Source organism: Humulus lupulus, chromosome 2 (assembly GCF_963169125.1).
Source record: "Humulus lupulus chromosome 2, drHumLupu1.1, whole genome shotgun sequence".
In the NCBI taxonomy this organism is placed as follows: Eukaryota; Viridiplantae; Streptophyta; class Magnoliopsida; order Rosales; family Cannabaceae; genus Humulus; species Humulus lupulus.
Genome location: NC_084794.1, coordinates 96,314,499 through 96,386,587, shown reverse-complemented (window position 1 = coordinate 96,386,587; position 72,089 = coordinate 96,314,499). Strand labels below are relative to the sequence as shown.

Here is a 72,089-nt window from a genome sequence, read left to right as displayed (position 1 = left end):
TACAACCTGCGGCTGAGATTGAGGACCGGGATTATCGGCGCGAAGCCGTGGGACACAGATATCCTCTGAGGGAGGAGGATTTCTCCTGCTATCCCCTCAAACTGGAGCGTTCCTCTGTGGGTGCGGTGGTGTTGTATGTCTAATTGGTGATGGAGGGTACTTTATCAGCGAGGCTATCCTCGTTCCATCTGGGCACACTAGGTTAGCCCGTCTCGGTTCTACCTTGATCTCTTGGGTCCTCTATGCCAGAGGCTCTAATTGCAACACTAATTGATTCGCTGGGGTGTTTTGTCTCCGTGAATTGGTTCCAGCTCGACCTGTTGGGTTGTTGTGAACATTCCTTGGAATCTGTTCAGAAGGCATGGAGCTGGGGGTTGCAGTTTTGACTGATCGACTAACATAGGGACGATGGTTCCTGTGAGGATTAGCGGTTTGAGCACTTCGCTGATTTTGTTAGGAAGGTACAGAGCTCGAAGTGGCAGTTCTAGTAGAACGACTAGGATTGGGTCGGTTATTCATGTGGGACCTATGAGACCCACTTTGCCTATTTCCAACGTTAACATCGGTTGCAAGAGGGGATAACCAAGCTGTGACCTCCTCGATCTGCCTGTTAGCCCGAGCTTTAATTGGGAATTTTCAATCTTGATGGTTGTTAGATACCCCAGATTAGGATTTTGTGGGCGTGATACTGAACTCCCAGTATCGTGTTGGCCCACATGTTGCTTTCGAGGGTGTTGCTGAATGTCTGGGCCTTTTCCAGTGGAAACGATCGTATGATGCGCCTCTTGATCACCAGGCTGCTCCATTTCATTGTCGTGCATAGATCGGGTGACCACCATGATGAATGTTGAGTGAAACTTTGTGTAGAGGATTAAGCACCAATGAACTCTCAACGAAAGCACCAATCTCTTGACGCAGGTTTTCGCCAACAATGGATTAAGAAATCCGATAACAGAGGTATTAATGCTCTTTTCTAAACCGTAATTAACTAAATGAACAATGTCTCACACTCACACTTTTACGTGGTTCAATGGTTAAAATCCACCTAGTCCACGAGGCAATATTATTAATCTCTTACAATTTCTGCAGAGTTTCTGTATCTTAAAAAGCAGTCCCCTTTCCTGTCCATTATCCCTGATATTTTATAGTGGATATTCTTGGACAGGTTTGGGTAACCACGTGCATAAATATGGTCAATAATCAATCAGGATAATTTTCCATTTAATAGGGATGTGATTGTCTATGGAATTTACACCCGTTATCTTGGGCAATAAATATGTAATTCAACCTGGGCATTAATGAGCCTATAAGGAACCTTCGAGTCTTTCAAGATCCTTCACTGTACGTTGTGACCAGGTTTCCACAAGCTGAAGATCTTCCTCGAACTGAGCTGAATTGAACATCTTCCTGGGCATTAATGAGTTGAACTTTGGTACAAACAAAATTTAGAGTATCTAGAAGGCGATCTAGTCATCACATGTCTCGAACTAGATTATTGTCCCGAGAGGCAATCTGGAGATTATCTGCTTGTCATACTGCCAAGTCTTAACTCGAGCTGCTCACATCAAAGTTAGCTAGATGTCCTACTCGCATGCTTTCTCTATATGTTTATCTGCCAGCTATACCCCCGAGTTGAATGATTGAATCCATGCTTATTTTGTAGTACACCAAATATTATTTAATTAAAGAGTTAAATTAATAATCTGGTTTATTGGAGCTTAGAATTGTATGTTCATGGTCCACGAGCCACCTCTATACTACATAGTCTAGGGTATGAATGTAAGAGGCAAAAAGAAAGGACTAATTTACAAGGAAATTAATTTTCTAGGACAAAATATAATTATTGGATAATTATATGTAATTAATTAAATGATAGATTTCATAAACACGATTTTTTACACACATTTATACACTAATTTTACATCATTAGATAAACTTGATATAAGGGCTAAAATTAAGGCATATATTAATAACATTAAAATTCCATATACATATATATCTATAACTGAATGAAAATATTATAAATAGGGTTTCAAATAAATTTATATTAAAACTTTTTATAATTATGAATTTTTTTAGTTAATGCACATATATTAATGTCTAAACACTACTTTTAAAATATGTATGTATTAATGCTTAAATAATAATAATAAAAATCAATCACCAACATTAACATTTTTTAACACACTCTATATTCACATATTTCACTATTTACATATATTTTTCTTTTTGGTCAAAGAAGTCGAAAATATATTGGAACAAGATATGAGTTATAAAAAATAGACTATATATTTTTACTATCACTGTAATGTGAACTTTGATAATAATTACTTATTTTAAAATTTTGAAAATGAGCTCCATTTTTTGAGGTTTATTTTTCTCCTTTCATGCTTTTGAAAAAAAATTATTTTTGTCATATATATCTCTTTGTTGTTAATTAATGTTTGCTTATCATTTTTATCTTTTTTTAAAGTTATTTAGGTTTTATTTTTTCTAATTAATACTAATATGCTTTAATCTTGAATATCTAATGGTATAAAACTAATGTATGACTGTGTGTAAAAATATGTCTATTAAACCCATTCCATTATGCTTTGTTTGAAAACTATATTAGTTGAGTAAAATATAAATTATTTGAAAATTAATTAATATTGAGAGAATATATTTAATTCATAGAATTAAATAATATTAGACTATTGTAAGATAATAATTTAATTAGATTTTATAAGATAAAGTTAATTTTGAATTAACTAATATTTATGCAATTTAAAATAATACATTATTTTAAATGCATAAATATTTTATCTTATTAAATAAAATAAATAAATGAGAAAATACCATGTGGTATTTATGTTGGTATTAAAAGAGCAAATCAGAGATACGCAGCGGGGGAATGTGCCCTTTTTAATAATTATTAATATCAGTCAAGATCATACACACACACACACCTATATATATATATATTGAATCACATACAATCACATTAGAGATTACCTCTTGTAGCCTATCAAGTATCATCGAATCTTTTTGTATAAAATCAACGATTTTCTTATCAAAGTCCTGAAAGCTCACACCTATATCTTCCAAACCAATCCTCAAACACACAAGGACGTGTGTGGGCACGTAGGATTCAAAATGTTGATTTGTGACTTTCTAGATGTACTCAACACATGAGATATAGAGATGTTTGATAGAGAGAAGAGGAATTGAATAGTTTTCAGGTTTAGGAAAATTATCGCTTCTATTTCTGAAAGAGAGTCTGTGTTTTTTTTTTTAAACAATAACATTCTTTTTAGGTTTATAAAGATAATTAACTAATTTAATTAATCTTTATTTTTATCAAAATAAAACTAATAAGTTATAACCTATTTAATTATTTAATTTAAATCATATTTAAAAAAGAATAATTAAATATATATTTAAATAAACAAATTATTTGAAATCCAAAATTCAAATCTGATAGGAAATATCCCTGTGTGGCGCCAGTCCCTGTGCAATACAGTGAGTGGCGTGAGCCACAATAGGGTTTTCCTTAATTTTTTTATTTGTTTATTTAATTAATATTTAAGACAATATATTTATCCCAAAATAAATATCATTTAATTCAAAATTAACTTTATCTTAAATATTAGTTTTAAATAAATAAATAAATATCTTATTCTAAATAAGATAATTATTAATCTTTCTTTATATATTGATCAAAACAAGATTAATATTTATTTTAACCTATATAGTTAAATAATTAATTAATTCATAATTAATCAATTGTCCATAACTATCACATAATTATTTAATTGCCCTAAAAAATGAATTCCTTTGCAATTAAGTCATTCTCTCTACAAATCTTTCTTTTGACATCATTACCCTTGACAGTGTAGGACACAGATGATCCGGGGACCATGGACTTATAATACGAAGCTCCAATAAACCAATTATTTATTAAATTCTTTAATCCAATAATCTTATTTATTAATTCCATGATTACTCCATTATAAATATGGAATTGCACTCTACGTATTTAAAGAATTATATTTACAGAGTTTTCTTTTGTAGTCCATTGATATAATCAATAAATGTAGTTTTGTCCTCAATTTATTGGTTCGTTAATTAGAGCTGGTCAAGATTACCGTTTTACCATTCTAATTACCTCGTGATCCTTAAGTACCATTAATTCACTAGTGAATAATTAATCTATAATAAAATTACAGATTCGAGCTTAATAACTATCCAGTTCCAGAATTAACCCTTAAGGGTACTAATATTCAATCCATTAGGAAAGTATAGATTCCATTATTGTAATTCATGTTCCCAGCCATTCATGATATTGAATCTCCAAAACAAAAGTCATTAGCCTCATTATACTAAGAAAACCTTAACGAGTGAATCAAAAGATCCAATAAACACAAACAAAAGTTCATGAATACTCAGGATTTAGACTGATCTACAAACGATCATCTATTATGATAAGAATCAAATCTTTATGTCAAACGACAAGTTTATAAAGATAATTAATTCTTATTAGTCATGTCATATATAATCTCTATTATATACAATACCTTTACTAAGATGTCTATCCACACTAGTAATCCAAATCTAGATCACTTGCAACCCATATGCTTAGTAAACCGCACTAGTAACCATTCATTAAAGATTCCTTACTTTAATATGTTACTGACTGTTTTATTCATTATATATGATATTAATTATCTCGTGCTAATACAAGATCACATTCTCATGAATGAATAAGAAATTTTCTTGATATTATCATATAATTAATTCAAACACTAATTATAATATTCAAATATATAAAAATTGTTCTTTTTATTAAATTCAATAAAATGTCTTAACATGCTTTTAGGGCATTGATCCTAACAATTTATGCTGCTACACGCTAGTCATTGTGCTTGCACATTTACTGGCGTTGACCATGGGGTGGGATCCACTGCAATGGCACATTTGTGTTCAGTTACAAATTCTGTTATTTATTTAATTAATTGATATTTTGGTTTGATTATAATATTAATTTAATAAATAAAACCTAAACCTAAACCTAATGAAATTAGACCCAGACTATATATAGATATTTTCTAGCGTTATCTCAGATAGAACTCTCATAAGCAGTCAAGAAAAATATACGCTCTATTTTTCTATTTTCTCAAGGCACACAATAAGAGTCATTATCCAAGTCTCTAGATCTCATGTGTTGAGTACATTTAGAGACTTGATAAGTTCGTTTTAGGGTAGTTTTAGAGTGTGTTTTAGTCTTAGTTTTGAGTCAAATTGTGAGTTTTGTTCGATATTATGCTTGTGTTTGTTTTGTTTGACATATTTTTGCTATAAATTGGTGATGAAAATGGGTATTTTGGGCGTCTTTAGACATTTTTGTGTGAACGCGGGTGAGCCAGGAATTTTTGGATGACTTTGGTACAAAAAGAAGTGAAGAAAAGAGTGAAATCTAGAAATTTGGAACAAAGAGTCGCGACTTGCCCTTGCAAGTCACAGCTTGGATGAAGACAGAGGCGATTTGGTGAAGGAGATTAAGTTCAGGTAGGTCGCAACTTGGTTTATCAAGCACGGTGCCTAAACTTCAAGAGGAGATAGGAATTCCCAGAAAAGGACACGGGTCGCGACTCAGGAATGGGCAAGTCACAACCCGCCTCATTAAAATTTGAGGAAAATGTGTTTAAATACGATTGTTAGGTCATTTGTAAGGGGAGGTTCTTGGATTTGGGATTAGCAGTTGTGGAGCATTATTGATCTATTTTTCTTCACTTTTCCCTTAGTTTTTGGTAGTTTAATTTTATGATTCTGAATAATTGTTTTATGATTTTAGTCATGACTGATATGAAATAAATCCTCTATCTTGGGGTTAATGTAATCGCTTGAATTTTGATTTAATTTTATTATGATGTTCTATTGATACTTCTTCTTTATTCTAATCTATACGATGTTTGCTTAATGCTAGTGAATACTTGATCACTATTTTCTTGATTTATGATTTTGATTCAAAACTCGAAAGAAGCGAATGGAATATGCTATCGTTAAATATACATAGGTTACATATTGGACGAGAGTACCTGTATGACTTGTGTAGCAATTAGGTTACCATTCTTAATGCCTACTATGTGTTTAAGTTTATCATAGATGTGTAGAAAACTTGCATATAAGTTGAGATCTTATATCTTGAAAAAGAATATGAATCGATTTTAGTTAACCTGCTATTAGAATAGGAAGAAGAGATTTAGAATTGATTAGTAAAATTAATAGAATGAAATGTTGATGAATTAATTTTCTAGGATTTTTGTTATTGATTTTATCTTTTGATTTATAGTTCTGTTTACATTTATTTAAATTGCGTTTGTAGTTTATAATTATCAATTTCAATTTTAATCACCAAATAGAAAGTGAAAAGCGATTATTGGTAATTGGTTAATAGTCTTTGTGTGGCGATATCTGTTCTTACAGAATTTATTACTTGACACGACCATGTACACTTGTGTGCATATTTTACCGATCAAGTTTTTGGCGTTGTTGCTGGGGACTAATATCCAATATCAATTTTTTTTCGTTCTACTTTGGTTTTATTCTAACGTTTTCTAATTTGAGTTGCTTTTAAATTTCTCAATTTTAGGTGATCTAGTTTATGCGATGTGAGGGTTCGAATATACTAGTTCCTATTGATCCTTAGGTTGAGAAGACATGCAAAAGAAAAAGAAAATAGAAAAGAATAGAAAGAATGGCACAAAAGGTTTATAATGTTGCCAACAACAATCTGAATCAAGGTAATGAGGGTAACGCTGCAGCTGAGGCAGACCTACCACTGAGGGACTATGTGCTCCCTACTGTTATAGGGATACACTCTAGCATTCGACCACCTACTGCCAAGGCAAATAATTTTGAGATCAAGCCCTCAATTATCCAAATGGTTCAGAATTGCGTTCAGTTTGGGAGGCTACGCAATGAGGATCCGAACCTCCATATTACTAACTTTTTGGAGTTATGCGCTACTTTCAAAATGAATGGAGTAAGTAATGATGCAATCCTTTTGAGGCTATTTTAATTTTCTTTGAGAGATAGAGCTAAAAGTTGGTTAATTTCGCTACAAGACAACTCCACATTGACATGGGAGGACCTTGCCCAAAAATTCCTCGCTAAGTATTTTCCTCCAACTAAATCAGCCCAGATTAGAGGTGAAATAAATAATTTCTGTCAATTTGAGGGGGAATCATGATATGATGCTTGAGAAATGTTTAAATAGTTGCTTCAAAAATGCCCACATCATGGTATAGTGAAATGGATGTTGTTGCACACTTTTTATAATGGGCTGAGGGGAGACACAATGACTATAATAGATGCAGTAGTGGGGGGGCATTTATGAGCAAAAGTGCTAACGAAGTGTATGAGCTCTTGGAAGAGATGGCCATGAATAACTATCAATGACCAACTGAGCGAGAAAATAAGAAGGTGGTGGAAGTTCTAGAAGTTGATCCTATTGCTGTGCTCACAACTCAAATTGCTTCATTGACCAAGCAAATGCAACAACAAAATAACATTTCAGCTCAAGCGATGCAACTACAACCCGCTTCTATTATTTGTGAGACATGTGGAGGCCCTCATCACTTTGAGCAATGTCCAGCAATGTGTTCTTATTTAGTAGATGATATTCCACTTGAAAAGGTGCAAGCCATTAGTAATTACCCGAGGCAACCGAATAACAACCCATACCCCAACACTTATACTCCAATGTACAAGAACCATCCAAATCTGTCATGGAGTAATAATAAAAGGCACCAACCACAATATCATTCAATTTCGCCTCAATGTCCTCCACATAGACCATCCTACAGGCTAAATCAAAGACCCTTTTACTTCCAAAGAAAGAGAAGCCGATATACACCGAGCCTACACCAAAGATTCCTTACCCTCAGTGGTTCTGAAAGGCCAATCTTGACAAAAAATTCTCCAAATTTCTCAAGGTATTTAAGAAACTTCACATTAACATTCCCTTTGCTGAGGCTCTTGAACAAACGCCTAGTTATGTGAAGTTTATGAAAAAGATATTGTCCAATAAGAGAAAAATGGAGGATTATGAAATTGTGGCTTTGACTGAAGAGTGTAGTGTAATTATTCAAAAGAAGCTTCCTCAAACGTTAAGAGATTCGGGTAGTTTCACTATACCTTGCACCATTGGGAATTTCCATTGTGAGAGGGCTTTATGTGATTTGGGTGCAAGCATTAATCTAATGTCGCTGTCTGTATTTAGAAGACTTAGTTTGGGGGAAGCTAGACTCAGTACTGTTACTCTTCAATTGGCCGACCATTCATTGACACATCCCAGAGGTATTATTGAAGAAGTTCTTGTCAAAGTGGACAAATTCATCTTTCCCGCAGATTTTATTGTGCATGATACGGAGGAAGAAGATGATGTTCCAATTATTATGGGGAGACCATTTTTAGCCACCGGTCAAACCTTGATATATGTTCAAAAAGGAGAGTTGAGGCTAAGAGTGCAGGGCAATGAGGTTGTATTTAATGTGTTCAAGGCTTTGAAGTATCCTAGAGCAAGCGATAGTTGCTTTAGTGTAAATGTAATTGAGGATAGTTTGTCAAAGGGAAAACTCATCGAAGATCTTCTTGAGACAAGTCTTATTTCGCCAAGTATGGAAGATTGTGATGATACTAATGTTATTGAATATGTAAATTGGTTAAATTTTGCTGGGCCTGATTATTAGAAGAACTATGAGGGACTTGGACAAGGGCCCGAGAGACCACTACCATTTATTGAGAAGCCACCGGTACTTGAATTGAAGACTTTATCGGAACATCTTAAGTACGCTTATTTGGGTAAGAATGACACTCTCCCGGATATTATTTCAACTTAACTATCTACTGTTGAAGAGGACAAATTATTAAGAGTGCTTCGAGCTCATAAATTGGCCATTGGTTGGACCTTAGCTGATATAAAAGGTATTAGTCCCTCTACTGTTATGCATCGTATTCTAATGGAAGAGGACAACAAGCCTAGCAATGACACTCAAAGGAGGTTAAATCCCACTATGAAAGTGGTGGTTCAGAAAGAAATTTTGAAGTGGTCAGATGCTGGTGTTATTTATCCAATCTCAGATAGTTCGTGGGTAAGCCCGGTACAAATGGTTCCGAAAAAAGGCTGAATGACGGTAGTCAAAAATGAAAACAATGAGTTAATTCCAACTCGTACAGTGACAGAGTGGAGAATTTGTATTAATTACTGGAAATTAAAAAAGGCAACAAGGAAAGACTGCTTCCCATTGCCTTTTGTTGATCAAATGCTCGATAGACTGTCGGGACATCATTTCTATTGCTTCCTAGATGGGTACTCCGGTTATCATCAAATACATATTGCTTCCAAGGACCAAGAGAAAGAGACTTTCATTTTTCCTAATGATACATTTGCTTTTCGTAGAATGCCATTTGGATTATGCAATGCTCCTGCTACTTCTTAACGATGCATGATGTCATTATTTTCTGATATGGTGGAAAAGAACATTGAAATATATATGGATGATGTTATCCTGATTTCCGGATAGCGTTTAGATGGATATCCTTGGGGAAGCAGAATTATCAATGTCTTTCACGGTAGGTGACCAGAGCTCGCGGATGGACAGAAAGGCTTCGCCTCTCCCGTTTAGTGTCCGGATTACTCTTTCAAGCAAACGCGACACGGAGGCTCGTCAACTCTCCCGGACTCCCGAAGGGGTATCCTTCGGGGAAGCTCCTTCCAGGAGAAGCTCTTCAAGTGGTCTTCGCGGAAACAGTTCCGTGCCTCGCACGGAACAAGACCAGGCGGTCGAGTCGTGGAGGAGGCATATTTGGAATGATATCCACCTGACACAGGATCCCGCCTGACACGCCCGACAGGTCAAAGCCGCACACATCCCAGCACGCCTAAGGGTACCTTTTCGCCTACTGTTCCGCTGACAACTTGGAAAAGACGGCTGACTTTGTGTATTCCCCATACTTTCACGTAAATATGCCCACATAGAGTCTTGTAGCCATGCTACTACAGTAATTGTATCCCCTATTTATGGCTGGTGTAATTAAGACTCATGGACGTAGAGAAAAACCCTAATCCAAAACCCTAGCTATAAAGACCCCCTCATTTTACAATAGGAGGGACGGCCAACAAATCATATAGCAAGAACTCTACTAAAATCTCTCTAGCTTCATCTTCTTCAAGAGAACCCGAGAGAAACACTGTGAGTGTGTGAAGTTCTTGTACACCAGCTATTTTACTGTAATTCTTTACAAGTATAATTACATCGACTCGTGGACTAGGGCTTGTTAACGCTTGAACCACGTAAAAATACTGTTTGTTTAGTTACATTTCTGCACTTCTACAATTCTTATCTTTTTATTATTCTGTTTGTATTCGTTTCCGAAAAACTCGGTAAACATTTTGGTGCTTTCATTGAGAGCTGTAGGAAGTTGTTAGTCAGCTCTTTTTCTGTGTACGTTTTTTGTATTCACTCCGTGCTAAAGAGATGGTGACTACGAGAAAATCCGCGGTTGACAAAAATGCTAGGGTCAACCCCGATACTGTGATGGAAGATGCGGTGCAAAACGAACCCTTGGACTACCAAGGTGAAGACCCGACATCCCGCCAGGATCGGGTCAGTACCGAAGATACAACATACTTAGAAGACGAAGAAGAGTATGTCCAAGACGGTTATTACAAGGACGGCTGCTACTATGAGAAGGACCCAGAACTGGTCCAAGTAGCCGAAGAACTGGAGGTCACCAAAGCCAAGCTTGCTGAGCAGGAGCGCCTCTCTGAAAAAATGCAGCGCATGATGGAGCGCCTCCAAAGCAAGTTCGGAGACCTAGGTGACTCGGACGAGGACGCCTCTGTTTTAGGTGGTGCTGATGCCGCTATGCCGGATCCAGCCGCTGCTGGACCATCCAAAGCCGCCCCTAACAAGGGCAAAGAAAAAGTTGGAGAGCCTGTACGCGCTGATGCCCCTGCACCTCCTAAAGGCGTGAATCACCAGGCCGACTGCCCCCCCCCCCCCCCCCCCCCGCGCGCAGAAGGTCTCTGGCGCTCCTAAGCCCAGACGTCCTTCAGTCCCAAGGGGGCACTCCGTGCCTAAAGGGCCCGGTGCTAAGGCACCCAGGCCTAGGGGAAGGAACAACCGCCCCAGTGATTCCGTCAACTAGGACGGTCGGGCTGCGAACTCGCACTCCGAAGATAGCTGGTCCACGGTGGACCTAAGAAGAAGGTTGGAGGCCAAGTATGAAAAGGCCAAAGGAGAAAAGGCCCGGCCTTGCGGAGATGACCTCCGAAATCATATTAATGACAAGCTCCGGGGACGTGACCTCCCGGAGAGTGATACGAAGAGGCTCGAGGAAAAGATTGCTGCCTTGACCAAGCTGGTCCGGAAGCAAAGTGGGGCCCTGTCAGACTCTGAGGAGGAAGACCCGGAACCATGTATTCGGAGGATCGCGGAAACGTCCCTCCCGGATAACTTCAAAATGCCTCACATAGAATTATATGATGGGAGGACAGACCCGCGTACCCACCTAGCTAAATACAACAAAATGATGCAAGTGGCGCGTGTCAGTGAGGACGCCAAATGCATGTGCTTCTCACTCACCCTTACCAAGTCCGCGGAGGACTGGTGGAAAAGATTAGCTCCCGGATCAATCCACAGTTGGAAGGAGCTACAGTCCGCATTCAGGAGGCAGTTCATTGCTGCCCGCGACCACGGCATGGAGGTGGGTTCCTTAACCAACATCAAGCAGCAACCCAATGAGAACCTCAAAGCTTTCATTCAGAGAATGATGGAAGCTGCTGCAAAGACCAAGGTCAGCGATGACATGAAGCTGATCGCCCTTCAATCAGGCCTTACTGTCGGCTCCCTGCTATGGGGGGAAATGCAAAGGAGACGGGCAGAAACGCTGTTCGAATTCATGTCAAAAGCTCAGGGAATCATCAACCTTGAGGATGCCTACCAGCAGGCCTTTGGAGTTCCCCCAGCTCCAATGCCTTCCGTGACTGCGCCGAGCTTTGCTTCGCAAGCTCCCGCACCAGCTCTCACGCTTCCAGGAGCCCAATTCACCCCAAGTGTGTATGGGCCTTCCGCGTCTGCTCAGACGCCGAGTCAAACCCATTTCTCTGGGTACGGAGCTGTACAAACTGGATGTAGTATCGCTCCTGGCATGCCGCAGCCGCAAGCGGAAGCCCCTTAACGAAATTTGAGCCAATCGCGGAGCAAACGAAGTGGAAGAAACTCCAACCGGGGAGACCATTCAAAGAAACCCCGGAAGGACTATGAGCCCAAGTTCACGGAGTATACCAGTCTATCGGGCGACCTGTAATATGGTCAACTACAGGAAGCCCCCGAAAGTGTCTCACGGAGGGAGGCGTCCGCGAGACTCCAATAAGAGGTGTGAGTTCCACGGAGACGTGGGGCACACCACGAACGAGTGCCTTCAGCTGAAGGATGAGATCGAGTCCCTGGCAAGAGCGGGACACCTCGGTCAGTGGGTGAGGATACCCATTATCTATCCCGGACAGGGAGTAGTTCACGGAGCTGCATATTTCCCGGGACAGAGGGGGACCGCTAGCGCTCCTGGAGCCGGTCACCCCCAAGCTCCCGGGTCTCAGTTCCCAGCGCTTCCTGCTCCAACCGCTCCGGCACCCATTGCCTTGTTGGCTCCAGGGCCTGGCAACCCATATCCGCCCGGCCTTGCTCCGCCACCCGTTGACGGACACGTAGCCACCATTTTCGGAGGACCGCACCTTGCCGGAAGCACCCGCAACTCCCAGAAGAGGTACTTGAGGGAGTTAGAACACACCGGGGAGATGTGCGCCTTGGTTCAATCACCTGCTCAACGTCCCCGAATGATGGATCTTCCCATCACCTTCACGGAGGACGATGCTCGACATGTGCACTTCCCCCACAACGATCCCCTCGTGGTGGAAGCCCAGATTGCCAATAAGAAGGTCTCACGGATCTTGGTCGATAACGGAAGCTCCGTAAACATCCTCTTCAAAGCGGCCTTCCACACAATCGGATTAACCGAGACAGACCTGACCCCATGCCCCATCCAGCTTCAAGGGTTCAATGGGGATGCACTCATGCCATTAGGAAAAATTCAACTTCCAGTCACCCTCAGAGGAGAAAGCGACGCTTGTGCCTTCAAGCACAGCACATTCGTGGTGGTCGACTGCCCCACGGCGTATAATGCCATCCTAGGCCGACCGGTCCTAATAGATTTTGGGGCCATAACCTCGATACGCCACTTATGCTTGAAGTTTCCATGCGACGATGGGCGTATCGGCACCCTCCGAGGAGACCAACGAAGTGCACGAAGCTGTTATAACGTCTCCGTTCGATCCGTCTACACGGTCCAGGAGACGGTTGCTGCCATCCCTTTGGCGGAAGAATTACCAGAAACTGGGGGTGCTCAAGAGGCATACTTTGACGAACTCGACCCAAGAGTGGGAATCGAGAAAGCAATAGAGCCGATGGAGGAAGTCGAAGAGGTGATCCCCAACCCGGGAGATCCCACCAAAGTCATTCAGGTGGGGAAAAACCTGCCGTCGGCCATTCGAGATAAGATCGTGGCCACTGTGAAGAATAATCAGGATATCCTGGCATGGTGCCATGCTGATATGACGGGGATTAATCCTAATGTTGCGTGCCACGCACTCAACATAGACCCATCTGCAACTCCAGTTCGCCAAAAGAGGAGGCCGTTAGACCCAGTGAGGGCCGAAGCCGTCAAAGCTGAAGTGGACAAGCTGATGTCCATAGGCTTTCTCCAGGAGTCACACTATCCCGTGTGGTTGGCCAACCCAGTTCTGGTCCCGAAACCCGATGGGTCCTGGAGAATGTGCATTGACTTCACGGACCTAAACAAAGCCTGCCTGAAAGATTGTTTCCCTCTTCCGCGAATCGATCAGATGGTAGACGCTACTTCCGGGTACGAACTCTTATCCTTCATGGATGCGTACTCCGGATACAACCAGATCAAGATGCATGTCGCGGACCAGGAACACACCAGCTTCCTCACGGACAAGGGTGTCTACTGTTACGTGGTCATGCCTTTCGGTTTGAAGAATGCTGGGGCGACGTACCAGCGTCTAGTAAACAGGATGTTCAAGGACCAACTGGGGAGGAACATGGAGGTGTACGTGGACGACATGTTGGTAAAATCCAAGACCTCCAGGGACCACAGTGACGACCTTGAGGAAGCTTTCGCCGTGATCCGAAAGTATGGAATGAAACTGAATCCAAAGAAATGTACTTTCGGGGTCTCGTCTGGGAAGTTCCTCGGTTTCATTGTCAGCTCCCGCGGAGTGGAAGCCAACCCTGAGAAAATTAAGGCGTTCATGGATATGCCTTCCCCCCGGAAGCATAAAGATGTCCAGAGCGTTACCGGAAGGATAGCTGCTCTCAGCCGCTTCGTATCCAAGGACACTGACAAGTGTATCCCCTTCTTCAATGTGTTGCGAGGAAACAAGAAGTTCGAGTGGACCCCCGAATGCGAAGCAGCCTTCCAACACCTCAAGGAACATTTAACCCGAGCTCCCATTCTATCCAAACCTGTCGAAGGAGAGGCGTTGTTCTTATACTTAGCTGTGACAGAGCACGCAGTGAGTGCCGCTCTCGTCCGGGAAGATGGCCGTATCCAGCTCCCTGTGTATTACGTAAGCAAGAGGTTACTGGACGCCGAGTCCAGATATTCAATGATCGAAAAACTCTCCCTCTGCTTGCTAATTTCTTCGCGGAAGCTAAGGCCATATTTCCAGGCGCACACCATCAAAGTACTCACCAACCACCCTCTCCGACAAGTCTTGCAGAAACCAGAGTCTTCTGGCAGATTGCTTAAGTGGGCCATGGAACTGAGCCAGTTCGACATCCACTACCAACCACGTGTTTCCATAAAAGGACAAGCTCTCGCGGACTTTATTGTGGAATGCTCGGGAATGAATGACCTCCCGGAAGATCCTGTCCCGGAACTTCCCACATGGAAGGTCTATGTAGACGGAGCCTCAAATGAAAAAGGAGCTGGAGCAGGGGTCATCCTAATATCTCCCCAAGGGCATCAGCTCCAGAGCGCCATCTGTTTCGCGTTCCCAGCATCCAACAACGAGGCAGAGCACGAAGCCATGTTAGCTGGATTACGACTGGCCAGAGAGGTCGGAGCCCAAAAAATCGAAGTATACAGCGACTCCCTACTTGTGGTAAACCAAATATCCGGGGAATACCAGACGAAAGGCGAAAAAATGGCTGCCTACGTGTCTCTCTCCCGCGGCCTACTGCAGCATTTCAAAGGCTACCAAATCCGCCAGGTCCCCCGGGACCAGAACTCACTCGCGGACACGCTGGCCAAGCTTGCAACAGACTCGGAGATTGAACAATATGGCCTGGTGCCCATCGGGCACTTAGAAGCACCCACTACCGAGACACAGAGGGTAAATGCCATCATCGACCATTCCCATTCCTGGATAGGACCCATCCTCAGATTTCTCACCACCGGAGAGCTCCCCACTGATAAAGCTGACGCAAGAAAGCTCCAGTATCAAGCTCCCCGATACGTGGTTATGGATGGAAAGCTTTACCGCAGGGGGTTGTCCATACCCTTCCTTAGGTGTGTTGCCGGAACCGAAGTCAGCGCCATCATCCATGAGGTTCACGGAGGCTTCTGTGGCGACCATACCTTCGGGCCGAGCCTCTCCAAAAAGATCCTTCGACAAGGATACTTCTGGCCCACCATGAAGAAGGATTGTGTGGATTATGTCAGAAGGTGTGAGCAGTGCCAAAGGTACGCCAAGGTTCCGCGAGCGCCGCCTATAGAAATTACCTTAATGACCAGCCCCTGGCCGTTCGCCGTTTGGGGCATTGACCTAGTAGGTTCCTTCCCAACTGGAAAGGGTGGAGTGAAGTATGCCATAGTCGCGGTAGACTACTTCACCAAATGGGCTGAGGCTGAACCTATGAACACGGTCACATCTAAAAAAGCACTGGACTTTGTCATCAGGAATATAGTGTGTCGTTTTGGGCTTCCACGAAAAATTGTGTCCGACAACGGGAAGCAATTTGACAGTGAACACTTCACGAACTTCTGTGCTTCGCATGGAATTATCAAAAGCTTTTCCGCAGTCTCTAGACCCCAGGCTAATGGGCAAGTGGAGGCTGTAAACAAAATATTAAAGACCACGTTGAAGAAAAAACTCCAAGCCTGCAAGGCTCACTGGCCGGAAGAACTTCCGCGAGTACTTTGGGCCTATCGCACAACAGAGAGAACTTCGACGGGGCACACGCCTTATTCCATGACCTTCGGTTGCGAGGCCGTCATCCCAGTAGATACTATGATCCCCTCTCACAGGCAGGATACCTACGACCCTACTCGGAACCACGCCCTTCTCCAGGAGTCCCTGGACATGATCGAAGAGCTCCGGGAGCAGTCCCAGGTCCAACTAAAAATGTACCAAGGCAAGATAGCCCGACACTTTAACACTAGAGTCAAGAGCCGTACATTCGAAGTTGGGGATCTTGTCCTACGGAGAGTATTTCCTGCTACGCAGGATCCGGGAGTGGGAGTCCTTGGACCCAACTGGGAAGGCCCCTACGAAGTCCAAGAAAAAGTGGGCCATGGGACGTATCACTTAAAGAGACTCGACGGATCTAAAGTCCCACGCGCCTGGAATGCGGAGCACCTCCGCCGTTACTACCAGTAATCCCCGGACGATCTAGTCGGAAGTCCTTGGTGAAATTAGCAAAAGTGAATAATGTGGAAATAATCCTCCCTGTTGTAAAACACGTGCCTAGCAGGCTAATTTAATGAAACACGGAGAGATTCACTCCACTTTTACTGCACTTTTTATCCCTGTGTTCAAAGCTGCGTTTTAACAAGTGACCACGCGGTCCGGAGACGTCCGGACCCCACGCTCACTTGGGGGGGTATACATGGCTAAGGCATAGCCATACGCCCCTTGAACAAAACATACACAGAACACCACTTATGTGCTAGCATTGTGTTTGAAAATTTTAAATTGTTAAGCTTAGGTTAATTTGTTGCCATGAACATGTTTGCATTACGTGAATTATGTGTTTATGTGAAAATTTCCATTGAAATGCCTGCCATTATGCATCATGAAAATTATCTCCTGTGTAGCACAGCGATGAACAGGACTGGGGGGTGAGGCACATTCAGAGAGCTACGCCGAAACACCCCCAACTCCCTGACAAGTCCTTTGCAGACATATTCCGCGATTGCTGTAGAGCTTTGCTTCGCAAGCTCCAGCTCCGGGTCCCGTAAGGCGAAAGATGGCGAGATGCGCGACCGTTGTAAGCCGTGCTTCGCAGGCTTCAGCTCCGGATCTCACAAAATAGTGCATGGCAAGCTCCTCGACCACTGCAAGTTTCTGCTCCAGGAGCAGACATGGTCGATCCCCCACTCACAGCAGGCCTTGCTTCGCAAAGCCCCTGCTCCGGGATCGCACCTGGTAGGCGTGGCAATTTCCCCGACAGCAACGAGCCCTGCTTCGCAGGGCTCCGTGCCAGGTCCCTGAAGCCAGCCACCATGAGGTTCGCAACGACAGTTAGTATTGCTTCGCAAAGATCTAACCTTAAGTCTAGCGACGCTCACCAAAAGAACTCCCGTTCCGAGCCATGGAACGGCTCACCTTAGCAATCCCAGCGAACAGTATAACTACAAGTCTCGGGATTGGCTATTTTCCTTAGGAAAGATAAAATACGGTGAAAGGAGTCTGGCCGTTGGAACCAGGAAACCTTCGTAACCTAGAAATTACGTGGGAAAAGACATCAGCCGTTAGAGCCTCAAGTGGGATGTGCATAGGTTCTGGCCGTTGGAACCAAAACCTCATGCGCCCCTACAACAGTTTCTACCGTATAAAAGTCTACCCTAAACGCAAAGTTAAATAAAGAACTCGGCAGAAAAGAAAGGAGAATGCTATAAATATGGCAAATATGTCTGCAATGAAAAACTCAAATGAAAAATAATTAAAGATAAAACCCCTTCAAGCATTGGGGGTAGCTGCAGCTTCCACGACCGCCGTCTCGGGGACATCGGCTTCAACTGAGGCTGGCGGAGTCGGCTCATTGGAAGGCGGAACTTTGTCACGGGAAGGTTCAGAGGTCCCCGCCTCTCCGGGATCTCCCGCTTCAGGGGCTCCAGCACATTCGTCAATGTTGTAAGTTTGGACGTACGCCTCTGGGCCTTGATCCCACACCTGTAGCTTCTCCCTCATGGCGTCGGCATCCTCTCCCAGATAGCCTAGTACCTCCGGGTTCACTTTCCAGAGTTGATGCATGAGGACCACATGCGATATATTAATCGTCCTGTTCAGTATCACCTCGGCATCCTCCTTCTCCTTCAAGCGCTCCGCCTCGGAGGTTGCCAGTTGTGCCTCCGCGACAGCTAATTGAGCCCTTAGTTTGTCCATCTCGGCCTTGGAGGCATCCCGCTCTCCCTTAAGAGAATCAATCTCCTTGCGCTGCTCCCTATTTTGGTTCAGCACGGATTGCTTCTCGGTCACATGCCCCCTGGCAGTGAATTGCAAGGCTCCGATCTCTTTATCCTTCTTGGCGAGCCCCAACTTCAGCATAGACACGAGATCCCTGCTCCTCTTATGAAGTTGCTCCTCCTCGTGCAGCTTACTCTGAAGAGTGGAATATTCCTCTTGCTGCTTAAGGAGGAGATCATTTTTTGATTGCAAGCGGGCTTCCAAGGTATCCTTCTCCACCCTGGCATGGGACAGCTCTTCCCGAAGCTTGGAGTTTTCGGCCTTCATCTCATCCGACCGCTGTCTGAACTCATTCTCTGCGTTGGCCCGGTACTCTTGATATTTGGCGAGATATTTCTTGTCCGCCTCTTCCTCAGCCGTGCGCCGGGCTTGGTCAATCTTCTCCGAAGCCTCCAAGGCCTGTTGGGTCAGTTTCTGCTTCTCCGCCTCCAAGGCCTGGCGAGCCACCTGGCTCTCCTCCAGCTGAACTAGAACTGCACCCACCTCCCGGAACGAGCGTTCCGCAATCAGAGAGGCCTGCACGGAAAGACAACGCAATGAGTTAAGCAGAACCAAATGTGCTAAGACAGATGATCCCAAAGCTTAACTGACGGCTTACCCCGGACAATTGTTGCTTCACGGAATGTGTCAGCAGTAGCGGATCCTTGCTGCTACTGATGGCCCATTTCTCAGAATTGAGCTCGCACAAGCTCAGGGCCATGTCCTCCATCATCTCCGCTCCGAACGGCGCCAATGCACGTCCAAGCCTAGGCACCAGCCTCTTCTCCAAGGCTGGGCCATCCAAAACCGCTCCAGCCGGGTGAAGAGACGTCACCCCCTCGGCCAACTCAGCTCTCTTCACGGCAGACAAGTTGTCTGCCCTTCCCTGAGTAATGGCCTTCTCAGCCTCCAACCGCCTCTTCAAAAAATTATTGGCCCGTCTTACACCCTCCAGGAGGGCAGCGGGGAAACGGGTTGGTTTCTGCGGGAAGTGGAACTTCAGGCCAGGCAGAGGAAGGTTTGTTTGCTGAGAAGAAGGAGACCCCGAAAGGGTGGACTCCCTTTGGGCTGGAGGAGGAGGCAGACGGGGTATTAAGGCCCCGGTCTATTGTTTTTGCTGCTGCGGTGGCGGAGGTGACTGCCTTTGTTGTTGTTGTTGCCTTTTCTGCTGCGGCAGCGGAAGTAATTGCCTTTGTTGTTGCTGCTAGTTTGGATGTTGTTGCTGCTGCCGCTGTGGCGTTGGTGATTGTCTCTGTTGTTCTTGTTGCTGCTGTTGTTGTAGTTGTGGTTGCTGTCGTTGTTGTTGTTGTTGCCTTCGACCAGGAGAAGAGTGTCTAAGGCGTTTCTTCTCGGCGCCATCAGCATCCCCTTCGGGACGCTTGCTCACCCCAGTCGTCTTCACGGGGAACACAAGCCCTTCCCCGTCGCTGCTGCTACTCGAGACCATCATAGTCTCGGAAGGCCCGTCGGCAGGAGACTTCTCTACCCCCGGAGACGCTTGCGCCTCGCCACTTGTCCTCTTGGGGGTGGCAGCTTTACCTCCCCTACCAGCCTGGGCCTTCCGTCCTTTCCCCTTGGACGGGTCTTGGCTGGTGGCAGCCTTCTTAATGAGCAAGGTGACTCTCCCCAACATCTTGGCTTCTGGGTACTCTGCAAGAAACATACGGAGCAAGGTTAACGAACCAACAAGCAGTGAAAAAGAAGATAAGCAGAAGACAAGACAATCAACAACATAAAAGCACAAGCAAGTCCGCCAGCAGGGAACAAGAGACAAGAAAAATAAAAGTTTGAAAGCGACGACCATGCACGAGAAACGTGGATGGCCTTCCCCGAGCAAGACAAAACACTGCTTCCTGCTCCAGGAAGCTCCCGTACTCCTTGAAGTCCGGGAATGACATGCTGAGGGAAGAAGGGTCAACCATGATGACACCTTCTGGCAGACTACCGTCACTCAGACACCCGAGGAGCTCATCTACCCTATCGCAATATCTGTCAAAGGGTATCCTACGCGGATCTAGCCTAAGGAAGTGAGGATCGAACCCCATCTGAGAGGTCCGGGAAACCTCAGACAGGCTGGGGATGTGGATCAATCAAAAACTAGTCTTACCTCTCCCGGAGGTACCAGCCCCCGGAGTCCCTTCGTTAGGGTAAGCCACGGCGTGGAGAGCCTCGATCTCCTCTTCCTCCGGCTGAGGGTCGGGGAACCTCTCCGCCCAACTAGGGGATAAAGTATTCTCGTCCCGGGCTGCTTGGTTGATCACCTTGGACAGCTCCAGGGCAATCTGCTCCCGGATGTCAGCTGACACCTGACTTTGCCCCCTGCCACTCACTGGCTCAATGTTTTGGAAAGAGGCGAGTAGCCCATACTCCCTCAAAGATTCGGAGGTCACAAGCCCCTCTACTTTCAACTCTTCCTCCGAGAGCCCTTCGTAGAACTTGGACCTCCTTATCATCTCCGCACAGCGAGGTGTCCGCGGAACGACTTCTGCAAAATTCAAATACAAGCATTAGAGATCCTCCCGAAAGGCAAAGCAAAAGCAGAGAAACAAAGTTGAAAAGGAGAGGAAGGAGCACTTACCAGGGATTTTGAAGTCCAAAGATAGGGCTGGCACCCTCTTCAGTGGGAAGCCAGTCGTCAGGAACCAGTACTCCCGGAGGTCTGGAACCCTCGCGGTATGACAGGTCGGACACATCACGTCCGGGTGCCTCTCCAGCCTGTAAAATCCCACCTTGTCTGAATGACCCCTCATGGGCTGAGACTTCAACCCGTAGAAGTACAGCACCTCCTCCGGAGTAGGAGCTTCCAGTTTCCGGGACTTGCAAAAGATGAACCACCCCGCTAGGAGCTTGTAGCTGGGGGGAATCAACTGGAAAGGGGCAATCCCCGCCTTCACACAGAAATTGGCAAAGTAACTTCTTAGGGGCAAGTGCGCCCCACACACTATGTGTGCCCAGATCCAGGCACCAAAACCCTCGTGGCTCTGACTAGCCGACTCGCCCAGCACCGACAGATGGTGCCACATCAGGCCTGGGATGTTCTTCAGGCCTGCCTTTGAGGAGTACAACTCCAGCATGCCGTAGTTCCTGAACAGGTTCGGCTTCTGGTCCATCTCCCAGATTGAACTATTGGTAGTTGGTGGGCTAGCCGCGACCACTTTTGTCTTTCCTTTCCCCTTTGCGCCGGCGACAAGGGAACCCTTCTCCTGGGCAGAATCAGCCTCCGCCACAACGAGGAGTTGTTCCTTTGAGACGTTTGTCACTGAACAAAAGAAACAAAGAAGAAAACACTCTAAGCAGTCAGCACCCTTGTCATACCCTAGTGGTATCAAAGGCGTCGGGGAGACCCCCCCCGAAAACTGCTTGGAGAGGCTCCCACCGAGCTTGCCGAAGGGTTGGCACCATGCCACCCGAAGGACAGCAAGGAGCCAAACTCAGACTCCGAGCCTAAGCCCGCCGAGAGAGGTGTTTCTCCAGAGAAAGACACCCTAAAGGCGTTCATGCTTATGCCCTAAAACAGCAAACCAGAACAACGCAAGCAAGACAAGGAACGACTTTCCAAACGCAAATCGTCAAAGCATGCAAAAGAGACTACTTATCAACTCACATCAATCGCATGCCTATCAAAGCCCTATTCACGCATGCACATAGGCGATAATGGCAGAAACCTCAACTCTAACAACTACCAACAACCTAAGGTTTGGGAGGAAAGAGCAAAGTAGAAATACTTACTGGTATTCGGGTAGTTGAAGATTGAAGGAGTAACCAGATCACTGCGCAACACGATCGCGAGAAGTAAAACCTGCAAAGACGAACGGCGATTCAAACCCTGAACTTCGGAAAATAAACCCACTGCCAAATCAAAAGAAAAGTTTCTAGATCCCTTACCAAAAGAAATGGCAAGTTCGAAGGAATGGAAGCTTGGAAGCCTGAGAGTTCGAAGGTTTGGGAATCTGAAAATCCGAAAGATAGAGAATTTGAAAGCGTAAAGAGGAAGAAAGGTCCGTTCCCTCGTTTTAATAGCAGGGAAGAAGTCGTTTCGAATTCCTCAAATGAACGGTCCCGATCTTCCCATTCCGTGTGCATCAGATCCAACGGCTGGAGATGAAGCGACGATCCTATTTATGACTCCTCGGATGGAAATAAAGTATTTATTTCCCATCATTATACCACCTCGGGCCCGGAGTACCATTAAAAACCGTCAAATCATTACTCAGATGCCTGACGCACGCATACTCAACCAGTCGCCTCACGCACACGTCTTGGTCGCAGAACCATTCCCGGCATGACGCGTGGCCCTTGCCGCACTTGAGTACTTGAGTTCAAACAGAAGAAATTCCCTTCCTTTTTCATACTAACACTCAGGCGGGAAAAAGGAACACTTCCGGGAACACAGAAGGTGGCCCCCTCGCCTAATCTAAGAAATCGGAATACCCGGAGGACTGTACAAGCTCCCGGATCTCTCAAAGCTCCGTGACCTTGGGGGGTAAATGTTATCCAGATTTCCGGATAGCGTTTAGATGGATATCCTTGGGGAAGCAGAATTATCAATGTCTTTCACGGTAGGTGACCAGAGCTCGCAGATGGACAGAAAGGCTTCGCCTCTCTCGTTTAGTGTCCGGATTACTCTTTCAAGCAAACGCGACACGGAGGCTCGTCAAATCTCCCGGACTCCCGAAGGGGTATCCTTCGGGGAAGCTCCTTCCAGGAGAAGCTCTTCAAGTGGTCTTCGCGGAAACAGTTCCGTGCCTCGCACGGAACAAGACCAGGCGGTCGAGTCGTGGAGGAGGCATATTTGGAATGATATCCACCTGACACAGGATCCCGCCTGACACGCCCGACAGGTCAAAGCCGCACACATCCCAGCACACCTAAGGGTACCTTTTCGCCTACTGTTCCGCTGACAACTTGGAAAAGACGGCTGACTTTGTGTATTCCCCATACTTTCACGTAAATATGCCCACATAGAGTCTTGTAGCCATGCTACTACAGTAATTGTATCCCCTATTTATGGCTGGTGTAATTAAGACTCATGGACGTAGAGAAAAACCCTAATCCAAAACCCTAGCTATAAAGACCCCCTCATTTTACAATAGGAGGGACGGCCAACAAATCATATAGCAAGAACTCTACTAAAATCTTTCTAGCTTCATCTTCTTCAAGAGAACCCGAGAGAAACACTGTGAGTGTGTGAAGTTCTTGTACACCAGCTATTTTACTGTAATTCTTTACAAGTATAATTACATCGACTCGTGGACTAGGGCTTGTTAACGCCTGAACCACGTAAAAATACTGTTTATTTAGTTACATTTCTGCACTTCTACAGTTCTTATCTTTTTATTATTCTGTTTGTATTCGTTTCCGAAAAACTCGGTAAACAGATGATTTCTCGCTCTTTGGCTCCTCATTTGATATGAGTTTAAAGAATTTTGAGAATGTGTTAAAATGATGCGAATAATCTAATTTGGTCCTGAATTGGGGAAAATGTCACTTCATGGCGAGTGAAGGAATTATTTTGGGCCATAAGATTTCAAGCAAAGGCATAGAGGTAGATTGTTCAAAGATACCAAATATTGAGTACTTGCCTCCTCCAATTTCAGTAAAGGGTGTTCAGAGTTTTCCTGGACATGCTGGATTTTATAGGAGATTTATTAAAGATTTCTCCAAGAATTCTAAACCCATATCTGCACTATTAATGAATGGAGTACAATTTAATTTTGATGATGATTGTTGACGTGCCTTCAATACTTTGAAAGAGAAATTGATCACTGCACCGATCATGGTACCATCAAATTGGGAACTCCCCTTTGAATTGATATGCGATAAAAGTGATTATGCAGTGGGAGCGGTTCTGGGGTAGTGAATTGACAAGGTATTTCAAACAATTTATTATGCTAGTCGGACCTTGAATGATGCTCAATTAAATTATGCAACTACTAAGAAGGAATTACTTGCAATTGTCTTTGTGTTCGATAAGTTCATGCCATATTTAATTGGTAATAAGGTGATTGTCTACGCAGACCATTCTGCTATTAAGTACCTTATGAACAAGAAGGATGCCATACCCCACTTGATTCGATGGATCCAATTATTGCAAGAGTTTGATATGGAAATTCGTGACAAAAAGGGGACATAAAATCTAGTTGCATATCATTTATCTAGATTGGAAAAAGAAGAAAAGCCTAATGAGAAAGAGGTACAAATTGATGACAACTTCATGGGTGAACAATTATCTTCTATTGAAAATGAAGAAAAGATACTGTGGTTTGCTGATTATGTCAATTATTTGGTAGCTAAAGTTGTGCCTCTGGACATGTCAAGACAACAAATTAAAAAGTTTTATTCGGAAGTCAAACATTATTATTGGGATGAACCCATTCTCTTTCGTCAGTGTGCTGATCAAATAATTAGAAGATGTGTCCTTGAAGAGGAGATCATTTTCATTCTTACTCATTGCCACAATCTTCATTGTGGCGGTTACTTCGGAGGAACAAGGACATCAACAAAAGTTCTGCAATGTGGGTTTTATTGGCCTACGTTAATTAAATATGCTAACGCCTTTGTAAAGAGTTGTGATCATTGCCAAAGGATAGGTAACATATCGAGAAGAGATCAAATGCCGATGACTGGAATTCTGGAAGTTGAGTTGTTCGATGTGTGGGGAATAGACTTTATGGGACCTTTCCCGTCATCTTATAATAATAAGTACATTCTTCTTGCGGTGGACTATGTTTCTAAATGGGTGGAAGCTACAACAACTCCTACTTGTGACGGTAAAGAGGTACTTACATTCCTTCACAAAAATATTTTTACCCGGTTTGGTACTCTAACAACAATAATTAGTGACAGAGGAAGTCACTTCTGCAACAAGTCATTCACTACTTTATGTGCTTGTTACGAAGTTCATCATCAAAAGGCTTTGTTTTACCATCCACTTGCAAATGGTCAAGCAGAAGTGTCAAATCGGGAGATTAAAAGTATCCTGGAAAAGACTGTAAATACATCATGGAAGGATTGGTAAAAAATTCTTGATGATTCACTTTGGGCATATCGTACAACCTTCAAGAATCCAATCGGTATGTCACCGTATCGATTGGTATTTGGTAAGGCCTGTTATTTACTAGTGGAACTAGAGTACAAAGCTTACTGGGTTGTGAAAAAGCAGAACGTTAATCTCTTTATGGCGGGACAGAATATGGTTATGGAGTTGTACGAGCTCGATGAATTTCGGAATAATGCCTATGAGAATGCAAGGATTTATAAAGAAAAGTCCAAGGCCTTTCATGATAAGAGGATACTTAGGAAGGATTTCCAACTGGGAGACAAAGTGTTGTTATTTAACTCTCAGTTAAAGCTCTTTCCGGGTAAATTGAAGTCGAGATGGTCAGGACCATACACAATTGTTGTCTCATTGCCTTATGGAGTAGAGCAAGTTCATAGCGAGAAAATAGGACACTTTAAGGTGAATGGTCAGAGATTGAAACACTATTTGGAAGGCCCGGTGAAATAATGCAAGTCTGTGGTAATCTTGGAACCCCTCTGAATTGGGTGTTCAAAGTCCGACTAAATGACGTTAAAGACAGCGCTGTAGAATGCATTCCTATAATTTATTTTTCTTTTTGTTTTAATTCTTAATTAGTTGAACAATTTTATTTAATTTTGTTTTGGAGTTGTAAAGATTCATTTTTATTTAGTTTTTGAGGAGGTTGTATTTAGGAACTGTGCACATCGTGAAAAATGACTAATGGCTGAGAAAAAAATCTCTTTGAGGACCAAGTCACGACTTTCTTAAGCTGAGTCGTGACTCCTGGGAGTTACAAAATCGTAGGAAAAATTTGGAGTTTCTGAAGGATTTAGGTTGCGACTTGCCCTTATAAGTCGCGACCCTTGCAAAAGTCAAAGAGCATGAATTATGAGTGGGTAGAGACGGGCCGTGCTTGAATATGGGTCGTAGGAAAATTCTGGAGTTTCCTAGATTCATATTCCCCTCCATTCATTCTTCTAATCAAAACCCTAGATAGTCTTATGTTAACGCAGTTTTTCGCCAATAGTGTATTAAGAAATAATAAGGCAGATTAGTGCTTAATAGTAAACCGAAATGAATAATAATATGAATTCACTCAAGAACACATAACTTTTACGTGGTTCAGTGGTTAAAATCTACCTAGTCTACGAGTCAATATTATTGTTGTTTCTCTCTCTATTTTGGCAGAGTTTTTGGTATTACAGAATGATGGTCCTTTTTCCTGTCTAATATTCCCATTATTTATAAGGGAATTCCATGGAAATGTTTGGGTAACCACGTGAGTTAGTCATGCATTTACATAATGATTACATTTAATACAAATAATTCCCATTTATATTGGGATATGATTTGATAATAGAATAACAGGTTCCCGCTATCTCAGATAATAAATATGACAGTCTGGTCATAAATAAACGTATAAAGGGATTCAGAGTCTCTAGGGATCCGCGAGTATGCAATATACTAGAATTACCACAAGCTGGATATCTCCTTCAAGCTCATGCTTCGACAACTATTTAAAAGTATGAGCTCGCACTTCAGAGCTATTACATCCTTAGCTCGGGATAAACTCTGGACGCCTTACACCACGTATGACCACTAAATCTCGATTTGTCCACGTGAATAATAAGAGGATATCATTTCCCTTAGTCATTTCTTCGTATATTTATCTGCCAGGTGTACCCGAGTTGAGTGCATGGACTCGTGCTAAAATTAGGGTACAACATCTTATATATGCCATTGGAGAAAGGAGAATATTTGAATATTGTGGGAAATATCAACAATTCAAAGGCAAGTAAGTCTCTAATTTTCTATGTTCTTCAAGTTCTGCGATTGAATTAGTTTGGTGATCGATTGTTAAGAGATTTCATTGGAATTTTGGGACAAATTGCTAGTATATATTGTGTTTTTTAGGTTGGTATTGTGATTTTCCTATTTCATTTGGGGGAAGTAAGAAATTTAAGGGGAGGTGCTGCCGAATTTTGCTTAAAAACAAGAGTGAAAAATATTTTTTAATTGTTATGGGGCCAAGGAAGAACCCTACTAGAGTAAGCCTCACGACCCTCTTCATCTAGTGCCCCACCACCACCAGAAGTACAACCACCTCCTCCACCAAAGGAATATGACCCGACCAAATTTATTAATAAGGATGCTTTTGAGCATTATAAGAGGTTATGTTTATGGTCGGTGGTTCAGGAGAAAGGGATGGAGTACCAGGATCTCTGTACCCTCAGTATCCCTATGACCTAATTTGCACTGAAATTCAACGCAAAAATTGGAAAAGTTTTGTAGATAGGAATATGAAGAAGGCCCATTGTTCTTTGGTATATGAATTTTATGCTAACTTCCCAGGCCAAGTGGATAGGAAAGTGTTTGTGAGAGGGGTAACAGTGGAATGCAATATTGAGAACATCAACAGACTATATGGGTTACCCATGTTGTGAACTGAAGATGATGAATATTATCAATTAGCTTATTATAGTGAGGTGGATTGGATTGATGTGGCTGAAACATTAGGCATTCTTGGCGCACGGTTTGTTTTTAATGAGGGTGAGCCCAAGTATTTAAAGAGGTATCAAATGAATTAAATGACTAAGGCTTGAACTTTATTTGTGAATGCTCGCTTAATGCTAATAATCATCTTTCTAAGGTTGGCCCCGATCGATGTCTTTTAGTATATGCGATAACGAAAGGTCTTACGATAGACATTGGTCGGGCGATCCGCACGAATATCAAGGATTTGTGTAAACTTACCACAGCAGGCCTGGGGCATGGTTCTATGATTACTAATTTATGTGAGGTGTGGGAAGTACCCATCTACCCTAGTGATATATATAGGAAATCCATGAATCCTATATCTAGACATAATTTTCAGCCACCCTCATTGTTGCCACCTGTGAGACTACCCCGTGAGGCCCAATAGGCAGGCGATGAATACCAAGATCATGAGCCAGTGAATGTTCAACCAACCGAGCCACAACAAGAAAAACCAAGGCAAGCAGAGGAGGAGAGGAGAGGAGCTTAGCCTCAATTTATGGCAATTGAGGCACCATTGAATCTGCACATGGCAAGATTGGATTACATTATCCACCAAAACCAACATACCCATAACTATTTGGGGGAACTTCACAATTAACATTGAGCCCAAGCGGACCGACAAAATGAGTTGGTTACCGATGGTCTAACCAAGAAGCGGATAAACACTACTTTTCGTACCCATCACCACGGCATCCTTTCCAAGAACTGCCTTCGTTTTGACATTCATAGCAAGGTATGCTTCTTTTTCTTTTTCTTTCACTTTTATTATAACATTGGAGACAATGTTAAGTTTTAAGTTTGGTGGAGGGATTTATATTTAGTTTTATGTTATTTGATGTGTTTTTTCAGCTTGGTTTGTTAGTTAGTTTGTATTAAGTCATGTTTTAGGTTTTTGACTAAGTTGATGATAGTTACCATTTTGATGTGATTGAATGTTATGCTGTATAATCCAAAGGAAAAGTTGATGCGCTTATGAAGCAATCTGCGTGCTTGGTTAGAATACTTTGTTTTTTTATTTTTTATTTTCACTGTGATCCGTTGACATTAGAGATCTATTGCTCATGATTTTCAAATGTTATAATTGAGTTATTTTATGCACGTCGAATTTGGATTGTGGATTGAAAAACATTGAAAAAAAAATTCTAGAACCTGTTTGCTTACTATTTAAGATAAAATTTGAAACAATGCACATTTAGGAAAAAGACATAGGCAATTTTTAGTCTGGTTGTGCCTTTCAATCTAACCCTATTAAATTTTATCCTTAGTTAGCTCTTTTGAGCCTTATAACTATTTTCTTGTGAACACATTTTTTTGAGCCTTACCATGAGCATGAAAACTATTATGTGTGGAGAGTGAATGTGTAATGGGATGCTATGTATCATGAGTTATTCAGAAATTTTTTTGTGATTGAGAAAAGTTAAAAGAAAGAAAAAGAAAGTGAAAAAGGACCACTCCCAAACAATTATCTATTGAAAAATCTAAGTTTGGGGGAGTGTAATATTGTAAAAAACAATGAGTTTGTTTTGCATAATTTGCTCAATCATTGAAAATAAAAAGGAGTAACAAGGGATGAATGGATTGGAATTGTTGGGAAAGTTTGTTTAGTTGGAATGCTTGTGGTATGATTAAGCCTAAAATGTTTTTTTTATCTACCTGTACCTAAGCCTTCTATTACAACCTTTGTAAAGTCCTAGTGATTCTTATTTGTTTATTTGTTTATATTAATGGAGAATAGTAAGTAATGCAGGATTATGGAATAACTTGGTTATGTGGTTAGTTGGTGAGAATTTGAGGTGCATAAAGTGGTTCAATTGTTTTATTTGCGAGTTATGAGTAAATGGGCTTTGTTGTTAATAGATTGCAGTGAAGGGGCTTTGGTGTTAATAGATTGTAGTGAAGGGGTGAAGTATTTTGACTGAAAATCTCGATAAATATTTTAATTAGTATGTTGCTTTCCTAAGAATTATATGTGCGTAGCAGTTTTGAGTGTTGGAATTGGTTAGTTATGTCAACTTGGTTTGCTTAGGTTTGAGTCTAGTTAGATTCTTTACTCGAGGGTAAGCAAATATTAAGTTTGAGTGAGTTTGATAAGTTTATTCTACGATAGTTTTAGAGTGTGTTTTTGTCTTAGTTTCGAGTCAAATTGTGAGTTTAGTTCAGTATTATGCTTATGTTTGTTTTGTTTGACAGATTTTTTCTATGAATTGGAGAATGGAGAGGAAATGAGTGGATTTGATGATGAAAATGGGTATTTTGGGCGTCTTTAGCCATTTTTGTGTGAACGCGGGTGAGCCGGGAAAATTTTGATCGCGACTTCGACGAAGACAGAGGCGATTCGGTGAAGGAGATTAAGTTCAGGCGGGTCGCGACTTGGTCTATCAAGTCGCGACGCCTGAACTTCCAGAGGAGATAGGAATTCCTAGAAAAAAGGACATGGGTTGAGACTGAGGAATGGACAAGCCGCGACCCGCCTCAGTAAAATTTGAGGAATATGTGTTTAAATAAGATTGTTAAGTCATTTGTAAGGGGATTTATGAGATTTGGGATTAGCAGCTGTGGAGAATTATTGATATATTTTTCTTCACTTTTCTTAGTTTTTAGTAGTTTAATTTTAGGGTTCTGAATAATTGTTTCATGATTTTAGTCATGACTGATATGAACTAAATCCTCTATCTAGGGGTTAATGTAGTCGCTTGAATTTTGATTTAATTTTATTATGATGTTCGATTGATACTTCGTCTGTCTTCTAATCTATATGATGTTTGCTTAATGCTTGTAAATACTTGCTCACTATTTGCTTGATTTATGATTTTTATTCAAAACTCGAAAGGTGTGAATGGATATGCTATCGTTATATAGACATATGTTACATATTGGACGAGAGTACATATATGACTTGTGTAGCAATTAGGTTACCATTCTTAATGCCCGCTATGTTTTTAAGTTTATCACAGAGATGTAGAAAACTTGAATATAGGTTGAGATCTTATATCTTGAAAAAGAATATGAATCGATTTTTGTTAACCTGCTATTAGAATAGGAAGAAGAGATTTAGAATTGATTAGTAAAATTAATAGAATGAAAAGTTGATGAAATTAATTCTCTAGACTTTTTGTTATTGATTTTATCTTTTGATTTACTGTTCTGTTTACATTTATTTAAATTGTGTTCGTAGTTATAATTATTCATTTCAATTTTAATCACCAAATAGAAAGTGAAAAGTGATTATTGGTAATTGGTTAATAGTCTTTGTGGGACAATATCTGTTCTTAGAGAATTTATTACTTGACATGACCACGTACAATTGCGTGCATATTTTACCGATCAAGACTATAAAATGTCCATAATATTCTACGTGCCCACACACGTCCTTGCATGTTGAGGATTGAATTGGAGGATCTTCATGTGAATCTCAAAGTCCACAGGCAAGGATTGGATGCTCGTTATTGCGCTTGACAAGATTTCCTTCTTTAAAAGCAGTATCACTACCAAAGACTAGACTGAACACCTTCAAACAACTCACAGTCTCACTGCTTTAAAATACAACCTTGTCAAAGGTATCTAACCTTCCTTCCTTATGAGTAGAAATCAAATCCCATTTTGTCTTTTTTGCATAAAAAATCATTCGCTGCGGAAATTGGATCATCTAAAGTACCCGATGGGGTGTGAAAACCCTAGTTATTGTAAAATCCACCACTAAAGGGGAAGGAAAGACATATCATTTTATGCCTCTCTTCTGAGCCATCCAGCAGACCACTGCCATCCCAATCTTGAGTGAGTTGGAGCGCGGCCATCTTATCCACTGAACTAGCTAGAAGCTATCGCTTCGGGTGCTGGAAAGAACGGATCAAGAAGTGGTGGTTCAGTCACTTTGGTAGGGGATTCGCGATGCCATCTGTATGGTCTTGCTGTTGATGGTACCTCACAATGGGGGTGTCTGCCCAAAGAGAAACCACTCCCCTAGCCTCGCCTGGTCGACCCAATCATGATATTGAAGGATGGGACCTTTTCTCGAAAATCTCCGGCATTGATCAATCAAGAGCTTTGCCGCCACTCCTTATGGTCCCTCTCTAGATGAGATTAGACCTCATGTTTGCACCCTTCTTTCTAAAGCAACAAGCAAGAAACATAACTTTGAGAAAGAAATGCCTCACCAACTACCAGAGTTCGAGATTGAGGAAGCGAACATGAACTTGCCGCTTTTGAGATCGAGTACTTGCGCTTTCAGCTTAGCTTTAAATTAAAGGTGGTCCCGATCTTAGATTCTCAAGAATCGACGGTTCTATTGGTGACCCATTCAAAATAAGTTGGTTCTCGAACCGGTTTCCGACCGAATAGAGCGCGAAGTCAATGAGTTTAGTTGAACAGTGTAATGAGTTGTTTGGATAGAGGTCGGAAGAAGCAGTCACACCCACCAAGTTTAGGGAGTCGGAGGTTAGTGATTCTTAAGGTACATTCAAGGGCTTATAATTCTACATTCTTTCTTCTTGAAACCCAGGAAGACATTCTATCTATTCTCAGCTCTTTGCCAGAGAGATCGTAATAGCTCACTAGTCTAGCTCCATGGCACCAAAAAATGTATTAGGGCTCAAGTGATTCACTGAAGCGATGAGACATGGATGAGCCTCCTCTACGGATGCAAAGAATTCTTGCACCTTATGATTACCGGGATGGGAAGGAGGGTGCAGTAAGTTTCCCGCAGCAATGAGAAGGTAGATGCGGTAAGCCCCTTCTTTTTCTTCCCACGAAACTAAAACCCTCTTTAGCCTTAAGTGTGAGATGTGGGTACTAACTCATTAAAGTTGGAAAACTTCTCTTATGATTCGATGGATGACCCTGCGCAGAGGCACCTTATTTAGGAATTTCTTTCTTTCTTTCTTTTTTTTTTTTTGTAAAGAAGCCAATAAAGTCTAAGCTCAGTCCGGATAATACCCGTCAGAGATCCGTGGTCAGACGAAGATTAACACGGGCGGGTGCCACCACGGCCGTCTTCTCTGTGTGCTATCATGTAAGGAATGTGAGAGGAGCGAAAGTCAGCGAAGTCATTGGTCCTCTAAGTCGGGCTAGCATGTCTCTCTTTCGTCACTTTTGAACTAAAGATAGTTTGTACAAAGGTCCATGAGCCATGATCTTTGGTCCCCTCAGCTTTGGTCTGCTAAGCTTACTAAAAGGGGTTACGATCTCTTGAAACTGATCTCAATTCGTCTCTCTTCTAGAGCATTCACCTTCTACTATTTCTGAATCTATGATGAACGAAGGTGGTTTTTTTCTTCTTCTATTGTATCATCATAGTTTTAGGTTTATTTACTGATCTAAAGTCGTTAGGTTGTGCCGAGTCAAATCTGCTATGTTTTTTTTCGTTGCAGAAAAGAGATCCTTTCCCCCACCAATTTGAACCACTCACATCACAGTTGTAGTAGCGTAAAGGCCGTATGTCAGGGGATATTGTTCTATGGAAGCGGGTGGGGCTGTTACTTAGAATTTTAGGAAGAAGAAGAGGGAGGGGTACCAAGGAGAACAATTATGGTTGACTTAGACCTTGCATATACTGCTCCTCCTTTTGGTAGGTTGCTCTTGTTGTTGTTGTTTTTCGTAACTAGAGGCGACTACTATAGGTTCCGAAATAAGATACCTTAAATGCTCGGAATTCATGGATTCTCTGGTAGAGGGGAGTCGAGGTGGAATTTTATTTTGGGTTGGAAACAAAGAAAAGAATTCCCCAATTGCACTTCCAGAACTCTAAGCGCTAGTTGAACCTTCTTCGGTCTCTTTTAGCAGCAGGGAGCTTTATCTCTTAAAGAGGGTCTTCGTTGCACTTTTACTAACCTTAAGAGATTTTAATAAATTAAGGGAGCCTTATTTATTTCTTCATATTGTAAAGGAGATCAAAGTTCTTTTCCTCCTTTTTACCAATGTCAAGTAAGAAAAAGAAAACAAAGAGTGATGCCTATCTGGAGACATACTGAAAACCATGCCTTTCGAACTGAACGCAACGCTCGTCTTCCAAATCAAAAGAGAAATGGGCTCATTCGGAAGAAAGATGGAGTGCGGCCTGTAGAGAACATGTAACGCACAGTCGGGTTGCTCACGCATAGAATCTCTCTCTCTCTCTCTCTCTCTCTCTATAGATATCTCGAGAGAGAGAAAGGCTGGGGTGGAGGGGTACCTTTTCTTTTCTCTGTCCTACTATACAGGGCTTGATGTACAAGAAGAGGTTCTTCCCATTATGGAATGCAAGAGCAAAAGCGAAAATCCTAGTATTGTAAGAGAAAGGTCAGCTCATCCAAGCGGAGCTAAGAGAGACAACAGAGCACCCGGAATCAGCAAGCCATCTAGGGGGGTGGCTCCGATCCCATCCCACTCAAAAACCTCTACATTTTCTCCAGAGTATCAACAACCTGCCCATGGTACGACCGTTCTCCAAGAAACGCCCTTTATCCAAACAGTACAAGAATGGCAATCCACCTATTGGTGTGCTGCTGCCCTAAACCAACCTGATCGTCCCATTCCAGTTGTCTTCACTAAAAACAATTTATTTTACGATGGTAGAGACGATTGCTTCTATTGCTGACCAAAAAGACACCAAATTCTCCTTTAGGTGCTTCAACTGTGGTATAGGTAGAAGGGTAAAAGCCAACTCATGTTTCCACTATATTTTCCTGTCTTAGCCACCTTATTTTGAAGAAGCAAGTCTCTTCAGGTTTACTTATTTTGTTAGGTCTCGACTTCCCCGCCCTAGGAGTAGTAATAGCACAAAAAGATGGAGTAGCATTATTGACCCAATGATAAACCACTAACACCTTCCTCGTTGGGGCTCCGCGCACTGGGAAAATGTTGTAGCGTACAAGTAAGAAATCCATAACAATTCAGAGGTAGTAACGATGAGTGCCTTGTACTCTGCTTCGGCACTAGACCTGGAAAGAGTCGGTTACTTTTTGGAAACCCAACTCAGTATGTTTTTCTAAGAAATACGTAGAAGCCTGTAGTGTACCGTCTGCTATCGGGGCCTTTGAAAAAGTAAGGTCGTAAAACGGCTCATAGGGAGTCAGAAGCAATCAGAGTCAAAGGCGGGTCAAACTCACATAAGTAGAGGGGGAGACACATTCATGAAAAGCGAGAAGCTGTGGGGGACTGACCAACTATAGTCATCTTATGTGCTTTTGAAGGAACTCCAATTATACTAAAAGATAGCGATGACACTTGATTGGCAACAAGAGGTATAGACATAACTTTTGTAAGTCTTTGATTTAATGTATGATATATAAGATTCTGCCATAGTTTTGGTCTATAAATAAATTTTTAAAACCCTTCACTCTGCATATGATGTGTTTAAACTGGGGCCCACTATTTTAAAAAGCAATGTCACGCCAATGTGTGTAATGTTTAGATACACATTATTGGTATTAATTTGAATAAAACTAGAGACGCATCGGAATGTTGGGGAAGGAGATTTTAAAAAATATTAATACTAGTCAGGATCAGTACATATATCTATACATTAAATCAACAAAAACAAGGAAAATGAGATTACCACTTGAATCCTATCAAGATTCCTTGAGTCTTTTAGTATAATCAACGATCATCCTATCCAGTAAGACTCACACCTTAGTCTTTCAAGTCATTTCTCTAATACACAATGACATGTGAGAGCACGTAGGATTCACAGGTTGAATATTTAGGCTCTCTAGATGTTCTCATCACATGAGATCTAGAGAGTTTGGAGAAGAGAGAAGGCTTGTAGAAAGTTCTAGAATTTTGAGGCCTAGAAAATTTTATCGATACTTTTATGAGAGAGTGATAACAACAATTAACCACCGCTTTAAATAATCGCTTCTTTTTAGGTTTATAAAGATAATATAAAACATATTTATTTTTCATTAAATTTATTAAATCAAATTGATCAATTAATTTAATTTTTTATTTAAATCAAATTAATAATTAATAATTAAATAAAAAATAAATTTGAAATTTAAATTTCAAATCCCAGAGATAGGGTGGCATCAAAGTGGCGCCACTAACTATACCAGACAGTGAGTGGCGTCAGCCACTATTATAGCCTCCCTAATTTTTATAATTTGTTTGTTTAATTAAGTTTAAGACAATATATTTATACCTTAAAATACATATCAGCTAATTCAAAAATTAACATTATCTTAAAATCTATCAGTTTGAATAATTATCTTATACTAAGATAATATTAATCAAAACCCTGGTTAATATTATTTTAAGTAATATAAAGTTTTTCAAATAAAACTAATTAGTTAAATAGTTACTTAATTACACATAATTATCACATAATTATCTCTTTGCACTGGAAAATTAATTAAATGTAATTTGGTCATTTTCTCCAATAATCTTGCCTAAGACATCCTTACCCTTAACAGTGTAGGATAGAGGCGACTCAGGGAACATGTGTTAGAAAAACTTATACAAGATCTTAATTATTTTCATGTAAATTATATATTAAATACATTAATATAAGACAACCTCGAACATGTTTCTACAATTGAATTTAAACAGAGATAATGATAAGAACACTTACATTATACGCAACGGAAAGAATGTGTCATTCCTTCAGTTTCTCTAACCCTTGTATCCTTTCTGTCGCAGGATATCACCAAGAAACTGAACCGATCTTCAGTTTCTTCACAGTCTTCCAAAGTATCATTAGAATCTCTTAGACTAGAGTGGACAATTCTAAACACATGAGATAGATACAAAGAGAAGAAGAGAAAAGAATATCGAGGCTTAGAAAGGGACTTATGCTGTAGAGAGAATCTAAAACTTAGAGCATCAAGACTAGATCTTCTAATCTTCTCAAAAACAAGTAATTTTAATCTCTCACTTAGCATTCCTTTTATAGACTCAATCATTTCATTTATTTCAATTAAAAAATCAATAAAATAATAGCCAATTAACAGCCTTTGGTCGAAATTATCATGGGCTTTAGGCCTGTGAAATTTCTTATTTAATTATAAGCCCATTGGACTTAAAATCAATGCCTGTATTATTTTCTATTGATTTAATTAATTAAATAATTATTTAAATCCTCTATCAAATTAATTATTTATTATTTGAACATTGATTTAAACTTATTTATATAATTTCTCTTTTCTTCTCTAAATTACATAACTCTGTGAACTATCTAAAATTGACCTGATCAACTTTGATAATTATAATTAATAATTAAACCAATTAATTGAGACTATCTAAATGATTTTATCCAATGTATAGTAAGGACCATAGACCAATGAAATCAAGCTCCAATAAGTTATCATAAATTTCACAAATAAATTTACTAACTTATTAATTCCTCGTGGCTCCACTAAAGACTAAGAATTGTAATATTGAATTCATAGAATGCTCTATAAGAAATATATATACGTTATTAATTATCCCTTGTTACAACCATAATTTTCACTCAATCCTCTATAGACGGTCTAAATGAGATGGGACTAAAATACCGTTTTACCCCTCATTGTATTTTATCCTTAAAACACTTAGTTCCTTCTAAATGATATTTCAGTAAACTAATATTAATTATTGAAATTAGATCCCTATCATTTAACACCTTGAATCAAACTAAAAGGAAACCATCGTTTCACTTCTTCATCAAAAGCTATAGATGTTCATATCTATGATTAACACTCCCACTCAATTATACTACTGAGTTCCCAAGATGTAAGTATGGGCTAGTTTGTAGGGTAAGCTGGTAACGAACAAGTCAAAGAACTCAAATAAGACAACCAGTTAGAATACTAACCGCTTAGAATTGAGATTGAATTGATCTATGGTTAACTATGTGATATGACTAGAATAGACAATAACTGTATGTTTACTTATCTTATTTACTGTCAATATTGGTCTAGTCCGATGTAACAAATACATCTGATCTTATATACTTTTCTAATGTTCTAGAAAGAACACAACACTACAATGTGTAAGTAGATCATATCGTAGATTAGCAAGTCAATGTAAATCATGTGCAGTGGCTAATCTTAGGTCTAGCTTATATTTGAACATATAATCATATTTATATTCCACTGTGATTACGTGACTATAAATACGAGCTATATACTTTGGATTTAATAGAAGTTTATATTAGAGAAATAATCATAAAACATGTGAGCAAAGTGATTGCCCAAGTCAAAAATGGATTTCTATTATTTTATTGATAATAAAATGAGATTACAAAGAAATTGAGTTTTAATTATGGCATAAAACCTCAACAACATGGACCTATAATACGAAGCTCCAATAAACCAGGTTATGAATTAAACTTTTTAATTTAATAATCTTATTTATTAATTCCATTATTACTCCACTATAAATATCAAATTGCACTCTAACTAATTATAGAATTATACTTACAGAGTTTTACCTTGTAGTCCATTGATGCAATCAATCAATCTACTTATGTCCTCCATTTAATGGTTCGCTAATTAGAGTTGGACAACAATTACCATTTTACCATTCTAATTACATCTTGTTCCTTAAGTACCATTAATTCACTGGTGAATAATTAATCTATAATCATATTATAAATTTGAGATCAATAACTATTCAGTCCCATAATTAACCATTAATGGAACAAATATTTGATCAGTTAGAAAAACATGGATTCTATTATTGTAAAATCATCTTCCCAACCATTCACGATATTGAATCTCCAAAACAAAAGTCACTAGCATCATTATATTAAGAGACCTTAACGAATGAATCAAAAGATCCAATAAACATAAACATGAGTTCATGATAACTTAGGATTTATACTGATCTACAAATGATCATCTATTAAGATATGAATTTAATCTTTATGGTAAAAGGTAAGTTTATAAAGATAATTAATTCACATCGGTCTTGTCATATATAATCACTATTATATATAGTACATTTACCAAGATGTCTATCCACATCAGTAATTTGATTCTAGACTACTTGGATCCCATATGCTTAGTAAACCGCACTAGCAACCATTTGTCAAAGATTTCGTACTTTAATATGTTGTTGATTATTTTTTTCATTATATATGATCTTAATTCTCTCGTACGCATACAAAATCATATACTCAGAAATGAATATGAAATTTTCTGATATTTATATAAATTTTTCAAACAATAATTATAATATTCAAATATAATAAAAGTGTACTTTTATTTAAATCAATAAAAATATATTTTCACTTGCTTTTAGGACACAAACCCTAACACATATTTTGGATGCAAGTATCATTACTCAAGATATATTTGGAAGGTTTTTTAATTTTTAGCAAAGCTTCGAGCATAGAAGCGCCCACGATATCTTAGATAGAGTTCAGAACAAATTGAATCATATGAGCACGAGATAAGGATACAATTTGCATCATGATGGTTGTCACATGAAGTGTCAAATTTAATTATTTATTTTAATCACTTATACCAGTCACTTCAGTATATCGGTAAATAAGGGTCGAATCCACGAGGACTATGATTCTAATTATTATTCAAAATATGAAATAAACAGAAATTAACTAGGAGATTTGATTTTAAAGATTAATAACATAAAATAAAATAACAATTAAAAGAATAAAGATTAAATATTCAACAACTAAGGAAACTGCAATTTTAAAGAAATAGTCAAGAGTTACTCTCCACCTTTGACAATCAACCTATCAACAAAGATAAATAATATTCCATTATTCCAAATTAAACTATTAACCCTGCAAATAATACTTAAGCAATCAATTATCCTAGTTTCCCTATTATAATTTATCAAAGCTAAGCGCTCTTAACTAATCCTTTATACCAAGCAATAAACCAATTAAGAATGTGATCTATTTAACCTAGGGAAGTCATTACACTCTATGGAAACATGTTAATCTAGGCAAAAAATTCATTAAACATGCAATTCATTTAACCTAGGTTCTATTTTTCATAATAATTAAGATACCAGTCACAATACCCTAATTGCAATTTATCACTCTACTTAGAATCCTAAACTATTAGGTGAATATCAATCCTAAGATGATAGTAGAATAATGCTAAACCCTAATTAGCGGTTATCTAAACAAGATTTTACAAAACTATGATATTCAAGTAGAAAAATAGAAGCAATTTAATATAAGGGAATAGAAAGAATAAGATTTATCTATGCATTCAAGATCTCAGGTCTAGGGTTTTGAAATAACCCTCAACAACAAAGAAAACTACTCCATATTCACATTCATAGTCACAAACATAAATATTCAATGACAATAAAGAAGTTTTGAGAAGAAATAAAAAATAGATTGAAGAATATAGATGATGATGTCTTTTCTTCTTCTCTGCGGCTCTAGCCTCTAAAATTTGAAATCTAAAGTTGTATTAAAAGTCAACCCTAATGCCTTTTGTAGGCATTTCAAAAAAACATTTAAAATTAAAAATATAAGAAAAAAATCGATCGTCGGCCGCGACTAGTGTTTCTTGGCGACTGCGACCACTGGAACATGTATTTTCTAGAAAATCAGGCGCTGACTGTGGCCTGGGACATTGTTGGCTGCGGTCGCAGCCTGGGATGTGGTTGGTTGCGACCATAGCATTTTTTTTTCTTTCCGTTTTTTTGTTTTTCTTCAGCTGCAACCACTAATGATATTTTAACCATAACTTTCTCGTTGTAGCTCAAAATCAGACGGTTTAAAAAGATATGGAAAGCCAACAAAATATCTAAAACTTGTATTTCTAGGAAAATTTCCAAAAAAGTATTGAAAAAATATCAAAATAAAGTGTGAAGTTTCATACTTGTAATTCTGAGCTTATTCCTTGCTTATAAAACATCCCAAATTCATTCTTTTTCATACAAATGTCTTGAAAATCCTAAAAAGACAAAACAAAATAATTAAATATATATAAATAAATAATCAAGTGCATAATCATAGAAGAATAATGAATTAAAAATAGACAAATTCGATACTTATCAAATTCTCCCATACTTGACATTTGCTCGTCTTCGAGCAAACAAAATAAAAACTAAACACATAAGTAATGGTTTTGTCGAAAGCGTTATTTGTATCAAAAACTGATCAAACAAATACGTCATAAGAAAGATCCAAATTCCACAATCCTCAAAATTTCTCTCTCTTTGTGCAAGGCCACGACATGAATGAGGCCCAAAGGCTACTCCTTTCCATTTTAGTAAGAAGGCACGCCTGGGTGGTTCCCTGTCACTGTTGATGTGAAGATCCAAAGAGTGGGACCCTCCAATATTTTTTGGAAAAAGCAAGATTCAATACCCAAGGCAACTCCTAAAAAAGGAAAACCTACAATAATGTCAAGAAAATGTGATCTCCAAGCTCGCCACTGTGGATACGCGGACCCCCCATCATCGATCGCTTTAAGGCGAGTGCAAAAGCTTCCCCTGCTAATAAATTCCATGACTCACTACGGTGATAGATTGCCAAAAATCAGAATCAATGAGTCCGAATCAGGTCACGCGGGTATGGGCTGAGCAACTGTCGCATCCCTGAAAATGCGTGGCTAAGCATGGTGAACACCTCAGTTTGGAGCTACCGAGACACTACGAGCCCATAGTGCACATGAAATTGACTGCTTATAAATTCAATACACTTAGACAATGTCAGAACAAGCCTTTGCTCAACAAAGCAAGCACTCCCACTCCGGCTTCAAAAACCTTGTCTCACATGCAGTACTTCACAGGCGAAGTAACAACAGTGTAAGTACGACTCAAAAAATGAAGATGGAGGAGAATCCAACTCTCGCAATGAGGAGGAATCAATTCCGAGAAAATCCATAGAAAAAACGTGCTTGTTAGTCGAAGAAAAATCATGTCTGAACATGAAAAGTCAGCTGCTGATGCCCCGAGCAACCAAGGAATAAGGCAGGTGGCCACTGGCAGTCATGGGTGCCGATAGGGAACTACCAAAGGTAAAGGCCTTTCTTGAGCGACCGCCGAGCAAGAGGACAATGGATTAGGCGTTAGGTAGGTCCATTGCCTCTAGTCAGTAAAACCACGGCCCCTGCCCAGAGGAGCACATTGGGCCAACCGTCGATGGGTTGCCCATCAAGGGAATCGGTGAGGGAAGGAGGTCACCTGAATCTAGCAGTTTGCTGAAGCCTTTAATCACACTTGAAAGGCTCCCCCATCACCCAGATCATTCCTCTTCACAAAAGGCGAAGAAGGATGGGAGCAATCGGGAGCCAAGTCACCACTTCAAGAGACGACCTTGCCACCCCCTAAGCTAGTAGTCTCCCGAAGAGCTTCAATTTCATCCCTTCCATTTGACGACTTCCCCAACAAAAGGTGTAATGCCCCAAATTTCCTAATAAGGTTTAGGACCTTGATTAGGAGGCCGGGATGGCCATAATTGATTTATTATGTTATTAAATGATTATATGCATATTTAGGTGTATTAAATATGCATGTGAACCCATTTATGATTAATTGGGGGATTTTCATATTTTGGCCATTTCAGGCATATTTGACATATATGTGATATGTGTGTGGTGCTTCATTATTATTTGGTTATGCTAGGGTTACTCATCACGAGATGATCCTAGGAGGTAAGTTAGTGGAATAGTCACAACGGAATTTATTATTGACTCGGAGTGAATCAAGGGGTATTTAGCACATTACCGGGTTATTGGGTAACGGGAATAAGTATTTGATGATAAATTGGGAGTTAGTAAGATCAGGGGGAAATTCTGGAGGTTTTGACTATTTTTCTCCCGCGGAAGTTTTCGGGACTCCGAGCGTTAGGATTTGTTTGAGGTTACTTAAGCTTGAAGTAACCAGTTAAGAAATAAAAAGAACGTTCAGAACATTCAATCTCCCTCAAAGTTCCATTTTCGTCTCCCTATTACATTTTCGAAGGAAACGTGAGTTCTAGGACTCGGATTGAAGCGAGGATCGAGGCATAGCGATTCTAGGGAAGATTAGAAGCTTATTAGCTAGAGGATTTAGTTGAGAACAACTCAATCGAAGGTAATTCAAGTTTGAAATTCTAAGTTTTTAAAATTTTTAAGCTTGAATTGGATTTTGTGTTTTGATGAGTTTTTGGATGATTTGAGACGTGGATTTGAATGGTTTTGGATGATTAGGATGTTTGGGAACTTTGATTTTGGGATTTGGATATGTTTGGATAGGTTTTTGGAAGGTTTTTAAAAGGAGAAATCGAGGTTTTGGCTGGGTTTCGAGGTGGGGCTGCGACCCGAGCTTGATGCAGGTGGGCGGTGGAGCTGAAGGGCCTGGGGGCCGTGGTGCTTGGGAAGGAGGGCCACGGTGCTTGGTGCAGGTGCCTGAGGTTGGCGCCTCTGATATGGCTGGGCGTCGTGGCTCAAAGAGATGGGGTCGCGATGCTTAAGGGCATTTGTGGCCGAAGTGATGTTTTGATAATGGGAAACCAAACCTTAGGCCTCAGAATCGTTCCTACTACCCGGTTTAGTGGGATTCGACGTCCCGGAGGCTAGGTCTTGGTCCGGTAACCTTTTATTATTCATTTTGATGAGGTTTTATATTATGGTTGTGACTAGGTTATCACTAGGGGCTTGGAATCAGGAACGTGCTTGTGGCTCATTTATTGGTAACCTGTGCTTAGACCAAAGGTAAGAAAACTGCATCCAGTATGTGATGCATGTAATGCACGAGAAACACGTGGTTAGGGCATGCCATGAATGTTGAATATGAGATTGATCAGAGCTTGAGTCTCTGTGTTTGTGCATGATCTTAATTATGCCAGCAATTGTTAAGTAAGCATGTTGAATGCCCTACATTCAGATATTTGACATATGATATATGCCTGGTAGCATTGCTTACTTGTGCGTGGCAATGACTTACTAGTCAGAGTCGGCAATGGTGTTAGAACTGACTGTGAAGCTGTGACTTACTAGTCAAGTTCAACTGTAGTACTGAGCACTGGTTATGAGTTACTGACCTAAGAGTCAAGAGTGACATAAGCGTCATGAACGCAGAGCCGATGAAAGATTAGATCTAATCGACATCTGCATTGGATGACTCATCATGATCATTAATGCCGGACCGACCTCAAGTTCGATGAAAACTAAAAGCGCTTGTCTAATCTAAAGGCTAGTTACTTAGAGCCAGAGTAAAAAAGACTAAGGTGACCTACACATCACATGGCTAGGAGGGTATGAGACCTTTGAGATTGACTTACTAGTCATCTGACTGAGATTGACTTACTAGTCATCTGACTGAGATTGACTTACTAGTCATCTGACCGAGATAGACTTACTAGTCATCTACCTTAGAGTGAGAGACTTACTAGTCATCTACTCAGAGCGCAGGATTCTATAAACATTTATTTGTACCTGCTTGCATGTGTGATTAAGGCTATTATTGATAGGCATGCACTGATAACTATACAAAATAGAGTTATTTTACCACATTTTTTATGCTAATTGTTGCTTAGTCTTTGAGTTTTTAAGAAATTTATTAAGTTTTTAAGTAATTTTGTATTTATTAGTCTTATTGTAATTTTCTAGATTTTTATATGTTTTTATAGATATTTTATTGTTTTATGTTGTAATTTAATTATTTAAAATTAGTATTGTTAGTTTGAATGCTAAAAATATGATTTTATTGAAATTAAATGTTATGTAAATTAAATTTTAATTAATATTTTCATGGAAGTTATATGATATATTTTATTAGTGAAAGTATTTAATTTTAATTTAGTTTATGATTATTTTGTAGAAAACAATGTTGCATTTTTGGTACTTTGGAAAGAAGAGGAAAGACAAGAATTAAAGTTGAAAAAATAAGGAAAATGTGGCATTTATGAAAAGCTCTCCAAGGCCCATGCCTTATCCCACTCGCCTGATGCACCCATCCAGCAGCCTCCAGCCGTGGCCCAAGCCACCAGCACACTACTCCGGCTCTTCTCCTTCAGGCCCGAAGCCACCCAGCCAGCTCCACCACTCGGCCCACCCGAAGCTCCAAGGCCCGATCCCTGCCACCAATAGCCTCCTGGGCCCAACGCCCCTATGCCCACTCGACTCACTCCTCCCAGCTGCCAACCCCCACGCCTGGGCCTTCTCCTCTCCACTCGGCCCAGCTCTCTGCTCAGCCAAGCCACCACAGGCCCACACCTGGGCCTGCCTCCTTCCCAGCCGACTGAATCAATGGCCCAACTGCCTGCCACAACCCACCAAGCTGCCTTCTTCCCTCTTGAGCCCAAAAAATGGTCTTATTGTCCCCTTCCCACAATGCCCAAAATTGCCATTTTTTACCCAAACTTTTCTACACATTTTACCCCAAAATCATCATTACACCTTATAATTTTCCCTTATTTTTCATATTATTATTAATTTAATTAATTTAATCAATTTAATTAATTTAAATTTATTATTTTAATACTCTCATTTTGGCTATAAATAGGGATTTTTTAAGACCATTAGGAGGTGCTTATTTGAGGAGAGGTTACACTACAATTTCTACACTTTTAAGACCCTCCATTCTCTTCATCTTTTTCTTCGTTTTGGTCATTTTTCTATGAGTTTTCAGAGGAAAAATTTGAGGGTTTTTCCTCCAAATTTTCATATTTATGTTTGTAATTTTTGGGTTTGTAATTTCTATTCTAGTTATGAGTTTCTAATATTTTATGTTGTATGTGTGATTCCCCATTTTGTGCAATAAAGTGTATGGATTTTGTTCTTCAAATATTTTCTTTCATCTTAAATATCTTGTATTTTTTATTGTTAGATCATATTTACACTTTGTTCTTCATTAGTGCAAAAACATAATATTCTTTGTGTAAGATGTGTCATTAAATTGTACACATCCAATGCTTAGAAAAAAAATATTATGTTTTGCCTTATAAATAATGTTATTTGATTTTTTGTTAGTTTCATTAGGTTGATTCACATTAAATACTTTGAAATTATACTTTTTGAAAAGTGAAGAAAAATCCTATCTTTTTAGAAGTAATTTGTGCTTAAAATTATAAATCTATTTGGAAAATGATAGTTTGATTTATTTTAACTATCACTAAAAATTTGGAATCAATGTACTTATAAATATTATTGAACTTATATTTTGTGGATTCTAATACCTTAATAATCTTCTTTTACCATCTTGATTTCTACCATTAATTTATTTTTATATATTGTCTTTAATTTCTTTATTATTATCTTTTATTTTATTTTCATTATACAAAAATCTCATTAATCTTTGGAGCTAGGTTAAAATTTATTAATTTTGATTTAAAATAGTTCTCTTTTTTATTTTAGACAACTCATTTGGGTTCGACATCCTTGCTTACACGATCACTATACTATATGAATGATTCGTGAGCTTGCGATATAAATATTTAAAACATACCTGTTTTGGGTCCATCATGCACATTATGATTTGATGACATGTTATCACTGTTCATGAGCATATTGAGTTTTCTTGCTGGGCTTTGGCTCACGGGTGCTATGTGGTGCAGGTAAAGGCAAAAGAAAGCTGGACCATCCTTGAGTTGGAGAGCTTAGGTGACGATGTGTACATATGCGACTGCTCGACCGCCACGGCCGAGGGCTTAAAGAGGAACTAGGGTTAAACCCTATTTTGCTGCGTAGGTCGGCTGGTTATAAATATTTTGTTGTAATAAACCTTTAAATTATATTTTTGGGATCCCAATGTATATAGTAAACGTTTTAGTGAAACGTTATATCTTAACTAAATTTTTTTAACCATAAACCGCTAATCATACTTAGTCACACTATTATGGTCAAATGACTCGGTTAACGAGTTTAGCACTGTTTTAAATGCACACCGTAACGGTCCCTGGAGTTTAGGGCGTTACAAAAGGAGTCGAAGGCAAACAAAACCCAGGGACAACAAAGTAACATATTAGAGCGAGTGGACCGCCCCTTGCTTATTAAAGTCGACCTCACTTAAGCATGGAGCCTGACATGGGGGGGCAAATGTTATACCCAAATTTTGGCGTTGCCACATGGCAACCTCAAAGCTGATGACATGTCAAAATAGTAGTGAAGTGGCAAGGCACTACAGTCACCGTCATTCACCAATGAGAGTGACCCTCGTTACTCCCTCAACACTTAGGCGGAAATGGACCTCGCAAACATATGTCTACTTCTCCCATTCCGCGAAGTCAAGTGATCCCCAAATGACCAGATTGTCACCAATCGCACGAAGGCCCTAGCCAATCGCCAATAGTGCTAGCCAATCGCCAGAGGCCCTAGCCAATCTTCAGTGGCCCTCGCCACTCGAGCCATCTTCCCCACCAGAGTGCGCTCTCAACCTCCTTATGAACATGACACGATAGATTACAATTTTTGGTGAGATGTTAACTTTCCCTCTTCCGACTATCCCAAAATTTAGCCTGATCGGGAAACAACTTGCCACCGTTAGCTCTTCCCATCTCCGTAGCTATAAATAGTGTAAATCAAAATGTAATAAGGGTCAGGAAAAAAACCAGTAACTGTTCATTTTCGGGAGAGCTCCTACTCCCCATTGTTGTAACTACCCCAAGAATAAGATCAAACTAAGTGTAAATGTTCTTGAGGGTTCAAAATTCATCATAAATATTACTGACTAAAGTGGACGTATGTTATCTTTTTTGGGTCGAACCACTGTAAACCATTGTTTCTTTCATTTATTACCGCATTTATTTCTCTTTCTTTGGTTCACTATTCACAGTGGAGATTCCACCTTATATTTTACATACAAAACAACTCTTCATTTATTGCTCCGTGTAAGTTGACGAAAAATCCAGTCAACACTTACAATCCCCATTCTTGCAATTGTTATTCAATACTTCTAGTTATTTTATAGTAATGAGAATCACACATCAACACATTTTCATAAAGTGTAAAAAAAGACATTAATATTGATTCATTTTCTTGCTTAGTGTTACTCTGTCCAATTATTGAAAAAAATTCATTTTGATTTAAGCATCAAGAGGTTCTTCTTGTAGATATTTTGATTTGATTCAAGAACATATTTAATAGTTGATTAATTAAATCAATCCAATGCATATCAAGGGTACAATTTAATCAATAGATATTTCCATAATTGAGTCTTTCCAATTATAGAATGTATTGATTAAGATAAATTTTGTGCTTCAACACATAGATATAGTTGCCGCTTATTTACATAGACTAAATTAGGATATTAAAGAGAATTAAGTTGACTAATGATGTGCTACACTAAATATATATGGAGATCGATATTCATCAAATGATGACACGTTTTATTTTTACACTACAATTTTTAATTTGTATAGAATTATCATATTATGAATATAAACATAATATGTTTTTTCCTGGAACATAGGACCTTTACTTACAACGGAAGGTGACTTTGTAATATTTGTTGCCTTGCTTAGAATGAAAACCCACAAAATTGAGATTTGTATATGTATATATATATATATACATATATATATTTATGTAAACTGTAAAGCTGGAATTTATGATTAAAAATAAAACGAAAATGAAATTTAACTGAAAATGTTGGTGATCTCTTTCGATTGTTGAGACCACTATATATTATTTTTATATACGTGTGGCTCTAGAAGAGGCTTGCTTTGTTGGTCCACTGGGATTGCACGCAAAAAAAAGAAAAAAAAAAGAAAAATCTAATTATGATTATGTAGTTGGAGAAGGCACTGAGAGTGCTGATTACATTGTAATTTGACGTGGAAATATCAAACCTGTTTATGTTATACAGATAAGTTAAACAATTTGATTATTATTTAGCCTTCGGGTTAAAGGAAAGAAAAAAGAAAAAGATAAGAGTTGACAATTAATCACAAATTCATGAGTTTAATAAGTAGAATAATGAGTGACTGTGAGCGTGTGAGTTTTCTAATGACAAGTATGTCCATGCAATTATTGTAAAAATAAAATAAATAAAAATTATTACGTACTCTCCTTTTCATGCTTACTGTTTAACACTAAATTCCACTTAAATAACTCAATTAAGAAGAAGATACAAGCTATAATTACTCCATTTTACAATAGCCATGTATACAAATAAATTAAATAATGAAGCTAAATAAAATAGGGATTTTAGCATAAATGTTCACGAGTTTAACTTCGTTTGACTATACAATTCCTGAGAAATATTTTTCGACAAAAGTTCTTGAATTTTATAAAGTAGCATTTAAGTCCTTATTGTTTATTTTCACAAATTTTTTAGTTTTTGGATGATTTTTTTAAAAAGTTATATGTAAAAATATTTAGAGGTGTAATTATAACACATCCATAAAAAACTTCTATTTTTTTTTAAAAAAAAAAATAACTGAAAGGACTTACTTATTACTGCCTTTTAAACTTAATGATTTGATTATCAAAAATAAAAAAATATTCTCAGGAGCTTAAACAGTGAAAATACAGAGGGCATTTATGCTAAAATCCATAAAAAGTATCAGCAATAATAAATGAAAAAAAAGGAAACAAAGTATATCTCCCATTTGAAGTTTGGTAGGTCGGAAATTCCCTGAAAAATCTACGGGGGGACAGGGTAATTTGCAAGACATGTTACCAAACCCTTCACTTCAAAAGCATATGGTATATGTATCATGTATATATATATATATATGCATACATTATCACCGGCCACACACACACACACACACATATATATATATAAATATCTCACTAATTAAATCTCGATTATCCTTGTTCAAATTTGCACGTCTATAATCCAACAGTACAATCCCAAAATGAATCCCAAAATCAAATGCTTAACTTTGATAATTGCAATTTCTGCAGTACTTATATCATCGACGGATCTTATTACAACCTTTACTCCAAAACAACCATTACCATCTCTCAAACACATAGTTGATCTTGCCTTGTTATTACCATCGTCGATAATGTCACCCCTTGTATCATGCCATTTTAGCAGGCACCATCGCAAAAAACGACCTGACACGGGTAAGACAACTTCCATCTGTGATGATTTTCACCCTCAATTTCCTTCGGTAGACCCAAACACAACCATCATTCTCTGCGTGGATCGAAACGGGTGTTGTAATTTCACGACCGTTCAAGCTGCCGTTGATGCAATTCCCACCACTAGTGGAAGTGGTGGTGGTGCTACAGCTCCTACCCAGAACAGAACCATAATATGGATCAATTCTGGCCTTTACTAGTGAGTGTTATTTATATCATATATATCTTTTCACAACGTACTAACATTTTTCTTTACTTTTAAATTTTTATAAAATATGTTTTTGTTTTTCTAACTAATATAGTGAGAAAGTGATGATTCCAAAAACGAAACCAAACATAACATTACAAGGACAAGGCTATTTAACCACTGCAATCGCCTGGAACAACACAGCAAATTCATCAGGTGGAACGTTCTATAGTGGCTCCGTTCAAGTTTTCTCTGACAACTTTATAGCTAAGAACATAAGCTTTATGGTGAGATATATATATAGATATGTATATCATACACATACGTAATAATATATGTACATAATATAAATTAACTTAATAATAATATAATATATAGAATGTAGCTCCGATTCCAAAGCCGGGGGATGTTGGAGCTCAAGCAGTAGCAATAAGGATCTCAGGAGACCAAGCTGCGTTTTGGGGTTGTGGGTTTTTTGGAGCCCAGGACACACTCCATGATGATAAGGGTCGTCATTACTTCAAAGATTGCTATATCCAAGGCTCCATTGATTTCATCTTTGGAAATGCAAAATCTTTATATGAGGTAGCCTTATCTTCTATTTATTTTCAACTTTCTAGCTCTCTAAATCTATTCAATTAACTTGGCACTATTATGATGATATGTAATTATAGTTTAAGATTAGAAATGTTGATTTATTTCCAGAACCATGCGTGCATACAAAAAATTGATCATAAGTTGGCAATATTATTGTACAAGTAATAATTACAATTAAACAGGAAACTAAAAATTTGATGATAATGAAAAGCTATATGTCACTTTTGCTTAGGAAAAATCTTAATGATAGAGACTGGCCTATAGGCTATAACGAGCACTAGACTAAATAAATTAAGCAATAAACCATTATTATCCTTGAGCCATTTTGATTACGCAAATGAATATTCTTCTATATATATATAAATATTATACACTTTACGTAAGTGCGTATTATATATATATATATATAGTATAAATATTACACTTCATCCAATCAAATTTAATTTAAAATGAACCCAATGTATTAAAAAGACTATAATATTTTCGTATACATTTTATGCATACTATCATTTTTACAAAGGATTAAATTATGAGCTCTTAATCGCAATAAATTAATTATAACTTAAAAGTACATAAGAATATCATCTATCTTTTCTCCATTAACCCTCTTTTATTTTTATTATTTTAAATAATGATAGTTTTTTTCATAGTGATTTGCACTGAATCATTAGTTTTAATTTTATTAAATAATTATGTTTGGTATTTCCTATTATGTGATATTGTATTATATTATAATAAATTGTATTTTATAACATATTTGTATATATAGTAATGGTAATGTTTGGTAAAATTTTTGGTTTTGAATTTTTAAAATAAAAAAATAGAAATATTATTTTTATTTTTGTTTCTTTAATTTAAAAAAATAAAAATATGTCTGGTAACTATTTTTTGTTTTTAAAACGAAAAATAATAAATGTGTTTGATAATTTTCTATTTTTATTTATTGTTTAACAATATAAAATGAAATGTTGATTTGAATAATAGAAAAAAAATAAAAAGTCGAAAACCGTTTAAAAAAAATTGAAAGTGAAAAAATTATGTTTTCGAATTTTAATGAACTTTTTAAAAAATAATAAATAAAAATAGAGTTACCAAACACGGTTTTATGTTTAATTTTCAATTTTTTATTTAATTAAATAAAAAATTATTTTTTAAGTGTTACCAAACAACACCAATATGTTTGGTATTGATTTAAAGTAAAATATTATATATTTATATGTAAATATAAGTCATTACTAAACATAGTACTATATAAAAATATATTATAAAATACAATTTATTATAATACAATACAATACAATACTACATAATATGGTTCATCAAACACTGGGAATAACATGCGTGAATTTTTATTGATTCATTGAGATTTGGTAAAATTATTGAGATTGATTAAATATAAAGATTAAGTTTTTTACACAATAAAATGCAAAACACTTAACAATTTTCACTTAAGTTGAAGTGAAAACATGAGATTGCGTAATAGACATCTATAATATTTAACAATCAACATGCATGAAGAACCCACGATAGTGGTAAAGGGGCCTTGCCCCAATTATTTTATTTATTTATTTAAAATTACATTAATTTTTTTTAGTACTTTTTCTTAATTTCTTTTAAAAATTATATTTTAACTCTCAGTTTTTTTTAATAGTTTGTTCTCTCTCACTTAGAACTCTGCCTCCGTCCACACCTTATATACTGCGCTAGCTCTATATATTTAGAGTTAGAGTAAATTAACTCACTACAATAGACTAATTGGGATAATAATTAACAATTAATTGAAAGAATATATGGGTACGTACATGCATAAGTAGAACAATCTTTGCATTTCGCTCAATCAATTCAACATTTCTACTAATGTGCCCCACTCAAATTTTTACAAATGGTATATATATTTTATATTATTATTAAGGACTAACAAAGTATTATCAAAGAAGATAAAGAACCCACAAACTAGTTTGATTTAAGATTAATCTATATGTATACACATATATATATATATATATAAATGTTGCTTATTAATCTAAATTTCTTATAATTGAACTTACCTTTTCCTTAGAATACTTGTTAAAAGTAATAATAATAATTGTCGCTATATATATTTGAACACCCAATCAATTGTGTTTTTCGTATTTAATAAGTTTTGTGATTTGTTTTTCATATTATGCTTAAGTATTGGTATAAGGTATAATTTACTCATTTGATATTATAAAAGTACTACTTTAGTATTCTCTATTATGAATTATACTAATATGTTACCCTAAATTTGCAATATCATAATTACATAGTAGACTGTACTTAAATTTAGTCACAGATAACAGATAGTATTAAAATGGCTTATATTTCTATGAATAATATGTTACCATTTTATATTGATTTTTAAATTACAAAGTACCCAATAACTATTCCGGAGAATAAAAAGTACAAAAATTATCAAGAATTCAAAGTACCAAAATTATATCTCGTTAAAACATAAAGAACAAATGGGTACCTACCCTTGGAATAATCAATTAAGTTCTACAAGTGACCCTGTAGGATTGTCAATTGACATCGATAGCGAATCCAGTGGCAGCGGGATCAAGATTGATAGACGGAAGTCTGACGGCGCATGGGAGAGCTTTGAAGGAGGATGACACAGGCTATGTATTCTTGAACTGCATGATTGGAGGGACAGGAAGAGTGTGGCTTGGGCGTGCTTGGAGGCCATTTTCTCGCGTTGTCTTTGCCCTCACAACCATGTCAGATATCATAGCCCCAGAGGGCTGGAATGATTTCAACGATCCAACCAGAGACCAGTACGTACCAAATTACTATATATATTTTCATCCCTTTCTATATATAAATAGGAAAATTTTGTAGGATATATTTTTAGTACGTAGATAAATTATATTTTTAACTTTTTATTTTTATAAGAAGTTGTCCCTTTTAGTTATAGTAGTCATTCTATTGGGTTATTTTTTAAATTATGAAGAATTTATGGTGCTCAAAACCATTTCTTTCATGCGTGTATAAAACTAGCTTTAAAACAACTTATATTTTGTGTTTTGGTCATATGAAAATGTTACAAATCTATTTTTTTATATGAAATTGTACTATATATTTATTTAGAACCTCCCATTATTTTTTGTGAAATACTAAATAATTTACAGTATCAGAAACATGAAACATGTAATTTTGGAGCATTTTTTATACGAGCGTGAAATAATTTATTTTGAAATATATTTTTAGTATCGTATATCATTTGAAATTTTCTAAATATTGATGGAAGTCCTAAATAACTACATTATATTCTGTCGTATAAAAAAATTTGGATTATAATTCTTTCACTTGAAAAAAAAATTAAAACATCGTTACTAACAAAAAGACAAAAGATATATATCCCCACTGTATATATACCTAATTCATGTGTTATATAATGAATGTTGCATAATGATGATGATCATATGTATAATATTTGCAGGACTATTTATTATGGAGAATATAAATGTTCAGGAGCAGGAGCTAATATGAGTCTAAGAGCATCCTATGTACAGAGATTGAATGACACTGAGGCCTCTAATTTCCTTAATGTGTCTTTTATTGGTGCAAATCAATGGTTGCAGCCCTTTAGTAACTAATAATTATTATTCCATTTATTAATAATGAATAATGCTAATTGTACTTAATATATAAACATTATTGAATTATTTTTAATTATTATTCTTATATAAAATATACTATCTGTTGGGGTTTTATGCCCTAATTAAAAACCGAATTCTTTGTAATCTCATTTATTATCAATAAAAGAATAGAAATCATTTTTTGACTTGGTCAATCACTTTGCTCACATATTTTATTTTTATGATTATTTGTTTAATATAAACTTCTATTAAATCCCGAGCATATAACTAATCTTATTTATAGTGACGTAATCATAGTGGAATATAAATATGATTATATATTCAAAATAAGTTAGTCCTAAGATTAGTCAGTGCACATGATTTACACTGACTTGCCAATCTACGATATGATCTATTTACACATTACAGTGTTATGTTCTTTCAGAACATTAGCAAAGTCGATAAGATCAGATGTATTTATTACATCGGACAAGACCAATATTGACAGTTGATAAGATAAGTAAACATACCGTTATTATCTATTTTAGTCATATCATATAGTTGACCATAGGTCAATTCAATCTCAATTCTGCGTGGTTAGTATTATAACTGATTGTATTATTTGAGTTCTTTGACTTGTTCGTTACCAGCTTACCATTCTCTCTAAACTACACAAGTCATTTTTCTAAGCCTCTTTAATTATTTTCTCTTCTTCTTCTCTGTATCTATCTCATGTGTTGAGAATTGCCCACACTAGTTTAGGTGATTCTTATGATACATTGGAAGGTTGTGAAGAAAATAGAAGATCGGTTCAGTTTCTTGATAATACTCTACGACAGAGAGGATACAAGAGTTAGAGAAACTGAAGGAATGACTGTTTCATTCCCCTGCGTATACTGTAAGTATTCTATTCATTGTTTCTCTTTGAATTTAATTTTAGAAACATGTTTTACACTATCTCGTATTAATCTGTTTAATATTAGATATACATAAAAATAAATAAAAATCCTGTATAAGTTTTTCCTAAGACTATCTGCCCGCCCACCCTCTCTTTATTTATTAACTTTATTTTTTATCTAGCGAGTTTCATTCTCAAGTCTCAACTACAAATCGTATTTTTTTTTCATTTCAAATAAGAAAAGTTTTTGTTTAATCATCAATAATTTAGTGACATTATAATGGTCTTTTTACGACATGTCGTTTATTAAATTAAATGTCAGCACAAGTCATATTAACTGACATGTAGTTCAAAGTTTTAAATTATCGTCCAAGTGTAGTTACTATAAGAAAGAAAAAAAAAAATAGTTCCTAAGTTTTTAGCTATCAAATATTTTGCAGTGGTTATTTATGCAAGATATACAAGATTAAAACAAAATGTATTTGTTATCAAATTTAGTGGTAACTTCTAATTAAATCACAATAATGATGTATTTGTATTAAATGTATTTGTTACGCATAAAGTACATAATGATGTGTTGTTAGTGTCTTAATTCACACTAAAATTATTGTGGTCTCACTTTAATAAGTTTAAATAATTTAAAATGCATATCATATCATTGTGTATTTTTAGTTGGGGAGATTGTTTCGGATAGTCAAGTCCTCACCAACTCAACATTGTGTTATATTAAAACGGCTTCAATTAGTTAAGTTAGTTGGTTGACACTTGTGATTCTTGTCAGCTATATATTGCAGTCAAATTCAATTCTCAAGGGTTAAGTTTTTTCTATTATTCGGTTGTATCATAAAAGAGAGTTCTTCTGTTGTATTTTTGTATCTTTGAGTTTCCTAATTTGAAACTAAAGATTTGTAAGGAGTGAATCTCCATTGTTGTAATATTGATGTAGCATTGATGTATCATTTACATTGATTAATAAAGACTGCAAGCCAATACTTGGATGTTCCCCCGTGGAGTAGACTAGAGTTCTAAACTCTAGATTGAACTACGTAAGTTCAAATTGTTCATTTACTTTTCTGTGCATTATTTTTCTATTCTTGTTCAGTGATCTACCTAATTTTGGTGTTCTTGTTTGTTGTGGCTAATCACCACAAGTGGTATCAAGAGCCAGGCCAGCATTGAAGCTCAAGAACAGTCAAAATTGTTGATCAAGATTCATTCAAGAATGAGTACAGCAATGTTCAAAGTTGACAAGCTGACAGGGGAAAATTACTTCAGTTTGTGGAGGATTGAGATGATGCACTATTGGTTCATCAGGGATTATCTGAAGCTATTGAGGCACAGGCATTCAAGGACTCGACAGAAGACAGGAATAAAATTCAAGAACTGGAAACAAAGGCTCACAGTGCCATTCTCTTGAGCCTTGGTGATGAAGTCTTACGAGACGTGTCTCATGAAGAAACAACAAATGGACTTTGGAACAAACTTGCATCGATCTACTTGAAGAAAACTTTGGCAAACAAGTTGTATTTGAAGAAAAGGCTTTATACGTTGAGAATGGAAGAGAACAAAGAACTCAGAAAGCACTTGAACGAATTCAATAAGATCATCCTTGAATTGCAAAATATTGGTGTCAAGATTGATGAAGAAGACCAAGGGATTGTATGTAACGCTCTGGAAAACCAAGATCGTTACACTATGTGTTTATAAAGGTGCAAGACTTGCTAATCAAGTCATTTAGTTAAAAATGTGACACTAAAACTATAATCGAACTAGGGTTAAAAGATTTTGGTCATAAAAGATAAATTTCATTTAAATAAACGTCTGGTACACGGGATCCCAAGAACATGGTTAAAGAACAGTTTACAAAATTTTAAAGGTTATGTACAACCACAAGCCACTCTAATGGAAAAATAGGCATTTTAGGTTCTCCTGTCCCTGTACCATACCTCGGCCGTGGCGGCCGAGCAGCCGACTATGTACATTCCGCCCCCAGAGCTCTCCAATTCAGGGTTGGTCCAGCTTACCCTTGCATTTACTTGCACCACGTAGCACCCGTGAGCCAATGCCCAGCAAGAAAACCATAATACAGAGCATAACCAATAACAGTAATCAAATAATTCACAAAACATTAACCAGATATTCAGTAGACCATAGCATTCATATAATCAATGATATCAATCAACAAATCAATAATCTATCATCCAGGTAATCAACATGCTATAATCATAAAATTAATAATGGTAAGCACATCATACAATACCCAGGGTCAGCGCCCTTAGGCCGCACCCTCTGTTTATCCCACTGTCTTTGGCTCACTTAGGCCAAGCTCAGTGATTATATAGTTAACCTCAGCTACCAATGGCCGAGCCGCATCCTGTGCACAAATATCAATTCCAACACTCTTAGGCCATTTATTTCATGCTCACATGGCATAACACAATCATACAACATTGTATACAAGTATAGGGAACCCTTAGTCTCAACATAGCGACACAAACAGGTGCAATTTTCTTACCTTTGATTCTGAGCAGAGACGGTGAACAGGTTCCGAGCATGATCCTTAGCCTCGGCGATCCAATCAGAAATAAAATACCTAGAGAACAAAACTAGCCTCCAGGACCTCAATTTCTACTAAACCGGAAGTAGAAATTTTCCCGAGCACCTATGTTCGAACCCCCCGAGCCCTAACAATACTTGAAACACTTCCAAGACCAAACTTCCCAGGTGAGTCACGACTTGGCTCAACAAGTCGCGAGTTGCCCCAAGACAGAGAGCAAGCTCCCAACCCAAAGGGGAGGTTGGTTGCGACTTGGCCAAGCAAGTCACGGCGCGTCCCCAAGTCAGAGAGCTCTCTAGGCCAGAAGGGCCACACGCGCCGCGGCGCCCCAGGCTGGGTCGCGACGCGCCCTGCGAACCCAGAGAAAACCTGGGTTTTCTCCTCCTTCTTCCAGAAAAGAACACTCAAACTTACCCAAAATTTTACCCAACAACCTCCCCAATTCAATCATCAATCAAGCTACGAATTTTAAGAATAAACCACCTATCTTAATCCTCAAAACCTCAGTAATAAAACTGAAGTCACCAATCACATTCATTAGCTATTAACATCCCAAAAAATTGGTCTAATTCCATCATCCAATTCAAGTTCAAGAATTCAAACTTTACCTAGAAAGCCCAGCAAAAAAATCAGAACTGAAAGCCAAAATTCTTACCTTAATTGTGACTGAGTTTCTCCCTGTCTTCAGCTCCAATTCCAGCTTAAATTTTTCTCCAACTCCTACAATGACCACCAGATCAAACACTAGCCTAAGCCCTCGCTCCTTTGTTTCAACTCAAGTGAAAGCAAGAGAGAGAGAGAGAGAGAGAGAGAGAGAGAGAGAGAGAGAGAGAGAGAGAGAGAGAGAGAGAGAGAGAGAGAGAGAGAGAGAGAGAGAGAGAGAGAGAGAGAGAGCTGAGACTTTTCCCTTCTTTCCTTCCTTAGATCATTCTATATGCTTCTGCCTTGTTCTAACAAAAGAAACTTAGCATAACCTTAGACTTAGGTAAAGATCATTTTATCCTCCCAAAATAAAACTAACCTTTAACTTAATCTAGGGGTATAATAGTCATTTGTTCTCAATTCCCATTAATTCCTCGAGTGTTCCTAATATTTACCACTTAAATTCCATCATCCAATTAATCACCAATTATTTACCCAAAGTCTAATAATCTCCAATATATTTCCTAAATTCCCAAAAATACCCCCAAGCTCCCCCGAGCCGGGTATAAATCACTACCGTGACTATTTCGCCAAACCGCTCACTAGGATCGTCTCGAGCCATATGCTACAAATATATCCACATAATAATGTGGTCTCAACAATTTACCTCAAATAATCATATTTATGCCCTCAACGAGCCAAAATTACAAATATGCCCCACATAAGCTAAACAGGGCCCACATGCATATTAATACTCATAACGCATGCATTTCACAAATCCATATAATCATATATATCACATAATCATCCATTTAATAATTTAAATCACACATAACCCAATTATGCCCTCCCGTCACGCTAATCAAGGCCCTTAAGCCTTATTAGTTATTTTGGGTCGTTACATTGTATCGAGCTCTCTACCTAAATCCTATGAGCATTTTGTTGACACAATGCTCTTTGGAAAAGAAACTCTGACTATGTCTGAAGTCAAAATCGCCTTGAACTCCAAAGAAACTCAAAAGAAATCTGATGATAGAATAGATCCTAGTGGAGAGAGTCTAATTGTTCGAGGGAAATTAGAAAAGAGAGAATTTAGAGGCTACAAAAGTCACAACAATAACACTAATCATCATGAGAATTATTAGGGTAATGGTGGTAGTAATAATCGTGGTGGACATCAGTTTAAATCAAGATTCAGACATGGAAAGAAATGTAATTATTGCAAAAAAAGAGGGTCTCTACAAGGATGAATATTATGCTTTAAAGAACAAAAACAATTGGGACAAGAGCCGAGACAGAATTGACAAAGGGGACGGAGGCGAAGCAAGCATTGCATTCGATGGCTATGACTCAACTGATGTACTCATAGTCTCAAGTTCAGATTCAGATCAGGAATGGGTCTTGGACACAGGTTGCACCTTTTACATGTGTCCAGATAAAAGCATGTTCAATAACTTTGAAGAAAGGATTGGTGGAACAGTTTTGCTTGGTGATAATACTGCCTGCTTGGTCAGAGGTATGGGATCTGTCATTATCAAGATGCATGATAATGTTCAAAGAACCATCACAGATGTCAGTATATTTCTGAGTTGAAAATAACTTTTCTCTCAATTGGTGATTTAACTAACAAAGGTTGTACAATTAAAATTGATGACAACACCTTAAAGGTTGTGAAGGGCTCTTTGGTTGTGATGAAAGGAGAGTACTAAAATTTTCTATACTACCTTATTGGTGAGACTGTAACAGGCATTGCTTCAACTGTTACAAATGTTGACAGAATTTCTGACTTAACTAGATTATGGCCTCTCAGATTTGGCCATGTTAGTGAGAGGGGTCTCTCAGAACTTGAAAAGCAAGGGATATTGAAGGGAAAACTGTCAGGACAACTTGGATTTTGTGAGCAACGTGTATACGACAAGAGCTGCAAGGTTAAATTCAACACATGCATCCATACAACCACTGAACCTCTAGCCTACATACATTCACATCTTTGGTGTGCTTCTAGAGTTAAAATTCTTGGTGGTGCAAGCTACTTTATGAGCATCATAGACGATTATTCAAGGAAAGTTTGGGTCTTCTTGCTCAAGAGGAAAGACCAAGCATTCGGTACTTTGCAAAGTAGAAGAGGCTAGTAGAGAATCAAATTGGAAAGAAGGTTAGAAAGTTGAGAGCTGACAATGGATTAGAATATTTCTCCAAAGAATTTGATGATTTTTGTGTCAAAGAAGGCATTACAAGGCATCATACAGTTGTTAGGACCCCCCCAACAGAATGGTCTCACAGAAAGAATGAACAGAACACTCCTAGAAAGAGTGAGATGCATGCTGAATTGTGTTGGTTTGGAAAAACATTTCCGGGGAAAGGCTATAAAGGCAGCCTGTTACTTAATCAACATGTGTCCCTCATCAGCAATCAATTTTCTAACACCCAAGAGAGATGGACAAGTAAAGCTCCTAATTGTGATCACTTAAAGGTGTTTGGATGCACGACCTATGCCCACATTAGGCAGGACAAACTTCAACCAAGAGCTTTGAAGTGTATGTTTCTCAGGTACCCTGATGGCATCAAGGGATACAAACTCTGGTGCTTAGAACCCAGATATAAGAAGTGCCTAATTAGCAGAGATGTGACATTCAATGAGAAAGAAATGCCTATGAAACATAGTGGACAACAAGACTCAATCTCAGAAGCTAAAGGTGATAGCATTCAGCTTCAGGTGGAAAAAGTCACAGTGACACAAACTCATCAAATGATCAGCAACAAAGCCTAGAAACTGAAACTGAAACCTCTAAAAGTCAGCTAGATAAGTACCAGTTGACCAGAGTGTTGGAAAACTTATACAAGATCTTTATTTATTTTCATGTAAATCTAATATTAAACAAATTAATATGAGATAGCCTAGAACATGTTTATAAAATTGAATTCAAAGAGAAAGAATGATAAGAATACTTACAGTATACGCATCAGAATGAATGAGTCATTCCTTCAGTTTATCTAACCTTTGTATCCTTTTGGTCGCAGAGTATTACCAAGAAACTGAACCGATTTTCTATAATCTTCATAGTCTTCCAAAGTATCCTTAGAATCACCTAGACTAGAGTGGGAAATTCTCAACACATGAGATAGATACATAGAGAAGAAGAGAAAATAACAAAGAGACTTAGAAAAGAACTTGTGTTTAGAGAGAATCTAAAACCTATCAGAAAATCTAACTTCTGAACTTATGTTTAGACTTGTGTAACTTGTGCTTTGACTTCTCTCTAAGCACTCCTTTTATAGACTCAATTAGGCCATTTAATTGAATTAAAAAATCAATAAAATAATAGCCAATTTGAAGCCCTAGGTCGAAATTATCATGGGCTTTAGGCCCGCGAATTTTCCCATTTTATTATAAGCCCATTGGACTTAAAATCAAGGCCTGTATTATTTTCTATTGATTTAATTAATTAAATAATTATTTAAATCCTTTATCAAATTAATTATTTATAATTTGAACCTTCATTTAAACTTATTTATTAATTTAGATACTAATTTATCTTAATTAATAAATTTGCCATAATTTCTATTTTCTTCTCTAAATTACATAACTCCGTGAAACTATCCAAAATTGACATGGCCAACTTTGTTAATTCTAATTGATAATTAAATCAATTAATTGAGACTATCTAGATGATTTTATCCAAGGTACAATGGAGACCATGGGCCTATGAAATCAAGCTCCAATAAGTTATCATAAATCTAACAAATAAATTTACTAACTCATTAATTCCTCATGACTCCATTATAGACTGAGAATTGCACTATTGAATTCATAGAACGCTCTATAACAAATATAGATACGTTATTACTTATCTATTGTTACAACCACAATTGTTACTCAATCCTCTATAGATGGTCTACAATGAGATATGACTAAAATATCGTTTTACCCTTCATTGTATTTTATCCTTAGAACACTTAGTTCCTTGTAAATGATATTTCAGTAAACTAATTTAATTACTAAAATGAGATGTCTATCATTTAACACCTTGAACCAAACTAAAAGGAAATCATCGTTTCACTTATTCATCAGAAGCTATAGATGTTCATATCTATGATTAACCCTCCCACTCAATTATACTACCGAGTTCCCAAGATGTAAGTATGAGCTAGTCCGTAGGGTAAGCTGGTAACGAACAAGTCAAAGAACTCAAATAATATAATCAGTTAGAATACTAACCACTCAGAATTGAGATTGAATTAACCTATGGTCAACTATATGACATGGCTAGAATATATAATAACAGTATGTTTACTTATCTTATAAACTATAAATATCGGTCCTGTCCGATGTAACAAATACATTCAATCTTATATACTTTGCTAATGTTCTTAAAAGAACATAACACTGTAATGTGTAAGTAGATCATATCGTAGATTGGCAAGTCAGTGTAAATCTTGTGCACTGACTAATCTTAGGACTAATTTATTTTGAACATATAATCATATTTATATTCCACTATGATTATGTCACTATAAATACGATTAGCTATATGCTCGAGATTTAATAGAAGTTTATATTAAACAAATAATCATGAAAATGAAACATGTGAGCAAAGTGATTGACCAAGTCAAAACATGATTTCTATTCTTTTATTGATAATAAAATGAGATTACAAAGAATTTGAGTTTTAATTAGGGCATAAAACCCCAACACAAAGATCGTGATAGAAGAGAAATACACCCTCCTGATAGATTCGGGTATGCAGATATTGCATACTTCACTGCCTTTGCTTTGACCATAGCAAGTGAAATTGATAACTCAGAACCAACTACATTCTCTGAAGCTGTCAACAGCAAAGAAAGCACAAAGTGGCTGCATTAATGAGGAGATGGATTCATTAATGAAGAATCAGACTTGGACTTTGGTAGACAAACCAAATGGTCAAATATTGGTAGGATGCAAGTGGATCTTCAGAAAGAAAGAAGGTAATTTTGCAAAAAATACAAGATATAAGGTAAGGCTGGTTGCTAAAGGCTTTACACAAAAGGGAGGAATAGACTTCAATGATATGTTCTCACCAGTTGTAAAACAAACATCAATAAGGGCTATCATGTCTAAGGCTTCTAAGTATGACTTAGAAATTGAACAAATGGATGCTAGAACAACATTTCTACATGAAAATCTAGAAGAAAAGTTCTATAAGAAACAACCTAAAGGCTTTGAAAGCAAAGATCCTAATCAGGTATGTCTATTAAAAAAGTCTCTTTATGGTTTAAGACAAGCTCCAAGACAATGGAACATTAGATTTGATGAATTCATGTCTAAGATCAAATATAGTAAGAGTGAGTTTGATCCTTGTGTTTACTCAAATGGTAAAAAAAATTTGTTGCTCTATGTTTATGATATACTGCTTATTGGAAAAGAAAAATAAGAAATTAATATACTAAAAGGACAGTTGAACAGTGAGTTTGAAATGAAGGATCTTGGTGAAGCCAAGAAGATCCTTGGTATTGAAATTTAGAGGAAAAGGACAGGAAGAATGACTCTATCTCAGAAACAATATCTAAGTAAATTTCTAGAAAAATTCAACATGAACAAAGCCAAAATGTTGACGGCAAAAACTCGTCAACGATGTTAGGTCAGAAAACCCAAAGGCTAGTAAGAAGATAGTTGGATAAGAACTTAGAATAGACTTAAGGAGAAATAAATGCAGATCAACAATGGAGTAAACATTCATACATTGCTTAATAGCCTTATTATACAATGAATTTTCCAACCCCTTAGTTTGAGGGGTGGAATCATATTTATAGCTTGGCTCTAATGGCAATGGATAAAAGGTGGTCTCAAGGGACAAGAAGGTACTTAGGTATGCTGTCATGGAAGTGGCACAGGTTGTGGTGGAGCAGAGGGTTGTGGTGTCGATGCTAATAAATGGTCAGAAGCATGTAGGTCATTCCACCAGGTCTCGTACTAATTCGTACCACCACTACTTGTTGGATATGGATGTTAGAGTCACGCCTGTATCTTCCTCAGGGTCGTACCTCTTGTACCCGTATGCATGTCTCGTACTTGATGGTCCTTCTTACGTTTCCAAGACATATCTTTTCTCCCAACTCCCTTATATCTCACTAAGTGTGGGAAAGCGTGCACGCCATCATGAGTAACATACCTAGCTTCCTTCACCAATTACAGTTTGATACCAAATGATGGTTGGGCCCTTACTATTTCCCCTCATATGACGTGGCAAGGTGCCTTTTGTAGGTCTCTACCCAAGCAAGACACGAGGCCTCTCATGAACCCTTGAGCGCAGGACAAATCGTCTCACATGGCGAGGCTTATGGGCCTATGGCGAGGCATGCCTTTGGCTAGGGATGCGTTGGCCAGCGGCATCTTCATGAGACCCAAGCGTGTGGTGCTGGGCATGGTCGAGACATCTTCATGAGACCCAGGCGCGAGGCACTGGGCATGGCCGAGGCATCTCCACGAGGCGCTGGGCGTGGCCGAGGCACTGGGCATGGCCGAGGCGTCTTCATGAGCCCCAAGCATGAGGTTTCTAGGCATGGCCAAGGCGTCTTCACAAGGCCCAGGCGCGAGGCGCTGGGCGTGGCCAAGGCATCTTCACGAGGCCCAGGAACGAGGCACTGGGCATGGCCGAGGCGTCTTCACGAGGCCCAGGCGTGAGGCGTTGGGCATGGCCGAGGCGTCTTCATGAGGCCCAGGCGCGAGGCACTGGGCGTGGCCGAGGCATCTTCACGAGGCCCAGGCGTGAGGCGTTGGGCATGGCCGAGGCGTCTTCATGAGGCCCAGGTGCGAGGCACTGGGCGTGGCCGAGGCATCTCCACGAGGCCCAGGCGCGAGGCGCTGGGCATGGCCAAGGCATCTCTACGAGGCTCAGGCATTGGGCGTGGCCGAGGCGTCTTCACGAGGCCCAGGCACGAGGCGCTGGGCCTAGCTGAGGCATATTCATGAGGCCTAGGCACGAGGTGCTGGGCGTGGCTGAGATGATCTTCATGAGACCCTGGCGCGAGGCGCTTGATGCCTCATGTGATAGTCTTTTAATGCGAGTCGGCCTTACGGGGCTTTAGACTTGATTGCTTTGGACCTTTTACCAGTGTGGAATTCTTGTCTCCCATTGGCATGGAATGAATTTGTGAGGCCTAGGGCCTTGAAAATATCTGGTGGCACGTAATAACCTTCTGCCTCAATCACGTACTTGGTGCCTTCAGTGCCCTTTAGCTACTTACTTCAATAAGGGACCAGACCTTTTTTCCTTGGTGGATTTTTGGTATCCACACTTCGTAAGAAAAAAATCTTAGAATGGACTTGAGGAAAAATAACTCCAGAATAACAATGGAGTAAAAACTCTTATATTGCTTAATAGCCTTATAAAATGAATTTTCCAACCCCTTTGTTTGAGGGGTGATGATCTATTTATAGTGGAGTTCTAATGGCTCCAGATACATTGTGGTTTTGGGGGACCATATAGTACATGGGTACATCGTCAGTGTGGTGGCACAGGTAGTAATGGCGTAAAAGGTTGTGGTGTCAGCTCTGGTACATGGTCAAAGGCCTGAAAAAATGCTCATGGTCTTGTACCATGCCGTACTTCCACCGATTTTCTGGTACGAACATCAGAGGTGTGTTGGGGGAGTCCTTGCCATGTACCATTCTTGTACTGCTAATACTTGTCTGGCATGGACACCATATCCGTGCTTTGTCTTCTTTTGGCTGATACATATGTTCCGTAGCCATACGTATTCCATATGCCTCGTAGATGTTTTCACTTTCCAAGATGTGCCTGTGCTTTAAGCCACTTTGTATTCTACTAAGTATCAGACTACTTATGGCCTTGGTGGATATACATATGCGAGGCACACCTCGCTGATGACACTTACCACAAAATATAGGGCAGAGTCTTGTTAGCAAGGTGCACGTCTCCAAGACGTTCAGGAAGCAAAGGCCTCACTAGATGGCCTATGAGAGTGAGGCACGACACCAGGTGCAAGGGGGGCTCGCGAGATACTATGCACGAGGTATGCATGTGCTACGCGAGGCCATCTGGCGGGAGCCGCTACGCGAGGCATGACATCAAGTGCGAGGGGCACATCACGAGATCTTAGGCGTGAGGCAGGCGTGTGTCACACGATTCACTGGTCAAGCGTGTGTCGCGCATATCCAAGCATCTAGAGCCTCCGCGCGAGGTGTGACATCAGGCGGGAGGGGCACCTTACGAGATCTTAAGCGTGAGGCAGGCGTGTCACACCCTGGGTAGCCAAGACCATTACACTGTGTATTTATAAAAGTGCAGGACTTGCTAATCAAGTCATTTAGTTAAAACGTGTCACTAAAATAATTAATGAACTAGGGTTAAAAGGGTTTTGGCCATAAAATAAACATTTCATATGATTAAATGTTTTACACAAGGGATCCCAAAAGAAATGATGTTTGAAAGTCAATTTACAAAATTTTCAGAGTACAAACAACCACTGGCCACTCTAAGGGCAAAACCGACGTTTATGGTTCTCCTGTTCCTGTGTCCCCTCAACCGTGGCGGTCGAGAAGCTGATCATGTACATTTCGCCTTCAGAGCTCTCCGATTCAGGGCTGATCAAGCTTGCCCTTGCCTTTACCTGCACCCCGTAGCACCCGTGAGCCAAGGCCCAGCAAGAAAACATAGCGTTATAGTACAAACAATGATAACAATTAAATAATTCTTAAAGCATGTTCATATACTTAGCATACTATATTGATCACATAGTCCACAGACATAACCAGAGAATCAACAAACCAACACTCAGTTATTCAACATAACAAATTCATCAAATTAAATGATAATTAGGGTCGACTCCCTTAGGTCGCACCCTCTGTTTAATCCCACTAACTCCGGTCCGCTTAAACCGAGCTCAGTGAATAATAAGCTATCCTAGCTACCAGTGGCTGAGCCGCACCCTGTGCGCCAATGTAAACTTTGACACTCTTAGGCTGTTTGTCTATTATTCACATGGCATAATACCACCCTTTATAAAGCATACAATACAGGGAACCCTTAGTCCCATTATAAATTCACAACCGAGTGCAGTTTTTTTACCTTTAGTTTCCAAGTGTACTGGTTACGTGAGATGCCTCTCGAGCACGATCCTTTTCCCAAGCCCCTAGCTTATACCTAGTCACAAACAAGATAAGGGATACCATTTATAATTGTAAAAGGGCTTCTAGATAAGGTTCTAGTCTCCAAAACATCGAATTCCACCAACACGGTAGTAGATTCGATCCCGAGTACCCTAGGTTAAATTCCCATGCTTAAAATCCCCAAAATCCAAATTTCCTTAAGGGTCGTGGCTCAAGCTTCCTATGCCACGACATGGCCCCAAACAGAGGCTCATCCTTGCCCAAAAATAGACACGGGCCGCGGCGCTACAAGCCCCATGCTGCGGCCCGCCCTCCATCTTCTGCACTCATCAGCCTTAGAGGGTCGCGGTGCTCCAAGAACTATGCTGCAGCCCGACCCCTTCGAACCCAGAAATACCTCCATTTTTTACTATCAAACCTCACTCAAAACCATCCAAAGCTATCCCAATTCCACAACTCAATTATCACAAAACTTCTAACAAGATTCCAACAACACAACCCAACAAAAACTTAGCCTAGAAACTCACCAAATTCCCACTTCAATCTCTGAAACTCAAAAGCTTGAAAACATCAAAACCAGTCAAGAAAACACTAAGATTCAGTCATTAAATCATAAGTTCGAGCTTACCTTCTCTGATGAACCAACTCTCTAAAAGATTTCTGAGCTAACTCCCAAGTTCCAAGCTTCAAATCAGTCTTTTAATGTCAAAACCCATAAACACCTCAAAACTCAGCCAAAAACACATAATTTAACCACCATTCATAAAGCTTATGACTTACCTTAATTCTTGATTGAATCCTTAGCTAATTCTTGAGCTAATCTCTCAGATTACAGCTCCAATTCTCTGAATCCCAACCAAGTTTTTCTTAAGTTTCTTGTGGTTTTCTTTGAGAGAGAAAAAAAGAGAGGAGGGAAGGTTGGTTCTTTATGTTTCCATCGTGTTCTGTGTTTTACTTAGTTTATCCTTAGGTAATTAAGTCAATCCTGAGGCTCGGGGTACCAAAAATGTCCCCGAGTGCAAAATGGTAAAATTCCCAAGTATTCCCATCTAAGCCTCCTAACCTCAAATATATGTCCAATTATTTATTTCCATAACCCGATATCCCAATAACCATCTAATACCTGAAATATCTCTTGACTTGCCCCAAGTCAAGTATTAAGTCCCGTTGTGACTTTCCCGCTAACTAGCTCCTTAGGAACGCCTCAAGTCGCATGCTGCAGATTTATCCACATAATAATGTGGTTCTCACAATTATAGCATATAATCACATTTGCATTCATATAACCATACAAGCATGCTTATCATAAAATCATGCATTAAACTTAATAAATTCACACATAAACCTATTTTTCCCTCCCGACATACTAATCAAGGCCCTTAAGCCATATTAGTGATTTTTGGTTATTATATGGCGTGTGGCATGCGAGGCGCTGGTCAGGCATGTAAGGAAAGTGGGCATCGCAGAGGCATGAGGCGAGGTGGCCTCACGGAGGCACGGGGCGAGATGGCCTCGCAGAGGTGTGAGACGAAGTAGTTTGTGTGAGGAACATGGCCAAACGGCCTCGCAGAGGCACGAGGCGAGGTGGCCTCGCGAAGGCATTGGGCGAGATGGCCTCTCAGAGGTGTAAGGTGTTATGTGACCTTGAACGAGGCGTGCTTGGTGCTGGATTATACACTTTTGTTTCCTATGATTTTCTGATGCCTTGGGGGATATGTAATGAAGGTTCTTTCAGAGTGGGAAATTTTTGGCGTCCACAGTTGGCTTTTTACAAAGATAGGAAAGAGTGATTTATTTTAGGCTTGACTGACCCTAAGGCGACATTCTCTAAGTTAAGATTGTATATTGACCAAACCAGCGGTAATTTATTTTTAAAAGAGAAAATAAGAGTTATTTTATGTTTTAATTAATAAAGTTAAGATTGTCTTATAAGCTATCTGAATTTAACTTGAGCGACCTTAAGGCGATACTTTATTTGTTGTATAATTTATGTGTTTTAATTTTTGCATTCATGCATCATATTTACTTTCTAAATTATTAATATTTTTCAAATAGTAATATTATTTTATTTTATTTCTTTCAGTAATGTCGAATGGTAGCTATCCGATTACTGATTTACTTTCACTTGAAAAACATAACGGGGATAACTTTATAAGATGGAAATCTAATCTAAATTTAATGTTGATCTATGAGAACCACACCTTTTTCCTAACTGAGGATTGTCCTGAAGAGCCCGCTGCCAATGCGAAGAAGAGTATTCGGGAAAAATATGATGCCTGGATTCAATCCAATAATAAGGCTATGTGTTACATGCTCGCGAGCATGAATGATGTTCTGAGATTAAAGCATGAACCCATGGAAACTGCTTTTGAGATAATAGAATCTCTGTAGGCCATGTTTGTGCAACAATTTGATTAAAGTAAACATGAGGCTACTAGAACCTACATGACTACGAAGATGAAAAAGGGTGTTTATGTGCGTGAACATGTCTTGAGCATGATCAACGTGATGCATGAAGCAGAAATACATGGGGTTGTCATTGATGAGCATACACAAGTAAGCATCATACTTGAATCACTCAACCTACTTTCTCTGCGTTCACAACCAACTATATTATGAATAAGTTTGAATTCAACATGACTCAGCTGTTGAATGAACTGCAGACATTTGAGTCTCTTAACAAATCTATAACCAAAGAGGCTGAGGCAAATATGACAGAGGAGAAACCTTCAACCTCTGAGGATAAAGCCAAGAAGAGGAGGAAGAACAATGACAAGGACAAAATTAAGGGCAAGAAGTCCAAGAAAGGCAAGAAGGCACCAAAAGCCAAGGAGAACAAGAATGACAACAACTCCAAAAAGAAGGAATCAAAGGAAAAATGTTTTCACTGTGAAGTTGAAGGTCACTGGAAGGAAAACTGTAAAAAGTATCTCACTGATCTAAAAAATAAAGGTAAATCTAATTTACTTGTACTTGAAGGTACTTATGTTGGTGCTCTCAACACCTTTTTTCGCTTTGGTAATTGAGGAGTTATAACCCTACCAAGCTTCCCTTTGGTTTCTGAACACACATTCTACTCCCGAATCAGTTGGAAACTTCATGGCGAGATGCCATATTGATGTGAATGCTCAGATTTTTGCTAATAGGTCTTCCAATAACTGCATTGTAAGCAGATGGACAATTGACTAAAACGAATGTTGCTAGTATTGTTCTATTCGCGAGTGTTGTTCCTACAATGATTGGAAGTCTTATCGACTCTGATGGTGTGAGCCTCTCTCTTGTAAAACCATAAATTGTCTGGTTGTATGGCTCCATGTCTTAAATTGACATCTTCATTCTTTCCAAGGATGACTTTTGTGGGATGTTGAGTGAGCTTTCAGTATCGACCATCACTATTTTCACCATCATGTTGGATATTTGGACATCCATGAAAAATGGATCTGTATGTGGGAATCTAACATGTTGTGAGTTGTGCTTGAAGAAGGTTATTAAATCTCCTTCTAGTCTAGGCTTTTTGGGAGTTCGCTCCTCGTCTGTTAACACTTTGGTTTCTTGCTCGAGACGTATAGAGTTTTGATGCACATGAATCATATGAAGTATAGAGTTTGTAAAATTGAATTGTATGCACTTAAGTGAGATGACAATGCTTAAGATTAATTTTGATGGATTGAAATTATGATCTCATGTTTGTTGCACATGTTGTGTAGTTGAAGAAGTTTGAGCATATTGAGATTATACGCCATTAGTCTAAGTCATTTTCTTGATTATGTTCATTTGATAATTTTATTTTCTTTAGTATTATATTTTATTTTCTTTAGTAATGCATTTCATTGCTTAAGGACAAGCAATCGTTCTAGTTTGGGGGTGTGATGAGTGCATATTTATACACTCATTCTTATCTTTTAAACTATGAATTATTGTATTTTCCTTAAGTTTTTATTCAGTTTCGATGCATTATCTTGAGTGTTCAGTTGTAAGTGTAAACGATGGTTTTATAAGGAATTTGGAGCACACTAGACATAATTGGGTGAAGTGTTGAAACCGCGAAGTGAAACGAGCTGAAAAAATCAAGTATACTAGAAACTGTCAGGACAGGCGCCATTGCGCCTATACTGCTGCCATAACTTAGGGGGTGTTTGTTTTGAGTAGTTGAGTTGCCTTGGAAAGTGTAGAGGGACTTAGGATGGAGCTGATATTAAACTCTTGTGTACAAAAATGTTCACTTTATCTTTAAAATACATGTGGGGCCCACACAAATTATTAACTTTACCCCCTTAAAATTTGAACCAAACATAGGAAGGGTTTTAGATTCCCAGTCTCACCTTTACTTTACGCCATACCAAACACCCCCTTAAGGTTTTCATCTCGAATCAGGGCTTCATGCACCATTGCGCCTTGCACGTAGATTTAATTTTTAATTAATTTTAAATCGAGTTTTGAGGGTAATTTATTGTGGGCTATAAATAGAAACTTAGGGTTTCGTAAAAGGGACTTTTGGAATGTCTTGGAGGCAGAGAATACATTGGAG

The 72,089-nt window shown here is 38.7% G+C and overlaps 3 protein-coding genes and 1 non-coding gene across 4 annotated transcripts; 3 read left to right on the top strand and 1 right to left on the bottom strand.

The window, feature by feature from the left end:
• Window positions 1-7,181: 7,181 nt before the first annotated feature.
• Window positions 7,182-7,287, bottom strand: LOC133820319 (small nucleolar RNA R71). Its single transcript, XR_009886737.1, has one exon. It is a non-coding gene; the product is annotated as a small nucleolar RNA R71 (small nucleolar RNA).
• A 16,718-nt stretch (window positions 7,288-24,005) lies between these two features.
• Window positions 24,006-25,532, top strand: LOC133814550 (uncharacterized). Its single transcript, XM_062247496.1, has 4 exons — window positions 24,006-24,215; window positions 24,352-24,383; window positions 24,674-25,029; window positions 25,180-25,532. The coding sequence occupies exons 1-4, from the start codon at window positions 24,006-24,008 to the stop codon at window positions 25,530-25,532; spliced, it is 951 nt and encodes a 316-aa protein (XP_062103480.1).
• Window positions 25,533-25,589: 57 nt separating this feature from the next.
• On the top strand, window positions 25,590-30,340 carry LOC133814548 (uncharacterized). The gene is made up of 2 exons (XM_062247495.1): window positions 25,590-25,980; window positions 30,264-30,340. The coding sequence occupies exons 1-2, from the start codon at window positions 25,590-25,592 to the stop codon at window positions 30,338-30,340; spliced, it is 468 nt and encodes a 155-aa protein (XP_062103479.1).
• A 19,290-nt stretch (window positions 30,341-49,630) lies between these two features.
• Window positions 49,631-54,541, top strand: LOC133816210 (probable pectinesterase 8). The gene is made up of 5 exons (XM_062248835.1): window positions 49,631-50,168; window positions 50,272-50,443; window positions 50,535-50,741; window positions 53,289-53,548; window positions 54,214-54,541. Exons 1-5 carry the CDS (start codon window positions 49,738-49,740, stop codon window positions 54,368-54,370), a joined length of 1,227 nt encoding a protein of 408 aa, XP_062104819.1. The 5' UTR covers window positions 49,631-49,737; the 3' UTR covers window positions 54,371-54,541.
• The last annotated feature ends 17,548 nt before the right edge of the window (window positions 54,542-72,089 follow it).

Coding starts and splice junctions, on each gene's coding strand:
- LOC133814550 (XM_062247496.1), top strand. CDS start 24,006: ATGGCGAGTGAAGGAATTATTTTGGGCCATAAGATTTCAAGCAAAGGC. Junction 24,216..24,351: donor CTGCACTATTAATGAATGGA/GTACAATTTAAT, acceptor GTGATTATGCAG/TGGGAGCGGTTCTGGGGTAG. Junction 25,030..25,179: donor ATCAACAAAAGTTCTGCAAT/GTGGGTTTTATT, acceptor TGTGGGGAATAG/ACTTTATGGGACCTTTCCCG.
- LOC133814548 (XM_062247495.1), top strand. CDS start 25,590: ATGTCACCGTATCGATTGGTATTTGGTAAGGCCTGTTATTTACTAGTG. Junction 25,981..30,263: donor AGGACACTTTAAGGTGAATG/GTCAGAGATTGA, acceptor TTTGTTTGACAG/ATTTTTTCTATGAATTGGAG.
- LOC133816210 (XM_062248835.1), top strand. CDS start 49,738: ATGAATCCCAAAATCAAATGCTTAACTTTGATAATTGCAATTTCTGCA. Junction 50,742..53,288: donor ATGCAAAATCTTTATATGAG/GTAGCCTTATCT, acceptor GTGACCCTGTAG/GATTGTCAATTGACATCGAT. Junction 53,549..54,213: donor AACGATCCAACCAGAGACCA/GTACGTACCAAA, acceptor TAATATTTGCAG/GACTATTTATTATGGAGAAT.